At 32.9% G+C, this 72,089-nt stretch overlaps 2 protein-coding genes, 2 long non-coding RNA genes and 1 pseudogene across 7 annotated transcripts; 4 read left to right on the top strand and 1 right to left on the bottom strand.

The window, feature by feature from the left end:
* Positions 1-19,159: 19,159 nt before the first annotated feature.
* On the top strand, positions 19,160-23,707 carry LOC148623020 (uncharacterized). Its single transcript, XM_088573473.1, has 3 exons — positions 19,160-19,336; positions 22,782-22,914; positions 23,468-23,707. Exons 1-3 carry the CDS (start codon positions 19,188-19,190, stop codon positions 23,672-23,674), a joined length of 489 nt encoding a protein of 162 aa, XP_088429599.1. The 5' UTR covers positions 19,160-19,187; the 3' UTR covers positions 23,675-23,707.
* A 4,300-nt stretch (positions 23,708-28,007) lies between these two features.
* LOC148623017 (T-complex protein 1 subunit gamma-like) lies at positions 28,008-54,155 on the top strand. The gene is made up of 16 exons (XM_088573472.1): positions 28,008-28,098; positions 28,182-28,243; positions 40,596-40,646; positions 43,893-43,955; positions 44,446-44,542; positions 44,830-44,950; positions 45,461-45,541; positions 46,674-46,779; positions 47,109-47,191; positions 48,164-48,265; positions 48,805-48,984; positions 49,350-49,448; positions 49,739-49,925; positions 50,908-51,048; positions 52,633-52,764; positions 53,762-54,155. Exons 1-16 carry the CDS (start codon positions 28,077-28,079, stop codon positions 53,888-53,890), a joined length of 1,656 nt encoding a protein of 551 aa, XP_088429598.1. The 5' UTR covers positions 28,008-28,076; the 3' UTR covers positions 53,891-54,155.
* Positions 28,253-40,589, top strand: LOC148623018 (uncharacterized). 4 transcript variants are annotated; one of them, XR_015920750.1, is made up of 3 exons: positions 28,253-29,537; positions 32,470-32,508; positions 32,720-40,589. It is a non-coding gene; the product is annotated as an uncharacterized LOC148623018 (long non-coding RNA). The 4 variants fall into 4 exon arrangements; XR_015920747.1 differs by lacking the exon at positions 32,470-32,508; XR_015920748.1 differs by having other exon boundaries at positions 32,470-40,589.
* On the bottom strand, positions 29,879-32,147 carry LOC148623019 (uncharacterized). Its single transcript, XR_015920751.1, has 2 exons — positions 32,048-32,147; positions 29,879-30,236 (listed from the first exon to the last, which is right to left on the bottom strand). It is a non-coding gene; the product is annotated as an uncharacterized LOC148623019 (long non-coding RNA).
* A 10,190-nt stretch (positions 54,156-64,345) lies between the features above and the next one.
* Positions 64,346-70,547, top strand: LOC148623016 (uncharacterized; annotated as a pseudogene).
* The last annotated feature ends 1,542 nt before the right edge of the window (positions 70,548-72,089 follow it).

The raw sequence follows: 72,089 nt of genomic DNA, 5'->3' as shown, positions 1-72,089 counted from the left end.
GATGGTGTGCAAGGTCATATGATCTTGATTTTCATGAAATATTATGGAACTGGGTGATAGTTTGACTCTGAAATATTACGGAACTGGGCGATAGTTAGATTTAGTATTTTTGTCAGAAATATATCCCAAGCAACACAGTTAGGGATTTGTTATGGGGGGTATAAACATTTTTAATGCGACAGTCCATGCATCGGTCCTCTTTTTCTCATCGGAACTAGTCTGACATTACCAAACAGAATTTCATGACACTATGTGGCCAGGATACAATTAGTAGATATGCATATATTTAGGAATTTCTGATCCTCAAATTTTTCGAGTTATGGTACTGGAACAGTTTGTCATTGCAAGTCTTGGAAGGATTGAGCTGAACCAACATACCATGAGTATCCCAGGTCTTGGAAGGATTTCTGAATCTGCAAACCATGTCTTCATACAAAAATAATAGTGTCTTACCGACACATTTGATTTATTAAAAAAATCACTACTTACAAATGAGGCGGGGGCTCCAGTGATAAACAGGGCTTCTAATTTGTAATTTATATGTCTTAATAAACAACTTAATTGAATTATACAACGCAAAAGACTTTTTTTGCATGTCTGACCCCTTCAATATTTTTCCTTGAGTAAATATATATGGGTTAAGCGATTTAAAAACAAACAGAAAGTAGAATATACTAATTATATAAAATGTAAATTTCGATATGCTGTACATATAATTCAAACAGCAGCATAAGAATCAAACGTATAGGAAAATTTATTTGCAAAAAACTTACAGTACGCAAGAAGTACGCAAAACCAAAACTATCGAAATAATAGGACTTCATCCATGTGCAATACAGGGAATGAAACCTCAGTGTTTTAAGTATTTGGAAATTTTGTAATACTGCATTTTTTGATAAATAAAATAGCATATAATTGGGGCTACTGAGATGAACATTTTCAATAAAACATTACAAGGCACTAAAAATTTAAAAGAAATATTTACATTATAATGTGTAGCGAATATGTCCCAAGGTACTGGGTACTGTTTTGGATATCCTGTTGGGCAGAGGATTCTAGATCATTTGCCTCTAGACAAATTACTATGTAAAGGGAAGTGATACGTCCTAATGACAAGGTACACATTGGATAACCATTTATTTAAAAAAAAATAAATATTTAGAAGGAGATCGATTTTATAAATATTCACGAGGTGTGTTTGACCAGACAATAGAACGACAGAGCAGGTAATAGAAAGGACGTTTTATTGCATGCTAGACGCTTTAAATATGGCTAAAACCTTAAAAAACAAAAGAAAGTTATCAATCCTTTTAGGTAATAAAAGCATATAAGTACTTATAGTGTAAATACATTGGTAACATCGTATGTGGTAACCACGCCATTTGTTGCTTAATTTCGTGCACGATCCGCATATATGAATTCGATCCAGAATATAAAACACATACACATTTGAATTTGTAACCACCCAGTCGTTTGTATTAAGTGCAATTTACTCAAGAGGGACAAAATATAGAAATCTTCTATGCAAACTCAATTCATTAGCTTCCTCGACCTATTATTGAAAATTATTGTTTTGATATGATAAGCTCTTCACTTGTATCTTAGTTACCAGTCATAACCAGTTAGTTACAGAACCAGGATGCCCTTTCAGATACCCCCCCCCAAAAAACAAAAAAAATACCAATAATATATATTGCAAATTAAAAGTACATTTAAAACTAATTTAATTACACTTAATAAAAATGAAAGTGGACTATATAATGTGTTTGGTATTTGCGTAGAAATATCATATTATCATCCAATAGCCTGAGTAGACACTTGAACTCGTTGGGTTACTTAGGTTTACAAAGACGTTTGTAAATCACGATCTATCAAAAAGACAGACAAGAAGTCCTATCGAAATAGGAAACAGTTTGTACGACAAACGTTGGATTACATCGTGAAAGTGGTACTTTTTATTTCAATAAGCAGCAAAGCAAATATAAATAATATAAAATTTCCTTGTTGCAGATTGATTTAATGTCATTTTTCCCACTCCAAATTTTTAATGATTTAGGATTAATATTTTGTTACGGTGGCAGAATGCGGCCATGAAGAAAAAAAATATTATGTTGTTCCCTCAAGAAAGTATGTAGTTGAAACAAGATAAGTTTCTCGTTCCCTCAAGAAAATATGTTGTCCCCCTCAAGATACTATTTCGTTCCAACAAGATACATATATCGTTCTTACAAGATAATATGTCGTTCCCACAAGATAAATATCTCGTTCCCACAACATATTTATGATTCCGTATACACAACTCTCATTCTGCACAAGTGGACTAAGGAGTCAAGACGTGATGGTCACAGTGACTTAAAGAGATTGATCCCGAAAAGGTAAAGCGCCTCTTAACGCACACTAGCTCACTATTCCCTAACCCCAAAACATTAAAATCTATCGTTGGTTCAAATTTCAGACAAAAAATGTAACTCTTATTGGAGTTAGGGTCCTTGAAAGTGCCATTTTGTGTGTGTATTTTTCCAGCTTTTCCTTATTATTTAGAAAAACGGAAGCAGATTGATATTCAAATAACATTTGAAAATTGTTGAGCATTGTAAGATCTATTCCTGGTGCATTTTTCAGAAATATGTGTTGATCCTTCTTGGAGTTACGACAATTGAAAGAGTAATTCTTGGTGATTTTTTCCAGTTATAGCAGATTATTAAGAAAACAATGACAGACTGATAATTAATGTAATTGAGAAAAAATGGTTGGAATAATAAGGTGTGTCATTTGTTAAAATTTCAGAAAAATTTGTTGATCCTTTTTAGAGTAATAGCTCATAAAAGTGTCATTTTGCTGATTATTTCGGAATTAATAGCAGATTACTTGAATGTAAATAGGAAAAAATAATTAAAAGCTTAATCAAATAAGATCTATTCTTCATGCAAATTTGCATAAGTATTTGACCATCTGTAGTTTATACATTTGTTTAACCAGGTGAGCGATTCAGCTCTCTAGAACCTTTAGTATATGACGTTGCGCACGCTACTGCGGCAGTGTTGAAAAACACACCTATCTCTATAACTATAAATGACTATTGTAAACAATCAAAACTGTGATTATGTGAAAGCTGTATACTGTTGGAATATGGACTAATAATAAGTTCTGAATATTTGTCACAAATGGTACTTCAAATTCTTTATAATCAATTAAACTTTCCAAAAATCCGTAAAAAAAAGTCAAAATTCCTAATGTCAGGTGTAACACTGAGTAGGTTCAAAAAAGCTAAAATAGTGAATTGCGTATTGCAGAGGGTATCAAATTTGCCAAATTTTGCATGGAAGAATAATTTCATGTGTTCTTTTTGAGATAGTTATCAAAATTGCGTTAATTTTAGGCAAAAAAAATATTCAATGCAAAAATGAAAGTGTTGGTAAATGGTCAGATTTCTAAGAACGTTCAGTAATCATATTCTGTTATTAATGTAAGAACTTATTTACACAATATTCTTTTCCGATTAATTTTTCCAAAAATGTACATACTTTCAGCACTTCTACGTCGGCATTTGATGAAATTTCCAGTACAAACAAAAAAAGTTACATCTTTTTTGAAAACTTCTAGCGAAATGTTGGATGTCAATATTTTCCGGGTAATTCGTTGAGAAAATGTCATGCTCCAACGCAATTCTACAATCCATTGCCAATTTCTTCTATGAAATAATGATACTTTATAATTGTACATATACTTAGGAATACACATATTTCATTTTTTATGGTTTAAACCATTTAAAACGGATAAAATTCGACCAAAACAAATGTCTAGAGATTTGTCGAACTTTCACTTTTTGCACGTTTGGAATGTTTTCCGTCGATCGGGTAATGTAGAAATAAATCGAAATCATGAATTTTCGCTTAAGATAACAAGAACTAGACACTTATACGCATCTCTGCAATTTCAAGTATAGAACATGCGACTGAAAGAGACAAAAAATCGAAATCAAAGGGATATAGAAAGACTAAGAGTATCTGTATTTTGTGTTAATAACAAACGTAAGAATAAACCAAAAAAAAAATAAAACTAACTAAGGGGGTTTTTAACGTCCTTGACTACCCTGTCGGGTCTCGCATGGACGGCCCAATTTGGTGGGCTTTAAATAATTTTGCTATTTATTTAAATTGTATTTATAACCCAAAAAAGTTGTTTAAAAAAATAGGAAAAAGGTAATATAAATTATGAATAGCTGCAATGTTAGAAATTAAATAGTGAATAGTAAATATGAAATTTGAAAATGGACCATGTAAAGGGGGAAAATGCCAAGTTGGATGGAGAAGCGACAAGGACAACCAGTCGGATCCAGAAGGCGGAAGACCTGCGTGATTTAGTTTGCCAAAAAGTGTATGCGTTTTAGAGTCAAATGGGTGTGGTTTAGTGAATATCCAAAGGTGAAGTGCAAATTTAATAATTGATAATGTTGGAGTTTCAGTTACCAAAGGTGTATGCTTTTTTAGAATGCCGAAAAATTTATGCCGGGCCAAAAAGTGTATGTACATTTAGACTGCCTTGTCTAGCCGGGCGTTGTTCCCGGATTTTACCGTGCAAGCACACGCCATTAGTACGCAGTTTTACTAACGCCACACGAGACCGTTCCAGCTCATGCCTCTGGTGAATGGGTTGACCAATTTTTTGTTTAATATGTTTGAAAACTGGATTGATTATCATTGGTTAGATTGGTAAACTTTTAGAATTTAACAAGTGTAAATGTAAATCCAAAATTTACACTTAAGAACAGCCAGAAGTTTAGCCAAAGAAACAAATAAAAATGTATTTGTAAGCCAAAGTAGTAAAATAAGGAAAATAAAAAAAAATATTTTTTTATTATTTTGGAGTTTATTTTTTTTTTTTAAGAAGAACGCACGCGACATTATACTACACACGGCTGGAGCTATCGGAGCGGTAGATATGTTTCATAAGCATATGTGTACATGATTCACAAAAGTAAAAAATAAATAATTATAGTAAAAAATAAATAAATAAAATGAGAGATTATGTGTATATATATATTGATTTGTGGAACCCCCCTATCAGGTGATTAATTTTATTTTAATTCAATTATATATTAATTTGTTTTTTATATTGAAAAAGAATAGAATAAATTGTTATATAGTTTAATGGAATTCGATCGGAGTAGAATGACTGAAACACAAAATAGCGCTGACAGAACTTTAAAAATGTATAGAAAAGCAGAATGCTAATAGATCAAATGAATGCAGAAAAGGGAGTCATGAATATTTTTTATTTTGGAAAATGCAAATGAGCAAATGAAAAAATAAATCAATGAGCGGCTATCTGATGGGTGTTGATGAAAGCCCGATTTTCTGGTAGATAGAAAGCTCTTTCAATCGAAATATTTAGTTGTGAAAGGTCCAAATTCTGCTATTGGTACATGTAACATAAAATCCAGCATGTATATCAAAATGCACATTTTAACTTATCGCAGGAGAAAGTTGCTATGTTCCCTCTCTAGACAGACAGAGTGTGCATATGTATGGCGGTTGCATTCCATGCTGCGGTGCACATGCATGTGCAAATTTAATTTATCGGTAGTTCTGTTAATCAAATTAATTAATCTTTTCGATTTTTTAAGAAATGTTCAAGATGTTTTAATTGCTACCAATAAAAAATTATTGTATATTTTGCTTTACTGTACCCAAAAAGTCCAGCACCGATGTAAACATTTTAATATTTCTTTTTCAGATTTTTCTTAGAATATGGAAAAATGGTGGCTTCCATCTCTGTATTCCTATTTCCGACACGGATATTCTTACTCAGAAATGAAGCTTTTACTTCAGGATAAACATGATATCTGTATTAGTACACGGCATTTACGTCGAATTGCAAATTCTATTGGGCTTTATAAACGCAAACAATTAAGTATAGAAAGATGCTATGATTTTATTCAATCGTTTCTGACAAAGACAAATGGATCACATGGATATCACTTTGTTCATCAACAGTGTATAAAGAACAACTTGGTGATCAGCATGGAGAACGTTCGTGTTATTCTGAAAGCTTTGGATAGGCAAGGTGTTGAATTTCGGAAAAGACGCAAGTTAAAATGCAGAGAGTACATATCTTGTGGACCCAACAGCATTTGACATATAGACGGGTACGATAAACTCAAACCTTTCGGCATAACCATTCACGGATGTATAGATGGTTTTTCTAGAAAACTTATATGGTTGAAGGCTGGAATAACGAACAATGACCCAAAAGTTATAGCAGGATACTATATCGAAGCTGTCGTAGGACTGAAATGTCCGAAATCGGTCAGAAGTGACTTTGGAACAGAAAATAAGTTTGTTGAACATATGCAGCGATTCTTCCACCGAAATAGTATCCATTCGGTTAAGTGCTATATTTACGGCTCAAGTACACACAATCAAAGAATTGAATCACTGTGGGCAATGTTCCGCAAACAGTGTGCGGAGTTCTGGATAAATCTGTTCAAACTGCTGAAACATAATCTTTTCAACGGATCAATCTTGGACGTTTCGTCAATTTAATTCAATTTTGTTTTATGGAGCTTATTCAGGTATGTATAAATCTTAGTTTTTACAAGTTCTAAAAGTTTTCACGAGTGCAAGAGAAATCCCATTTCTAGATGATCCTAGGTTCATTTTCTATAATGTTTTATGGGGGTACATGCTGGTCATGATTGTAAATGATTTGTCTACCTCAAGTGCTCCTTCATAGTTTATTTAACACATAATAGACCATTTTGTGGTAAGTTGATGAGAATACTCAATATACACTTCCGCGAGGTAGGGCTTGGGTAGAACAATAGAATTTTCCTGGCGAAAATGTATATTGAGCATGCTCTACGCATGCTCATCGACTAACCCATTGTTAGCAAAAAGGGTCTATTCATGGAAGGGTAAATTTCTGGGGATTATACTATGGGTAGTCAATTTATGCCTAAAATTTTGCCATTAGCGTTAGCGATAAATTACACGAAACATGTTTCAACTCTTACGTGACAAAATAATGATTTTTTCTTCCCTTCGTTTCGCATTTTACAGTTTCGTTTCGCAATTTATAGATTTCGCTTCGATTCGTTTCGCATTTTATAGCTACCCCCAGCGGATTAGGAAATTAGTAACCTGATTATTGATAATATTTGCTTATTTTTTCTAGAAAGATATAAAAGCTTTTGTTTTGGACTGGAATCAGCACAAAATAAGGCACAACTCATCAACAGCCGCATCTTCAGGAAGGCCACACCTATTACACAGAGTGCCAGCGTTGCTTGATGCTGAAGATTATATCCATAAAGTAAATGAAGACGAAGTCGACGTTTGTTTGAATGAATGTTCTTTTAACAATGATCCTGTATGCGACGTTGACATATATGATTTTTGTAACAATTTATTAAAGGAGATAGGATGGATAAGAAACGATGATCCTTATTCCAATGTTGATTTATATATCGCCTTACGAAATTATATATCTCATGTATTACATTGATTATATAAAGGAGGCATTTTTTGAAGCGAGATAAATAAAATTGGTATGAATGCCCTTGTTAATAAGAATTATTTCAACCAAAGAATCATTTCTAATTGGCGTTATTGGTCTTATTTTATTTTATTTTATTGGTTGGTTCGTTTGTTTATTTATCTCCCCAAGCTTTGTTGTAGGATATATATATTTTTCGGTATGTTTGTTCGTTTGTCCGACCGTCACACCTATGTTAAGCTTTGCATTTAAGTTGATTTCCCTGGAGCTGTAAGTCTGATCTTGATGAAAATTTGTACACTTTTTCATCATGACAATAACAAATGAACTGTATAAAGGTTAGGGGGTTTCCACAAATAAGTGCCGAGCGGAACATCCGTGTCTTAGAGACTCATTTTCTTGTTTCCATATTCACTCCATGGGAATTTGAACAATGGAAAATGTGAGTATATGTTGTATCTATGATTAAACGTTAAGTAGATATTCAGGTAAAAAAAAAAACATTTACAGAATTTATGGAAAAATGCAAAATTTCCTTTCTGTAATATCCTCGACAATGTTAGAATGCAATTATAAATTATCAATTAAATATAAAAGTTTCAACCAAAAAAAAATTCAAAATAGCGCAATAAAATACAACAGTTATTTTGGACGCAAAAACGATGTAGATGTACAGGTAGTAGCGGTCAAAAAGAAGTCCTTGTCCATGAACGTGCGTAGCTAATATATTTTTACAAACATCTTCCCTGTGATAATTTCCCGTCGTAATATGATAGCTACACACACTTCTCATTGCTCAGGCTCCCATGATGTGGTATTGTTTTCTAAATATCAAAACAATAGAAAATGGAGGAATACCGATTGAAAAGTACGTGTGACCACTCATGAAATACATATTCCAAGTTCTGGAAAACATCAAGGTTACTCTCTTGCTCCCCACCCGTCACATATTCCATCTAGGTGTATGCTTAGAGATCTCTAGCTAAAAGCACAAAGGTAAAAGAAGTTCTTGGTCTTTCCTCAAAAAACAAAAAACAAAAAATATAAAAAGCCACACAAATGAGTTGTTTAAGTAACATGTTCAACTTGACTTGAAATATCTCAACAGCTATAAGTGATTGGATGGTATTTGATCAGTGGATCAGGGATGATGTTTTAAGGCTCGTTAACCAAGTGTTATGTGCAGAATGTTAAGCACCCGTCCAACATGAACTTAGATATAGCCATTAACAAAAACTTGATCAAATCAATTCTGCGGAAGATGTATTTCAAGATAACTTTTTTCTTGTAAGGTTACTACCTATATGTAAGATGTACCAACTGACTAATTGGAAATGTCAACCTGTCTGCAACTTGTTGCTGAGATGAGAATGACCAAAAACTTAAAATCAATCATGCAGAAAATACACGTCAAGGCGACTTTATCCTGGTGCGGATGTTAGTTATTATCCAGCAAGTTATATTCACTTTCTGACTGACCAAGCATACATGTACTTCCACCACTGTGGTTGTTAAGGTATGGAAAATCAATCATGCTATCATCAAAACATCAGGGTGACCTAATTCTCGTAATCATGATATACGTGTTGGTGACTATCCAAGATGTATCCAGTGACCAAATATCAATCCTTAACTACGGGTAGTTTCTGAGATATTGAACTTAACTGAAAACTTGTTCAAAGCCAATGAAATATGTAGATTAAGGGGATCTACTTATGGTAAGGACAGTTTAAGTGCCAAGATTTATTCCCAAAATAAATAGCATTCCTCTACAATTTTGATGAATTATGAAACAAACGTTATCGAAAACTTGATAATAAGAGTCAGTTATTTAAAACATAGATAATCTATCGATTACGAAGCTCACTTCGTTTTGCAATTTGTCTCTCAGCCTATTGATGACAGCAACCCACAAAACAAGCAGAAAGAAACTACTTGGATTGACAACAAACTCAGACTAAAAAATTAACAAATCAAAACTTCTTTATGGAAAAAAAAACAAGAGTGCAGAATATACAAAGGAGTATAAACATCATAAAATAATCATCACAAGATATAAGAAAAGCCTACTGGTGCTACATCCAAAACTTTATATTTGACTTGCTAGCATGCGAGCCCGATTAAAACAGGAAAAACATCCAAAAAATCTCTTTACTTACTTCAAAGGTATGAAAAACGACAACAACGGCATAGCAGCACTACGAAATAATGGCACACTCACTGAAAATTCATCTGAAAAAGCAAACATCTTCAACTGTCAATTCGAAAAAGCATTCCCAACTGAAACTACTGAAAAACCACTACCATATAAAGGCAAATCAACTCATCCACTAATGGAAAAATCAACATCACAAAATAAGGTGCAATTAAACTCTAAAACAAACAAATCCACACAAAGCCACTGGCCGGATCTGATATGTGGACAGGGACTAAAAGAACTAAGTACAGATGTGGCAACATGCATCATTACATGCAAAAAAAAAACCCCAAAAAACACTGACACCGGTAGAATACCAATAGATTGTGGTAACGTGCAAATGTTCGCCCAGTCTTCATAAGAGGAGAAAAACACAACGTAATAAACTATAGATCAATATCACTCAAATGCATTCTCTGCAAAATCAAGGAGCATATCATTGCAAGTAGCGTAATGAAACACATTGAGTGTAACAACATCTTACACGGCCTTTTGCATGAATTTCACCATTCAAGATCCTGCAAAACCCAGTTAGTTTCATTTATTCAAGTACTTGCTCAAAATAACAATAGCAACATTCAGACGGATATAATTGTGGTGGACTTTGCCAAAGCCTTTGACAAGGTCCCGCACAAAAGACTCCTTTATAACCTCAGTCACTATGGCATAGATTATTACAGCTTAAAGTGGATTGACGATTTCCTTTCACTAAGAACACAGACAGTCTTTGTTGATGATGAGAGTTCAGAAACAATTCATGCACATCCGGTGTATCACATGGAAAGTGCTGGTCCTATACTGTTCCTTGTATACATCAATGACTTTAATGACTACATCAAACATAGTATCTAACGGCTTTTTGCAGATGACAGTATCATATCTAAAACTATCAAAAAACAGCTCCAAGAAGATCTATCAGCTGCAGCTGAATGGGAGGAGGACTGGCTCATGTCCTTCCATCCTGACAAGTGATCAGTTCTCCATGCAACAACGAAGAAAAATCCAATACAGCATAACTACATGTATACACTCTTCAACATGTACTACAAGAAGAAATCGCTACACAATATCTTGGACAACATCAAATGGGACAAACACATAGGTAACATAACACCAACAGCCTCAAAACAACTAAACTTTATCAAACGTAACCTAAAAGTTGACTCATAGGCCAAAACTAGAATACGGCAGCTGCCCTCACAACAAATCACAAACACAACAGTTTGAAATATTACGGTAACAACGTAAAGCAGCATGCTATAGCTGCAACAAATACCACAACACTAGTTCCGTAACTGACATTCTGGAACAACTAAATTAGTTAACTTAACAAATACGACGAACAAGAATACGTCTCATCTTCTTTTACAAAGTAATTCATCACTTAGTAGATATTTATCCTACAAACCTGCTCACTCCATTAGACGTCCATATCAGACAACATACACACAATTTCTCCCTCAGACATATCCAAACACAGAAAGACACGTACAAATACTCCTTTTATCCAATAACAATAACACAGTGGAACATCTTACCGGCAACTATTGTACACTGCACAACCTCAGAGAGCTTCAAACAGCAGACCACAAGATCTGCTCTTGAAAGCCTCTTCCAAAAGTAAAATAAAACATTGTACATTGTTTAACCCTACTTGACTCTTTAGTCCCCAAATGCAGAATGAGAGTTTTCTGTACGGAATTATAATTATGCTGTGGGAACGAGATATTTATCTTGTGGGAACCACATATTATCTTGTGCGAACGAGATAGTTATCTTGTGGGAACGACATATTTTCTTGAGCGAACAATATATGTATCTTGAGGGAACGACATATTTCCTTCAGGGAACGAGAAACTTATCTTGTGGGAACTACATACTTTCTTGAGGGAACAACATAATATTGATTATGCTGTGGGAACGACATAATATTTTGTGGGAACGAGATATTTACCTTGTGGGTACGACATATATTATCTTGTGGGTACGATATAGTTATCTTGTGGGAACGACTTATTATCTTGTGGGAACCACATATTATCTTGAGGGAACGATATATGTATCTTGTGGGAACGAAGTAGTATCTTGAGGGGTCAACATATTTTCTTGAGGGAACGAGAAACTTATCTTGTTCGAACTACATACTTTCTTGAGGGAACAACATAATATTTTTTTTTCATGGCCGCATTCTGCCACCGTAGTATTTTGTACTTTGTGAGGCGAGAATGTATTAAAAATTCATACCCTTTACAGAATTTTGCTTTCCTCGTGTACCAAATTTTTCTGTATTTGAGATTGAATTCCACTCGAGTTTTACTGCATTATTTTCTACATATAGTCATATAGTCTCTTTAAAGTAATTGTTGAAAACACCATCAAACAAAATTATGCAGTCGTTACATCAAGCATGATATTATTAATTGTAACATGTCTATCAATATTTAAAGCTGCCAATAAGTTTCCCATCAATTCCATGTGAACTGTAGAAACGTCTTTACTATATATTTCCGGGTGATAATTTACTAACTTGGTCAATATTAATAAGTTACACAATTTTTTATGCTTAAAAGTTTTAGTAAAAACAGAAAGATTTTAAAACAAAACAAAACAAACGTTGCTAGTACATGTTATCAAAATTTAATATTACAAAGCAATTGACTTTCCATTGATCCGCTAATGAACGTTATTATTAATCTACATTTGAGGACTTCAAAAGCTCCATCAGCATTCGGTGTTGCATCGAAAAGTTAATAGAACAGAAGAACCAATTCTATCCTGACAAGACACAAAATCCTAAAATTTGGAAAATAGAAAACTTTGAGCGGAATGTGTAGAAATTCATTGATACCTTTCTTTTTTTTTGTCCTTTTGCATGTACTTACTCAAAATTATGAAACACAACGAAACAAAATCAGCCTATACATAGCCCAAGATAAATTGTGTATAGTCACACTCGAAAAAATTGTAAATTCTATATGCAAAAAAAATATAAATAAATAAAATAAAAAAATGACGAGAACAAAGGATCAATTCGTGTTTTCTCCTATCAATATTTTGTTCTGGAATTTCAATTTCAAAACCGAAGATATACCAGTTTGAGATATTTCTACCAAATCATGTTGATATATTCCACGAAAACTCACATGTCATGTTACTTAGACAACTGTCTCATAAATAACACGAATATTAAATGTTATAATTATTTTCCTAAAAAGTTGCAGTACTAGATAGTATCCATTATTGATTACACAGGACACGCGGAATACGTTTTTATTTGGATTGAAACAAAAAGTGCAATTGCTCCTATGCTTTAAATGTCTACGGGAAACTTAATACGTTGTGGAGGAAAGAAGAGATCATCTTGTATTATTTGTGGATGAAGAATTGGCTGGTTGTTTCATGGACATATTCAAAGATTCTTAGTATTACGTTAAATTGAAATAGTAACCGTAGTGTCTGATCTCCCTCTGTATATCTATTGTCTCGTTTTCATGGTGGATTGGTTCAATCGGGTTTTTGTGTGATGATAATTTCATTCTATTGTAAAAAAAAGTTCTCTGAAACGATACAATATAATAATCAGGTGTAATTATGTAGAAAATGATTTGCCAATAACTCCTGAAACGAATGTCATCTGAGTTTTTAATGCTTGCTCTAGTTTTATTTTATGGGATGAAAATTAATCAGCGGTGATAATTCATTAGGGTTAACTTTTTTCCCTCGAAGAACACTCAAAGCAAACAGTCAAATAAAATTCATTTTCTTTCTAACATTTGCTCGTGGTGAGAAATAACTAGATTAAGGAGATGAAAGAAAAAAATATAAATTGAAAATTAGCATGCGTTTCAAACACTGAGAATAGTACTATATGTACATTAACTGTCGTCTGTCAACGCATTTCAATTTTGTAATGGTTGTTTACATTAACACACGTGTTACATTGTAGAGAGCTTTAAAGTATTGTTTATGTGATATATGCTATTGAATTGAATCACTGACAGCTAGAATCAGAAATAAACTGATAACATATTGCACGGAGGTCAAACATTATTAAAGATCAGATGCATGTCATATCTGCTAAATTTGGAGGGAAGGCTTAATTGAAATTTTAAAAAAACTCTTCCGATATTGCCATATCTGAATTGACATCCCAGAAAAAATTGAAATGTCGGCTTACTGGTCCTATTTAATCACTTGAAGTTCCATTCAAATGTCCAGTTGTGGCATAGTGGCCGTACACAAGATTCACTGATTAAATGCCGGTTGATTCTTTCATAAACTATACGTTATTAGTTGCTGCCTCTCCAACAGCTCATATAGTCCATGGATTGGAAGGGTCCACCGTGCATCCCCACTCATCGACTTCATTGTGATTTTAAGGTACCTTCATACCCCACTTTGCCGAATCAATATGTCGGCAAAAAATATTCTCGATTTTTTTTTTCAGTATAAGCCTATATTTGTACCCCATTGGGTCAAAAAGCCGAGATTTTTATGACTCAATTGTTTGAGCGTCTAAGCCTCTTGGGATAGTGTGAACAAATTAAACACATATAGGTATCATTATGTAGCCCAATGTCTCAGCTTTACAATGGTACCAAGAAAGTTGCGGTAATACTTAGGGTTTGGCGGTAAAATAAAACAAAATGTACCCCTACCCCGCCGAAAAACCGCATAAATTGACGTATTTTTCTATGTCAAAACCCCTAGAGCATTAATGCTTCAGTAAAAAAAGGCTTACTTGGTATTTTCTGTTTATTTTTATCACAAATTATACTTCTGGTGTTCTTTTGATGAATTTTGGAGAATTTCGTAGTCAGAATTTATCAAAAAATGCAAAAAAAATGGGATTTTTGATTTTTCGGTCAAAAGTCACATAAAGTTATTAATCAACTAAAACGTCTAAAATTTGGTATCATTCGATAGATAATTTAATTTTCTACATAAATTTTCTACATAAATAAACCAGAAAATTAGTTTCAAAAAGAATTTCCCAAAAATGTTAAAAAATATTACCCCTACCCCTAGAAAACTGGTCTCATAGTCGAGCATAATTCTCATTCACAGCATACTGACATTGTAGAACTCATATTTTAGGTATTCATAATTAAGATAATGATGTACCTAACATATCTGATCAATTTAGGCGCTTAGATTTTCCTTTTGGGGTGATAGGTACTATAAAATCAGAAAAATGGGAATTTTCAGAATTTCAGAAGTTTCTTCAATATCACCCGATATTGTATTTTTTTTTTCAGAATACCGTAGTTTAAATAAGCTTTTGTGTGATACGGTACAATAAAAAAAGTGTCTTAGCCTCAGATTGAACCCAAGTAATAATTTTTTTTTAACTTTTCAAGTAAGTCAAGTCAAGTAAGGTGTAAAATTGCCCCCCCCCCCCACCCATGATAAAAATGCCTCAACATGAACTAAAATGTTAATTTTTGGCATTTAAACGGTGTACAATAGACATGTTGGGTATTATTGTTTTAGTTAACGATGTTTCAACATATCTTCTCATTTCAGGCGCGTTTTTTTTTTCAGTTTCAATGAGACAATATTGAGGTATTCATAAAAAGGAGAGTTTTCAGAATTTCATATTTTCATCAATTTCACCTATATATTGGCAATTTCTTTCAAATAACTTCTTCAGTTTTTACTGGAGTCTGCGTTGCTCATTTGCTTTTTTTTTACTTTGTATGTATGATTTTAGTTACTTCATGTCTTTATTGTGTATGTCTGTTTTCCATGTCTGGTCTTTGTCTCTGGATTACATTCTTTTGATTACCACTATAACCTTGATTTCCTTGATTACTCTTTCAAACAAGCTTTTGTACATTCAAATACAATTAAATATTGTCTTAGCTTTCTAACGAGCCCAAGTAATAAATATTTGAATTTTTCCAAATCCAAAAAGGTGAAAAATGGACTCACCTACCCATGAAAAAAATGCCTCAACATGAACCCAAATGTTAATTATTAGCATATAATTGATGTAAAAAAACAAGTTGTCTTCTAGTGTTTTAAATATCGATGTATTCAACATACCTGCTCATTTCAGGCGCGTATTCTTTAGTTTAAATGTGACAATAATGAGTTATTTTGAGAGTTTTCGGAATTTCATGTTTCCTTCCATTTCACCTATAATTTGTATTTCTTTTTCAAATACCGTACTTCAAATAAGCTTTTGCGTATTCAATTACATAGTGTCCTAGCTATGTAACGATTCCAAGTAATAAATATTTAAACTTTTCCAAGTCCAATTAGGTGAAAAATGGCCACACCCACTCATGAAACGAATACCTAAACACGAACCAAAATCGATGTAAAAAGACATGTTGGGTACTATTGTTTTATCCTTATATTCAACATATCTTCTCATTTCAGGCGAGTTATTTTCAGTTTCAATGTGGCAATGAAGCGATTTTCTTAAAATGGGAAATTTTCGGATTTTCATATTTTCTTCCATTTCACCTGTAATGGGCAATGTTTTTCAAAGTAGCCTACTTCAAACAGCTTTTGTATATTCAAACACATTTCCGTAGCATCTTACCTTTCCAATAAGCCAAGGCAATGCACCATTAAACGTATTTCAGGTCATTTGGGCGAAAGAATGATACCCCTACCCACTAAAATCTGCCCCTAAGGTGAAAGAAAATGATCGTTTTTTTAGCATACACGAACTGTGTGCTATGTCTGTTTGGCATTTATTATGGAGCACTTCTTGTATCAATCATATTGTCAAGCAAAATTATGCTTTTATTGTCCCGAAGACTACCAAATGCTTAAAAAATGGAAATTTAAGAATAAAACAGATTATCATGCATTTTAGCTCGTAAATTGTATACTTTTTATTTAAAATATCACAGTTTTTACACGATTGGATTTTGTTTGCTCTCATTATTTTTATACATTTAAGGTTTCAAAGAAGAAATTACGATAAATTGTTGGCATACATGTATCCAATCCCATTTAGAAAATGCAAATTTACCACATACGAATTCTGGGTTTTTCACGGAAATTTTAGTGGGTATAGAGTACTGTTCTTTCGCCTATATGGCTTGGAATACGTTAAAGTATGCGATGTTTGGCTTATTGGAATGAAAGAAAATATGAATATCCGAAAATTCCCTTTTTTTTAATGAAAAACTCATTAATGTCACATCGAAACTGACCGTAATTTGTTAAACTAACCTTGGCTACCTGGCATGGCATTTCCACCATGATCGAATCACCTATATCTACGAAACATGATGTGACACCATGACACGATTCTGTTGGTGTATTTATTTTTAAATGCGGTTCATTTTTCTTTTTCTAATCGTAAATATTACTTCTTATTATAATCATGTATATGTATTTAAAATATCATTGCTGAAACAATTGAAATAATTGTACCGTTATTGTAGCAATATTTTTGTCATGTTAGAAAAGAAATTATTCCTGGATGCCGGGCTTTATGTTTATTATAAAATGGGTAAGCACTCTATTTGTCGAGCGTTAGCAAGGTGTACAATCTTAACAAATATAGTGCCTGTATACCCATGTTAAAATAAACATAAACTCCGGCATCCAGGAATTATCTGCACTTAGGATCAGGGACCAAAATGCACACTCGTCAAAATTGCATTGATCGATATGAGGTTGAGTCAAGGTATCTTCAGTGAGATTACACGTCCTACCGAATGACAACCAACAAAATTTGATACTAACTAGCTACAGTAATGTAGCTCATTTGACAGTATGTGTCGGAGGAGCTACGGATGATCATGTAATGATAGCTACAAGAGCTAGGTCTTGTGACTCACAGCAGTATTTTCTTCATTGTATAGTTTTGATCACACTACCATTATGTGAATATGTTGAAATTAAACAGAGAAACATTTCATTACCTTGAAATCTTAAAGTAAATTCTTGACGCTAAGTCAGTGGATTTTGCATGATTTATTGCAATGTCATATCAAGTTCAAGATCAACTACGTTTATCGCTTTCTTGTCCGATCTGTTACAATATTTTCTTATCATCGACATTTGTCTATTTCGGATACTTTTCTACTATTTCAAATTATTTACTTTACTAACATCATGAAACTTTATTAAATAAAATGATATCGCCCAAACGTAAATCGCTCAGATTTTGTTTTTTTTTTATGTTTTTTGTTTTTGTTTTTGTTTTTTTTTTTATCGGAGCCCTTTGTGACTCTGCTTTGACAATGTGCCCGGGAGCTGCATTATTATTGCAAGACTCTTATCATGTTTTACTCACTTATAATGTGACGGTACGTGCTGCTGGCGGAGCAGGACATGCTGACAAAACTTTACGACAAACATGATGACTTTTCATTCAGAATTGTCAACTTTCCTTTCATCTGTGGCAACATCTCTTCAGCACCAGCGTATGGAGTTTTCATCTCACAACTAATACGTTATGCCAGAGCTTGTCGTAACTACACATGCTTTTTGTATTGCGCTAGACTTCTTACAAGTAGTCTTCTGGAACAGGGTTATATTGCTACAAGATTTAAAGTCATCACTACAGAAGTTTTATGATCGTCATCATGGGCTCGTGGATCGTTACGGTGTATCCATCTGCACCATAAAAACTGATTTGTTCAACGTGTCATAGTTTTCCTTTCCTCTTTTGTCTACCCCGGACTTGACTTTTTATGAGCAGCTCGACGGGTGTTCCTAGAAATGCAGAGGACGTTTACCCTACCGATACACCTGGTCCATGCTTCCAGTTTTTTGTTGAGTCCGAGTTGTTCATACTTTGGTTTCTTTGTATGTATTACTTTATTTAATTTATGCTCTTTGTTGTGTTTGTCTGTTTTCCATGCCTGGTCTTTGTCCCTGGATCACATTCATTTGATTTCCGCTATAATCTTGGTTCCCTTGATTACTCTTACTCTACCGCAGCACTTGATATCACTTCCGGTTTTTAATGGGCGATCGTGTTGTCTTGATTTTCTTATTTCTAGTTTTTATATGGAAATTATTATGTTTGCATTGTGTGTGTATATCATATGTGTGTGCTGTTTTCTCGTTCAGGTCACGTACTTGGGTTATGATATGTCTGAATTGTCCCATTATTGACGCTTCGGTATTTTTTGTCCATATTCCAATGTTTTAATATTAATTGTGTTCATGTTTTATGTTTAAAGTTGTGTCCATGCTTGTCCCAACTTCTCGGCGTGCGACATCTGCTGTTGTATCAAGTTGTGCCCTGCTTAGCATATATCAAAATATCAAAATGATCTTCTTATATCCATAAATGAATTTTTGATGTAAAAAAATATTAACTGATATAAAAAAAAATCGTATTACGGATATCAAAATATATCTACTGATGTAAACAAAAATCGAATTTAAGTTGTCAATTTTTTTTATATATATCAAACAAATTGAATATTGAATGAATAGTAAAATGGCGCCCCATACATAATACATTATATCTTATCTTTTTAAACAGGTCACACGAAATTCCAAGTTAAGTATGATTCCGAGCACATTGTATGTTTGTGTTTTTTTGTTTGTATTAGTAAATGGTTGTAATTCATTAATTCAAAATCAAGACGAGGGTGTAATGCAGACAGTGAAAACAGTCACATTCCTAATCACCGTAAATGATACTTGGGACGAGAAGTAAGTTTTATTTACGATTAAGTCAGAAAAGAAGTTCAGTACCTGCGAGAACGATCGTTAATTATCCAAATAGTTCGAAGATTTACACAAGTGAACGTGTACCATTACTAATGCAGAATCAAGGCATAAAATTGCTGACACGCAATTGGAGCTTTACGGCCACACTAGGGGAAAAATAATTTTTGTATGAAATCTTTGATTTTTTTTTACCAAATCCTAACCCCTATTTCTTCTCGCTTCGCTGTTCAGGATTCCCGATCAGATTCCAATATAATCTTACCAACGCAACTTAACTTGATATTAAGTTAGCATTAGTATTGATTATTTTATTGTGGTTTCATACAGATCTAACAACTTTAGTCATGCAAAAACTACTTTTCGCAAACACAATGCCAAAAGATTTTTACCAAGATAATACCCGTGATAATGTACACCCAACCAGTGCATATATAAACTGCATATATGTCATACAAATAGCATTCCTAATTGTAGTTATAGAAATTTTACTAATAATGTCTGGTATTGAAAAAAATCCTGGTCCATCAAATAATGATACCAGTTTGTTATCCGAAACTGACTCATATTCTGTATCCCCAAGTTTATATGAAACATTTTCTACATGTATATCATTTGTTCACTTGAATGTACAGTGTTTACTACCTAAACTTGATATGGTATATTCTGAATATAATGGGTTTGACATTTTATCATTTACTGAAACATGGTTAAAGTATAATAACTCAGACGACTCTATAGAACTTCTGAATTATCAACAACTTTTCAGAAATGATAGAGGTCCTGAAAAAAAATGGGGAGGGATTGTTGTTTATGTTAAGGATAATATGTATGCAAAGAGGAGTAGCCTTGAAGTATTATGGTTAGAGCTAAAGATTAATGGTAAAAAGGCGTTATATGGTACATTTTATATACCTCCCGGGAGTAACGCTAATACTTGGAACAAAGTTGATGGTTCTATAGAGTCGGCTGTGAACGAGTTAAACTGTGACGGTATTACTGTAACAGGTGACTTTAATGATAATCAATTTATGAACAACCCAAAAACGAAAAATATCTGTACGAAATTTAGTTTGCACCAATTGGTAGAAGAATCTACTAATATTACTGAGCATTCATCATCCCTGATTGATCTTATAATTACTGACAACCCCTCTTTCATTCCATATGTTAGTGTTGGTCCCCCTCTCCTCGACCAGTTACGCTACCATTATCCTATCATTGGTTTTATCAATGCCTCAAAACCTACCTAGAAAACAAACTTTCAAGCATAAAATTTGGCTACATGATCGAGGAGATTTATATTAGCAGGAACTACCTGGGACAATATTTTTTATTCAAATGATATTGACAACATTGTTAAAGGTATTTCTACCACTGTTCTGCACGCCGCAGAAATTACTATCCCAAACAGGATAGTTACCATTCGAAAGTCTGATCCACCGTGGTTGAGTAATGATATTAAAAAACTGACTAGAAAGGAAAAACGCCCTTACTCAAGAGCTAATCGCTCTGGTAACCCGACTGATTGGAATAAATTCAAACAAGTTAGAAATTTAGTGACATCAAGGGTTAGAGTAGCACGTGATAAGACATCACTACGATCTTATGAATAAATTGAGTAACACGAACGCAGTTCGTCTCGGTCTTGGTGGAAAATATGTAACCAGTTATCTGGAATTAAACCCTCACATTCTGGTATCCCACCATTACTGGTTGATAATGAATTGATTACAAATGACCTGGACAAGGTAAATCTCTATATCAACTTCATTGTCCTACAATCAGTTCTAGATACAATGGATGCTGAACCCCCCCCCCCTCGTATTGATTCGGAAGAACAACTCAGTGAAGTTGTTCTTAATGACAGTGAGGTAGATGTGCTAAAAATCTTGGATACAAGTAAAGCATTCAGTCCTGATCTGATAAACCCCCGCTTGTTAAAAGAAGCAGCTTCTGTGTTAAAAGTTTCCATTATGCAAACTTTTTAACTTGTCACTTTCAACTTCTGTCTCCCCAACTGAATGGAAGAAAGCAAATGTAACACCTATTTTTAAGAATAATAACCCCTGTGAAGTGAAAAATTAAGGTGGCGGTCGTCCTATAGCGATCACTCTGTCCATCCACTTTAGTTTTACAGGAAATGCCTATGAAATTGTTCGTCGGTAAATGAATGATCCGCGAGAAAAATTTAGACTTCACTACAAAACTTTATTGTTTTTTTATGTGGGCTATTGATATTTGGCAAGTTGGTAGATTACCTCTTAAGGATGTGTCGCGTACCATGGAACTTTGTACATCTGCCAAGAAATTCCGCGAAAACGAAAGTGCAAAGGACGAAATTAATTGCAAAAAAAACCTTGTCCAGTCGATAACGGGGAAACTCTAAATTGACCTGAACAAGAATTATACGACACCGCCAAGTTCCCACGAGTTTTTTCTCACAGACACACGCTGGCTAAAATAAAACATAAACAGTGAAAAATACGTAAAGCTGTCCTCGAGCGCCAACAAGACCAGGCAACTTTTAATCAGTATCCTCATATTGGAGAAAAAATGGTGTATACTGTATCATTTTCACCGTTACAATATATGCATAGCAGATGTATGAATGCAGTATTAATGTTATGAAAATTTAAAAAAAGGAATAGCAAACACTTTTTTCAAAAAAATCATTCAAAAACTTTCAAAACTATAGCCAGGTTTGTGTTATTATTTATGAGAGACTACAAGAAGCCTTGTAAATTTCCATTCTTATTGTTGTATGGAAGGGTTAAGTTTCTTAAAATTGCATAAAAATGAAAAAAAAATGAAATTTACCTGTCTACTCATGTAACATGTGCGGATCGTTAGGTTGGCGTAAAGAGAACTGAAGCCGAGTCGCGTTACTTGAAATAATGAATATTTGTGAGGTACACACTCAGTTGCTGAAAGCGTGTTCGGAGTGAATAATATTAAGTAGCACTCCAACTAAGAATCATGCAAAATGTGATACATGGTTGGAAAGCCTACATATTTTTATTTTTGATATTTTGTTTAAAATGCTTTAGTAAACAAAAATTAGCATTTGGTTTTTCACATAACCCGTGTTCATAGGAGATAAAAATTGTATAGAATGCAGTGTAGAATTCAAAATTAAGGGAGATAACTCTGTAAATGACACTCAAATACAATAGAATCTATTGGATTTTCAATGTTGATTATCTCCCAAGAGCAGGCAGATTTGAATGAATAATTGCACATTTCATAGTTTAGACCCATAAAACAACTTAATTACAATAATAAAAATATGTAGCCTTTTTTGGGATGTATCACATTTTTCAGATTTTGCATGATTCTTACAAAGACAGCTACTTAACTTTTTGAATGTGTATTTTAATTTGCATATTTTTAAATATATGATAGCTCAACTCTCCCCTCCATTTTACAGTGGATGCATAAAGACCGTCAAAACCCCTCCTTTGGTTCCCGGGAGAAGATCGTCTCCTATCACAGTGGGGAGCTGTGACCATGGTCCAATTGACTTTGACATTCTGTTATCTAATGACGGTAAAAGTAAAATGGTTTGTATCATTTTATCATATAGCATATATTCAACGATTTGAAAATAATATATTTTCTTTCGATTTATTGTTATGACTAAAGTGGTGTCATGAATATGATAAAAAAAAAATAACCACATTTTATAATCTGAACATAAACTAAATCCATTTGAAAATGAAAGTTTGCTTTCAGAAACAAATTTTCTTATACATGTATCTACAAATTATATCCGAAAATTTTAATTTGATATTTTTTAAGATCAGGTGGAGGATTAATCACATCAAAGAAATATTTTTCTCGGATTTTGAATATTTCGTTAAAGAGAAGAAAAAAAAAGAATTGTTTATTAAAGTGCAACCTGAATTGATTTAACATTATTACAGGTACATTTTTTTTAAATCTTCAGCCAGCAAAATAGGCTTATGATGCACTACTGGAATCATTATTTAAACAATAATTAAAGAGATTTTAACTTTGAAATAGCCATATTGCTATATATCACTGCAAGTTTTTATATCCTAAGACAAAGGTCGAGGTCTCTTTTGGTGTTACATCAATTTCTCTTTTTTTTAGATTGTTGATTTTACATTTCACTCCTCTGTCATAGTAGACGCTTCTCCTCCGGCATGTAAAATTCCTTGGAATGGAACTTATTTGGTTCCATCAAAGGTGACAAACGAGCTGCCCTCTTTGTTACCCGGATGTTTAACCATGGATTCTAGAGAGGGTTTCCACATGACATCTTATTGGTTCTATCTGATCGACTGGGTGTTCGAGTAGATTTTATCAGAAGCATTAAACCACTTTGTCTCATATCGTTGTTGTTATTGTATTGTCTGTCGGAATATTTGAATATGATTGATCTATATGTCCATCAATGGCATAATACCAAGAAGGACAAAAGTACAATACATATAGATGAATCACGGACATGTATTCTCTGGAGAAAAAAAAGCAACATTATCATTACACTTTTTTGAAAACGATATGACGATAGTATAATTTTAATTTGACACGCTCAAGTTTTTTTTTCTTTTTTCGAAAAAGAAAAAGGGATAATCAAATACACTTTTTATTGTCTTATTTTTTGAATTTTTCCCATGATTTTGAAAAGTCAACTATTTCTAAAGGGAGGTTGCACCGAAAGTAGATTGTTATTAAAATTCATTAGATTCATATACAGTTTATTTACAAATCCTGCAATACAGCAAACTTCCCTTTAAGCCCAGGGTAGCTATAACGGGGTTCCCTGACTTCGTACACCCTTCACAGTCAGGTATTGTGTGAAGACACACAAAACAAAAAAAACATTTTTGGAATTAAACACTTATAAAATAAAATTTTCTATATCTTGTATAATATCACAATTAATTTATTGCCAGTATCAGCCACATTTACCTCCACAGTTATTAAATCAATGAACTCCATAATCAATATTTGATACGATCATTTATCTGCACTTTTAAACTTCCCGACTTCTATGTCACACATCGTTGGTTTTGAATAAGATTAGACAAAAGATGTGGAAATTGTCGTACACGTGCTTTATACTGATAAAAAGAAGTACGCGCATATGTACATTATATGTATTTAAAAAAAACCCGTGGATTATACCAAACTGCTTAGCTGAATGTAAGTAAATTTTCCGAGTATTTGTAATTTCTTGCAAGAAAATTGCGGAACTATGTAACAAAATTGTATGCAGCTAATACTATACCAAGCGTAGAATGCATACGAATGTAATAGGACATACGTATTATATGAATCATATTATACAAGTAAAAATACATTAGAGGGAGTGTAAATGGCTAGCTACTATAATGCTATCTACACTATAGACTGCAATGCTACATAAAAAATTAATGAAAATCAATGAATACCGTTTTCATTTCGAGGTATAGGTTTTCACCTATTTTACCTCTGTACTTGTTATGAAGGCAACTTCGTTTATTATCATATTACAAATCATAAATCTAGATATAGTCTTCTTTTGATACTTGACAATATTCCTATATTTCTATATTGCCCACTTGATTGTCAACAAAATCGTTTCAATTAATAAATATTTTACATCCAAATTTTGGAAACCCAATTATGACTTTTCTGATTGTGGTATAATGTCAATATTCATATGTTTGCACAAAACGGCAATCATCTCAAAAATGTCTTTCCAAACTTAATCACCAATTTGCATGTTTTAAAAAAAAATTAAATGATTCAAATTTTCCCTTTCGTTGCAGAAATGACATGAACCATTTGAAAAAAATATTTTTTGTAACAATTCCTCGGTATAAATAATATTATGGAGCAGTTTCCACTGCAGTTGCTTAGTATTTCTATTCCCAAAATTGTCTTTTAATGAAACCCATATTTTATCCCATTGAATATTTTCGTTCATGAAGAAATTACCAATTTTTGCTCACAATCGGGAGTCATTGGGAATCGATAGAAACTCTATATTTGTTTCACTTTTATATTCTTTGTCGCCATAACCTTGCCCTCTCGTACAAAATGAGTGTTATTAAATTCGGATGGCACTTTCAATATTATTGAATTTTAGAATATTTATATATATTTTATTTTGCTGTATTGAGCTATCCAATTTCTATTATCGTTTAATTTATTGAAAAAAATTAGAGATGACTCAAAAGAATTAGTATGGGTGTTCCATACATTCTTTACCTTTTTATCCCACTTTTGGCAAAGTTATCAAAAAGTATAACTTTCCCGCCAAATTGAAAATTCGAGTTACCCATAATATTCTCCTCCAAAAGTTTTTCTTTAGATGAATTATTACATCTATGTATCTTATTAAACTCTATCCAGGAAGCCAAGAGATTTTGATAATATTTCGACATCTACATCCGACTTAAATCTCTAATGTCTGAACACGTTCATATTAAATATTCTGTGTCTAATTTTGAGTCTAGTACGGTGAGCCAAAATTTGCCCAAGGCATTCCAATTATCCAGTTCAGAATTTATAAGGTTATACAAACTCTTGACCTGTTTTGATTCAATAAAATTTCTAAGATTAACCATATTAATTCCACCCATCTCTTTTGTTAAGCAGCAAACCGCCCTAGATACTCGGTCTGGTTTACCATCCAAAACAAAAAACCACATAATAGTATTTATCTCCTTTTCATATTTTAAGGGTATGCCTCTCATCTCGATTTCATACCCAATCGTGGACAATATAAATGATTCAACAATAATAACTTTTCCCTCAAATGTCAAATCTCTTGATTTCCAAACCTCAATACAACTCTTAATTTTACTTATTTTGATATAACCATTTTCGATCTAAATTTACCCCGTACCCGTGTTGGACGCCAAGCGCTTTAAATGGCTGCTTTGTCCATTTAATTTTATTGAATTTATTTCTTATTCCTCCATCTATCTACGCACCGTTTTATTCATATTCATACACGCGCCGCTGGCTTTTTCGTATATCTCCAAGACTTAGAAAGTTTCTTCAATCGATTTGTTTGTTTTATTCAATATTTGCGTATCGTCTGCAAACATGTTTAGTTTGGCTTCTAAATTAACACCGGACCTTTGAGGGGAGCTTAATCCCTTTAATATCTGGATTACATCTGATAGTTGCAGAATATATTACATAGGCGCGATTGGACACCCTTGCCAAATTGAATGGGATATCTCCATGTATTTTGACGTAAATCTATTAGTTTGAATACATGTCTTAGCATTTTTAAAGAGTAAGAATACCCATCTCCTGAATTTTTCGCGAAATCCAAATTTCCGCATACTAAGATCTATCCATCCCCATTCTACTCGATCAAACGCCTTTTGTTGATCAAGAAATATAACAGCCCCTTCTTGGTCCTCCACATCTGCATAATCAATTATGTCTTGTAGCAATTTGTTACCCTGAAAAATATCTCGACCCTTAACGAATCCCTTTTGATCCGTGCTAATGATATTTGGTAGTACAAGTTTTAATCTTTCTACCAACAACTTAAACATTACCTTATAATCTGTGTTTAGCAATGTGATATGACGCCAGTTGTGAGTCACAATGAGATAGTGTATTTTTATTCGTGATCTCTTTTATAACAGAAGCAAGATCCTCTCCGTTCATTAGATCTTAGAGATTCAAACAAAAGGCGAACGACTAAGTACTTACGCAAATCGAAATCGTAAGTGACATAATCTAAAACAACGGATACAGTTGAACTGAAGTAAACATCAAGACAACCTTTCAAAGAACGGACACAAGCCCTTGACTAGATTGTTTACATGTGTATATACCCTGTTTTAGAGTACTAGTACACATAAAAACGCGTGTTCATTATCCCTGTGTTCCGGGCTGCACTAAAAAAAAATAGTACATAAAGGATTAAGCTATTTTTGCCAAAAAAAAAAAAAAACAAAACAAAACAAAACAAAACAAAACAAAAAAACAAAAAAAAAAAAAAAACAAAACTTTTTTAAATGTTCATAAAGTATGATTTGTCATTGAATGTTTGTGAAAAATATTGCATTTCTTATAATAAAATCAGTATCAAATGGAAGAGAAAAATCTGGTGAATGGCAATGACTATTTCTAATAAGTGTGCATCGAAAACAATAAAATGGCGACTAAATGAATGTACCTATGTCTTGCGAAAGAAATGTCAAAATTTCCTTTTTCCTAATACCGCACTAAGGTTTTAATCTTTGTGTCGTTCTGTTCGTTTAACCATATGAAGTTACTACCTATTAAAAGATTAAAGAAACTTCTTTAAAATGATATTTTTTATTACATAATGATGAGTTTAAAATATTTAATCCTTAATTATCAGTTAGAAGTTGACCAATGTCATCAATTTTCCCTGTCTCAAATGTACCGATAAATGATCAGTAAATATTGATTTTTACAGGTAAATTTTGACATTTTTATAACATTTTAGTGTTTTCCCCTGTACTTCATCATAACTTTGTCATTATCAATTTGTCAATTTCATAAAATATATAACTAAAATCCTGAATAATTCTCTTCCCAGTATAGAGTGTAGAGTGATACTATACCGAAAGCCGTGGTTTGAAATTTTAATGTCACCAATCAGAGGTCGGAGTCTATTCATGAATTTTACTAACTGAACTTTCCCGCAAAAAATACCTGCAGTTATGGTTCTTTTCCTCCAGGGAGCGCATTTGTATTTCCGATACTTGCAAGCATGACGGGGATAATAGTTTTGAGTAAGTATAACCCGATTTTCCCAACCAATTAATGCGCTGAGACAGACCAGAGCACGTATAACTTGTTTTTGTTTACTTTTCAGACCAGAATACCAAGAGAGAATCTGGAAGATCTGTCCAGACAGGGAACATAGCAGCAGGCAAGGTACGAACATGTCTTCACATGGCCGTCGCCATAACACAACAATCCAACCGAATATTCCAGAATTTTTTTAGTACCACTGTATCCATTTTTAATATTGTTCTCCCAGTTCTTTATTGATATCATACTACATTGTTTTGGCCCGTAAAGTATACCTAATAATATGATAAGGAGTTGTTGCCATTAAAATGTTCCTGAACATGTCTTGCACTGTATACTGACCAATTATATTACTGTCATTTGTTTTAGTGTCAAGGAGTAGTTCTAACCAGCAAGCAATTCTCACCAACTGAATTTTTGTCATCTCTAGTAAAAACAAGTTCCTGCCCAACATTTGAGACAAAACATGTAGCAGTAGCATATTGCTGATATTTTGTTTTCAAAAATAAGCTATGGTACAAGGATATTCTCTGATGAATAAAATAATGGAGATGACATTGTTGAGAATTGCTTCTGTCTTGATAAAAAGCAAGATCTTCTCTTCGCCCAGTATATGCAATATTAGCAGTTATGCTATATGATTATAGGCTTTGCCTATAAATAGGGAGGTCGGTAGTGCGTTTATCGATATTCTTGCGAGAGCAAAATTCTCAATTTTGAGTCAACTTTAACACGTTAGAAAATGGTTAAAAATCCATTGCATGACAATAAAAAATATATGTAATTGAAGATGAGACATTTCTCTATCTAAATATACAACTTTCATTGTTATTGGAGTTGATGGTCCTTTGGTACAAACGTTTGAAGTGACGATACTTTGAGAAAAATGGCCGCCTGAAAAACTATGTGTCAAAGATCATACCTATTTCAAAATTCATTCCGCAAGCTATTACTGGACCGATTTTCTTCATTTATGGCTTAAATTTTTGGAAATATCTTCAATTTTGATAATCCGGTTGTCAGGCTAATTTTTTGGTTACAAAACATACTTTTTACGCAATTTTAAGGAAAAACATGTTGAAAAAAAAAAGTTTTTGCGTACCCGGAATGCACTGACAGTCGGATTCCGAAAATTTAATCCTTTCTGCGTCCATCCGTAACCCTGGTTTCAGAAGAAAAACAATAATAGCTTGCGGAATCGATTGGATATTAGGGTGGTCAGGGCGTGGTTTTCACAAAAATTAAAGCGGGAGCGGTTATCGTTCTTGCTAACCGGATGTTACTGATCCGCCATAGCTTCTGTTAAGATTTTCGAACACTCGCGGATAAATGCCTTTTACCGACTGTTTTCTGGACGGATTTTTGACTGGCGGTGCAGACAACGATGGACCTAGGCCATGGAGGCCAATCACTTACGGTAAGTACCTAAATTATGTCTAATATAAGCCTAATCGCCCTGTTTCCGTAAGGTCAAATTCTAGAATGACCTTTTATCATCTGCAAGCTTAAAAACTATATTCACCTTCTTGGAAGGTCTGATTTTCGTTTGATTCTGCATGAGCTGATTTAAAAAAGATTACTCTCATTTAGCATTAGTTGGAATATGTTTCCATAACATTTTTATTAAACGATGAATATGTAATGAGGTAAATTCTCCCAACGTTTGATTGCAATCCATTCAAAATCTTTCGGACTTTATCGACTTTCCTATATTATCGGAAGTCTCTGTATTTTACCTTGCTTTTTTTCTATTGGTTGGGAGAATTTGCACATATTGCATTTAATTTCCTTGATAATTCAATTTTAATTTATATGTAGTGCCCAATTTATATGAAACTCACATGTTTAAGCATAAACCTTCTTTATATTTATTTTAACTGTTTTATTTATTCAAAATTATCATATGTAGAAAAAAAATTCAACCTTAAATTGCTTCTTCAAATGATACACAACTTTTTTTTTCTGGTTTTCATTTTATCAGTTAATATATATTAATTATGACTTTTATTAGAACAATTATCATGTAGCCCTGCTTGTACTTTACTTGATAAATAGAACTTATTTGATGAGATTTATATATGTGGCAATTGCATATTTTACATATGACCTGCATCTTCTTAAGGCTAAAAACCACTAATTCCACTTTCCATAGGCTTCTATGCTAATTTCACAATATTCAATGGCTTCTCTGGACTTTACCTTAACTTTAACCTGCAGAGGACTATATATCAGCATGATTCTACATATGTCAGCTCACAATCCTCATAATGGCATGTGGGGTTAGCAGACTTGCAGTGCAGTACTGGTCACCGGAAGTGAAGGGTCTATAAATAGCATGGGAAATCCCAGTGTTTTCACAAGATAGGGGTATATTTAAAAATCATTATGGAGATTAGGCTTCACATCACAAGAAGCAAAATGCACCTATAAAATGTACAGAAATGTTTTTCCTTTCAGAAACTGTTTAAATTTTTTAAATAAGATGAGAACTTTTTTCACAGCACTATGAGGAACAGGGGTAATTTTTGCGTAGGACTATTTTTGCGTACGTTCCGAATGCTCATTGGTTGAATTGGTGGTCTGTAACCTAAAGAGTCACTTTTTGTCTTAGAAAAAATATATAACTATACAGGTATCTTCCTACACACATACTGAATGCATTTGCAAAGTTTCAGTGAAATGTGACAAGCACTTTTTTAAATATTTGATTTTTAAATATAGGGTAACCAAGTTGTGCGAGCAAAAAAGTGACAATATTCTACCATACTTAAATGCATTAAATATTTGCAAAGAACTTTTTCTGACTTTTCAAATAAAAAATATCAATCACAACTTGTTTTTTAACAATATTAATGAAGAAATAGTTTTAAAAGTAATCATTTTCTGAGAAATTGGTCTATTTTTAAAAATTTATTTCTGACATGCCTCCCCCTTTTTCTTGATCACATGTCAAAAATCCTAAATCTTTAAATTTTCACAAAAGGTGATATATTTGGCTTTAAATTTGTAAATACAGTGTTTTCACATTAAAACATGACCAGTAAAGGGCACCTAAAGCAAAAAAAGTACTCAATAATGGATTTTCCATGTTGCCATAGGGGAATGCTGATATGGCCTTAACCGCAGTAATGAAAGTGAGTTTTTCCTCATTTCTAACCTAATTTTTGCTCAAATCTACACAAAACTTGATTTCAAGTGCTTATTACCACCATATTTAGGTAAATATAGCCCTCAAAGTTTAATATTTGATATTTTTACTAAATTTTCTACACTTTTTACAAGATAGGACATACAAATCAGCCAAAAAGACCAATTTTCCATAATTTGGACCTATAACTTAAAAAAATGCATATTTTGAAGGATTTTTGTAGTGTATTCCTCTCATGGCAAAGTTAACAAGATCTTCAAGTAGTTTAAAGCTATTTCAAGAAACTTTTCATTTTGCCATGGCTTCAGCTTAAGGCTAAAAACCACTAATTCCACTTTCCATAGGCTTCTATGCTAATTTCACAATATTCAATGGCTTCTCTGGACTTTACCTTAACTTTAACCTGCAGAGGACTATATATCAGCATGATTCTACATATGTCAGCTCACAATCCTCAGAATGGCATGTGGGGTTAGCAGACTTGCAGTGCAGTACTGGTCACCGGAAGTGAAGGGTCTATAAATAGCATGGGAAATCCCAGTGTTTTCACAAGATAGGGGTATATTTAAAAATCATTATGGAGATTAGGCTTCACATCACAAGAAGCAAAATGCACCTATAAAATGTACAGAAATGTTTTTCCTTTCAGAAACTGTTTAAATTTTTTAAATAAGATGAGAACTTTTTTCACAGCACTATGAGGAACAGGGGTAATTTTTGCGTAGGACTATTTTTGCGTACGTTCCGAATGCTCATTGGTTGAATTGGTGGTCTGTAACCTTAAGTTTACTTTATATATTCATATTGTACAATTTTTAACAGCTAACTTACATATTCATTTTTAGAGGATTGTAGATGCTCTACTTATTTAATATTCATATACATGTACAATTGCTTGGAAAAGGTTTAAAATCCTAGTAATATACATTATTTATCATTAAATTTTAATTAATTATGGTTTAATATTTTTTTTGCCTTTTTAGGATCACATTGATTGACTCATAATACCAATCTTTTGTTGTATGTATATGAAACATACTTGTACTGTGTTTTTTCTTCTAATTATTGATTTATTTCATAAGAAAGTATTAGTAAACAGGCTGCCTAAATATTTATTTTATTTTGTCATATAAAAAGTAAACACTGATGTAAATTTTATTATGATTTAGTTTTATTTTCTGTTTGTTTTTCATCATTTTAGTTTCATTTTGTTGAGTTCTGGAGATGTTTCGAATTCATGGTAAGTTAGTTTTTATACTTTGATTTAGTTTAGTAGCTTTATTTATTTTAATAGTAAAACTTTTGAGTCTTTTAATTATGGTAACAAATAAGCATTTACATTTGAATCATATATTACTTACAAGAACTGTCGATTAGTTTTGTGTTTAGACTCTGCTTTAAAACTGCTTCACAGTACATATTCATTGAATTCCACTACTTGTTTATTTCAGATGGCCTGAGCAGCATAGTGGGCTATGCTATGAGACGAATATGGGCTGAGTCTGAGGTAGGACCATGTGGGGTACAGTAAGTAGGGTAGTTCCAGACACACCTGAACCCGATAACCTGATTGGTAAGAGAGTTCAACACTTGATAGAAGAACCAGACGGATCACGCAGCGAAATTATTCATATTAAGTTATTTAACATAACATTAATATAACCTTATAAAACAATCTTCTTGTTTTGAAATGAAGATAATTATTCTGGAAAAGGAAGTTCGGTGTTTTTAACTCCTCGCCACATCTTTTGTCAACCGCTTTGTGAGCAACCAACATCAAATAAAGTTTTACATTTTTTCAGATTGTTAGCAAACCAGATTATGATTTAATAGAAAGTAAACTAACTGTAAGTAAATTGATAAGGTAAATGATGTTAATAGGTGTAATGTCCTTATGTACATAATTTCTTTTGTAGATTTGGCAGACATAGTAGATCCTGGTGAAGAAACCCTTCTGGCCTGAAATGGAAACTTCGAAGAGTTCATTAAACTTAATCAAATGATGATATTTTGTTTATTATCATTGAATGTACATAATAGTACACATGAGGAAACAGCTAGGGCTTCAAAGTTCCATAGTGAAAGGATGCGCATTGGTTCAAGTCAATGTATTCATAAAAATTTTCTCAATTTCTTGGGAAAACAGCATTTGTTTTTGAAATTTTATTCAATTTCAACATAATAATGAGATTATTATGTTAAAAGACCCTATTTAAACAAGAAAACATTACAAGACTACATTAGGAATCTTAGAATTGACCAGACCTTGATATAATATTATTTTGCCACTTTTTGCGGCAAAAATGTATGTTTATTTTGATTATCGTCTGGCTTCATTTAAGGTATAGGCCTAACAAATTTTCATCCACATTAAACATTTTATAGCAAAATAAGATGAAAGTATCTTCATGTGATAGCTTAGATTCTAAGCTTTAAAATGGTACCACATAAGTATATGGTAGGTTGATATTTTGATCAATATAAGCATAAATATGCGTTTTTTTTGTAAATCTGAAATTTTCAAAAATGTTCGATTTACCCCCATTTTTCAACATTTGCTTGTTGGTTTTTAAATATAATTCAATTATTTCTTGATAAAAATGTGTTTTTACATATTTAATCACAATAACAATAACTGTCATGTGCTAAAAACTGCTTTTAAATTCAAAATGTCTTTTTTTGTCTGACCTTTCGCCATTTTTTCCACTGAAAATAGCTCTAAAATTTACCCTAAAATGTAAATTTTCAACCTCAAAAAATTTTTTTGAGCTGAAAAACATGATTTTTCAAGTCAAGCAACTTTATTGCCACACAAAACAAGTGACAGAAAAAATTAAATATTTTTTTTTGAATTCTTAGTAAGCAAAAATGTATTTTTTTGTTGAAAAAACGCATTTAAAAAAAAGGGGGTCTGCCGCAGTGTTTCTGATTCCAATGAAAAACAAATCCGAGGTTTTGACATAATATTTGTTTATTTATTTCTGTTTAATGGATTACTCTTGAAAGAACAGCAAAGTATCAGATTTCTACTACCTTCCAATTTCCAAATATGAATATCCAAAAATGGCACTTTAATTCACGATGCTGTTGACACATAACAAAAAAAAACTAAGTCCAAAGTGTTTTTTTGCCAATTTTAAAAAAGTGTAATTTTCTTTGTATCTAAGATACAAGTTTCCTGAATGGCTTAAATCAAAGTATGAAATGGCTTTATTTAAATGATTAAGACACAATGTATGAATTTATTTACCTGTTTGACTTATGTGGGCCACAAAAGTGCCCAAAATGTGACATTTTTGCCTTCGCAAGAAAAATGACCAAAATTTTGAACTTTAAATTGTAATAACTTTTGAACCCCTTGACCGATTTTAAAAATTTTTGCACCAGTAAGTTACATTTCTTGGGCTCTTTCAAACTAATATAAACTTGTACATTTTCTATATACTTCATATTTTGACTGACCTCCCTACTATAAAGGACAGCATTATTTGTAGTCAGTGAACATCAATGTACCACTATGTTATATCACTGATGTCTCAACCAACAAGAACATGCAAAACTTCCTATTAGTGAAACACACACTGCATCAGCATTAGAAGTTCAAACAATTATTCCTAACTACATACATCATTGCAGATAAATATCACTTCAGACAGAACAATTTTGAATTACACATGTTTCAGAGTATCTACATACAAAATGTATTTAGGACTTGGTAGTTGCCTATTCCTATTATTTTATATATTTAATGTTAAAAGATTCTTTCCTGTTCTCTGAAGTTTCTCTTCAATGTATAGATCTGTCACCATTACTGTAAACTTTAAGATAACTAAGATTTTATTTTCATTATTTTGTCTGAATTTACTGTACATCAGCCAAACAGCAAAGTACCTCCGTGACCCCAAATTCCTGTGATCCAGTCTGCACTGAACTACGGGAAGATGACTCCAATTTGGGGGGGGGGGGGGGCTTTAAATATTGAGCCATATATATATTCAGTCTCTTATGCCTCAGAAAATCATTCAAAATATAAATAATTTATTAATTTAATGAGTTATTTTAAGTAATATTTATGAAAACAATGGTTGATGTTTGTTTACATCAATTTTTGGAGTGAATTCTTTTGACAGATGAGTGATGAAATCAAAATAAAATCACCCTCTCGGAAAACAAGATTTCCGTTGTTTACTTTATTACCCAATGAAAAAGCTGACAGAATCGCATTTAATACATTATAATTAAAGATAGAGGGTTTTCTCTGTAGAATGTCCAATGATCTTTGACTATCTAAGGGGATTAACTGTTTCAAAGTTGGGATCACCGTTAGTTTGCCAACTTTTGAGACCACCGAAATGACATGCACGTCTGTCAGTGACCCAATCAAGCGCTATCTCGCTGAAATTCTTGTCGATACGTACACTAATGGGAAAACAAGGACAAAAGTATGTTCATTCAGGTTAGTTATGCTACCCTAACATATCTTGTGCATTATTTTTGATGGGATTAGTTATGAAATGGTTCAAGCCCTCCCTCTTTTCCATGCGTATGAAAGAAACTTATCACGGATTTTAAAACACAATCAACGTTGAAACAGTGAACATTGTGTTCAGCAAGGTTTAAACATTCATTCTTATCATCAGTATACACCACGTGTACACATATATATATCCCTAAAATGCAAACTGGGGTGCCACATCCAAGTCAGAATGGTCCATAATTTTAGTGTTTTTATTCTTTCTGTGTACATGCATCAAGGAGTTTGAAATATACTATAAAAATCCTTACATATACATTATTTTTAATGAACAAATAATGAATTATTAAAAATGTAAGAGTAGATATCTATAAAAAAAAATATAACCATTATACAGTATTTAATTCTCTGTCACCAGTGATCTATAAAAATAATACAACCATTCTAATCTTCTTTTACCATTGATTTTTTTAATATAGAGATGAAATTCTATGAAATTACCGATTTCACTCATTAGAGCTTTGGAAAACAGTTTTATGCATAATCTTCATTCATATTATGGAAAACATTATTAAAGCTGCATTAGCTGTCATTTTTGTAAATTTTTGTTTCTATTGAAATATACCTTAACTTTGAATTATTTTTACTAAATTGTACTTTTCCTGTGTAACTTCATTTAATATCCACAAATAAAATGCATTAAATACATGAAATTGGGGTCTATACATTTATTGTCTTGCAAGACAAAAAATTGACCTAGATAAATTTGTATGCATGTGACTTCTTGTGATCTTAATCTGTGCATGTGCTGCAAGGGTCGCCCCTTAAATAACAAATCAGATTGCAAAGCGAAAGTGGTTATTCAACGATAAGGAAGACCGATGGACTCGAGCAGGAAAAGAAAAAAGTTCAAATATAACGCAAGGATCCTTTTGAAATTTACCTATTGTAACATAATGTGGCTCAAATATATTATTTATTTGAAAACTAATCAAGAAGAAGATGAAATGAAATGAAAACAAGACATGTGCTTACCAGTGTATCCCTTATTGTTATTTTTTTAGAAATGTTAAAGTATTTTTAACCCAGGTGAATGTCCTGTCGGCAGTCTTCGGAAGTGAAGGGGAAAAATTATTAGATTGGAGCTATCGATCTTCTCTGATTTAAAAAAACGTTGTTTTCACAAAATTCTGCAGTAATTATCAACATTTATTGCTTCAATTGCATTACTACTAACTTATTTTATTGAATCAGCAAAATTCAGTAGAACGAAAACTGGACAAATTGCTTTTATAATGTTTCATTAATTAATGATTGATTTCTGCATCATCTGAAGTGGTACATGTGTTGACATGTAGTGAGCAATTAATATTTCACTTGATTTTGTATTGAATGCATCTTAATTTCAAAAGATTTTGGAATAAAAATATGAATATTTGGTAGTGCAGAATCACAGGTATAGTCAAATATTTTTTCACCCATATACCTGTATTTTGTTCTTGTGTGTACATTTATTTAATTCTGGTATCAGTTTAAAAATGTTAATGATGCATTATAAAAATCCTCCATTTTTCAACAAATATAATATATAGTCAAATATATGGGTGAGTTGGTATTAAATTGATTATTAATTTTCAAAGGTAAAGTAGAAGTGAAATTTATTTTCTAAACATCAAAATTAAGTCATATTCAAATGATAACTTCTTATAATGAAATTAGGTGTACAAGAGAAAATACAGTGTGTTATACCTTCTGGTTATGTAAATTATAATTTCTGTTCTAAAAAGTAAGCTGATATGCTGGTACATTTTTTTGGCTTTAAAATCTTTAAATTATGACAAAAACAATTTTATTTTGAATAGGATAGATCTTACTGTTTTAATAAAGAAATACATGTTGTATAATATTTTACATTTTAAAGTAAAATTTATGAAAAGAACAAAGATACTTTCATTCAAGTTTTGAAGCTACCATGAAAGTAGCAACAATTTTGTTTTATTATAGTTTGCATGAGTTCTTTGCATTGGTTTAATTAGTAAGTAGAACTCATTACAGTCCAATATGTACCAAATTGATTTAATGGCAGTAAATTTCCAAATAAAAAAACATATACTTACATGTTTCTGTTTAGAAATGTATTTAAAATTATATTAGTATTTATTATTTTTTGTTTGTGTGTGTAATATAAAGAGGTTATGCGTCAGAATGCAATAAAGACTTATTATTTCCAAATTGTACTGACACTTCTGAACACTATTGTCTTCCCTGTCAAAATCGAAATTTTAAATAAGCTGACAGAATTGCATTTAACACCACTTCGCAAGTCAAAACATTCACTGCAGCTCAGAAATATAGCGGTTCTTCATTGTATGAAATATCTAAGTTTTTCAAAATGTAGAAATTGAGATATCATTATTTTTATTTCGCTAGGCGGCGAATTTTTTACAAGAGGTTGGTCCGGAAAAAGCTGACAGAATCACTTCTGTGAGATATTTTGGCTTATTTATTGCTATATTTTAATGATAAAATGAACAAATATTTGCAGCATATCAGTCTATTTTACCAATGTAATCGATTAAGCTGTAAAGAGTTGATTTTTAAGTGCATGTTTTGGCAGTGAAAAATATCGCCATTCTAGGGTCATTTGTCATGTGACTTTTGCAGATTGGCGTCGACATTTTATTGACTTTGTGTTTCGGCTGCATTAGCTTGTTTCATTGTTTGCTCTGGCTTCCAAAATTCTGTCGCCAGAAAAATTGCCAGCTGCCAAGTTTTTTTTCACTGTTTTCAGAAATTAGAGCCAAAATGAATGCCAAAAAAATATTATTCTAATTTTTTTTATAAATTTGATAGTATTAATTCCACTGATGAGTTATCTTTGTCAAATCATCAAAATACCCCCTTCATTTGTGGCATACATGTACTCAAGGTTCACTCTTGATGCACGTATAAAGCAGGTTTTTAGCTCTTGTCTTAGGATCTAAAACCATTGGTCACTTTCATATACATGTATGCAAAATAATGAATTACTATCCCAGAAACAGGTGTTTTATTTCTATCAAGGACTTTATTATACAATACTCAATTTTAAAAGATGATGAGCCCGTGCAGGTCCGGGTGTTTAAAGGATAGGCCTGCAGCAGCGCTAAGCTTGTCGTAAAAGGCGACTAAATAGTGCTCAGAACCTTAACTGGGGGCTAGAGTGCTCTGCCCACAGAGCAACTGGGATGTGTGCCCCAGGTGGTGGAATGGGGTACCCCTGGCGTGTTAAATGCTGGGGTTGTCAGGCTATAATACGGAAAACCTGACCGCAAACCATAGTGGTGCACTGTGTTGGGAACCTACCCACCTCTCCCTATTTCCAGTGGCAATCAAAATTTGTCGACCCTATTGTCCTTGTGTCCCAGCCCTTTTTCATTTCATCATCATTTCATGTTCATTTTATCATCAATTTCATGTTCATCGTCTGAATATAGTTGAAATATTGCTGCTCGGACGTTAAACCCCAACAAACAAACAAAACAATAAAAGATGTTGACCTTTGTGGTTTAATTAAATTCATGGTAAAATATTTTTTATTTATAAATTTTCAACAAATTTGATTCTTTTTCTTTTCAAGTATTTCTAGCAAACTACCATGGACCAGTAATTGTGTCCCTTTTTAATTATCTCTTGTTCTCTTGGTACCAGTATTGCATTGCATATTCCTGAGCGGATGTGCGTCAAAACACGGAGGGTATAAAAATACAGTGTGTTTTCTTTTTGGCCTTTCTACAAACTAAAGTTTTGTCAAAAGATATGAACAATAACTTATGAAATAGAGCAAACATAACACTGTCAGATGACAAACTTTGTTTAGAAAATTTAACATTTAGACTTCAAAATGTTCACTGAAAAGGTTGGTTTGATGAGTGCAAAACGAAAGTGAAAGTAAAGAAATGTTTATTTATAGTTCAAGACTACTTTTCTGTCAGATCTTCGTGGACTCGCCCTGCTTTTTTTTGCGGGAAATTAATTTTTCACATGTTCCTAGAAATGCTACATCAGTGAAAGTTTAATGGAATCAATTTACACTTTTTTAAAAATCTTTTAAAAATATGCACTTCACCATAGAAGTCTATGGGAATATTAATGCAATACTGAGACCTCTTGTACTCCTGCTTGATATCTGAATATTTCCTTAATTAGATTTGGGAATCCAATTCTATTTGTTTACCGATTTTCCTGCCACAAGAGCCACATGGCAAAAGTGTAAACAAATGTCATCCATTTTCTTTGATAAGTTTTTGCATTTCGAGGCATTTTAGACATTTCCTGATGGAATAATCATTGTTAATTGGATTTAATTTATTCTGTTATAAGGTAAATCTGTTTCTGAATGTATCATATGATTTAACACGGCTGTGAAGCTTGCATGTAGCTACATGCTCGTGGCCATTATTGTGTTTACCTTTGACCAGGTGATGAGAGTTTTGATTGGCTCATCAATATATTTACATCTGATTGACACCTCTGATGAGGATATTGTATCTCATGGTCACCTGGTCTAATTATCTTTGATTGGCTTCAGTCATAAATTGGTTATGGTCAATTTACTGGAAACCAGGTGTCAACACAATAAAATTGGAGAGAATATCTGTTACTGACAAACGTCTGGTCAACTTAAATAAACAATACCTTGGTGCCAAGAAAATCACCAACTGGTTATCTTTGTAGCCAGATTGCAAATTGTGACGCTGACGAAGCCGAGCATGATTCTTGTTATATATTTGATAGGTACTCAGAGTAAATGTGTAGATGTATTTTGCATCTTTTACTAAATCAATGAAGGATAGATGATTTTTTACTTTCAGGCCATAGCAGACATTATAAGGACATGTCTCGGACCAAGGTCTATGTTGAAGGTAAAACAAATTCCCTTTACAAGTTTTTCAATTACCATGTTATGGGAAAATTACAACCAGTAAAAATTATGAGTGACCGTTGCATTGTTGCGTGAAGTGAGCTGGGCAGACGTGGCATCTGACATCATTCCTCTCAATGAATGTAACCATATGAATGATTAGATATATGTAACAACAATGCACTATGAAGGTCAGTCAAAAAACCCAATTGAATGTCAGGAATGTATAACATCCATCCGGTCATCATCTGATATTCAGTGAGATTACTCACTTTAAACAATGAGCTAATTATAATCTGCAAATGTACACAATGACAAAATGTATTAAGGGTAGGGAAGTTGGCTGTTTTTACATAGTTGCTGACCATGTGCATCCCTTTTAAAAAATCTGAACAACCAGCAGATTGTTTAAATACACAATCGTCTGGAAAAATTTTTTAATAAAAAGTCGTCAACAAAAAAAATTTTTTATGAAAAAATTAATGATAAACGTGAAAAAAGGGAGTGACCAAAAAGACCAACAACTAAATGAAATTAATAAAACTGATCAGACCTAGAAAGAAAGAAACGATCTGCAATGGACAGGAAACATATGTCGCCCCTTGGCTGAAGTAGAATAAGTCAAAATAAGTCACAAATGTGATCCGTAAAATATCCAAATATAAAACAAGTACTATCTTTGAATTGAAAGATAGCCGATGCATTTTCTCGCTTTGTCAGTGTACATCTAGATCTGCTTAATTTTGTTGGTGAATTGTGTGCTATGTTTCGTATTTTAAAAAATAATTTAACTGATTGCACAAGTAAACTATTTCATTTCATACAATATATGAAAGTGATTGAAAATATTCTGGACACAAGAGGCCCCATTGAAGCCTTGAATCTTATGGTTACATCACTTTCGAGGTTGTGAGAGAAAATAAAGCTCTGAATCCATTACATGTATTTTACACCAGTTTAAGGTGGAATTATTTCTCATGTACAAATAAAACAAAATTGAAAAAAGAAAAACAGAAACCATTGACGGGTGTATATTGACTGTTATTTACATTCTTGAAAAAATGAACAATATATGTACATGCAGAAGATGATTTGCAACATTAGTTTTCCTATTAAGACTGCTTGCAGTCCCATACATGTAAAAGAAATTTTAAAAAAGCAAACGTGTCCTTGTCTGATGCACCATCTACAAAGTTGAAGTAATTAATTCCATTTATTGGTACCATTAAATTTATAGTTGTGTTTAGGTTTTCAATCAGTTTTTGAACTTTTACGAGCATCTTACTCAAGGCTGATGGTGTCTGTAGTTTTTGTGTGCACACACTTGTAAGTTTGAAGTCCCTTTCACTCTGGAACTCCCTTTCAAAATCTATGGATCTGCCACATTATTTAGTTATGTGCAGTGATTTATGAAATTTACCTGCTTCTTACAGAGGCATTTTAAAATTGATTTATCAACAAATAAATGAATTTTCAATTTATATTATTCAATAATTTTTTTTTCTGAAGCCTAACAAAAAATATTTGAGTTGACTGTCACCAAACCATCCCAATTTTAGACCATACCCTAACATTTTTTTTATCAAAGTGAAATGTTTTATCTTTAGGATCAATATACAAATAGAAATGCATGTTTAAGCTGATGTTACAAACATGTATTGGTTCAGAGTTTTTTTGTTTGTTATTTTTTCTTGTCTGAAAATTTATGTGTCACGTTTATAATTACTTAATATGATTGACTTTTTATTCAATAAAGTATTATTTGTTGATGAATAAATTCATTCAAAAAATCCATTCAAAAACTATTGTGCATTACACTAAACATTAGAAATATACATGGCATACATGTTTTGATTGCTGCCTTGAAATAGATTTTTTTATATTGTTTCTCAAGTATGGTAAACTGTTTTGGAATTTATTTCCCATTTATTGATATTAATAAATATTTATGAACATGTGCATACATGATTTTTTTTATATCAATAAATAGATGAATTAGTTACATGTTTTATTTACGTGTTGATAAATCATTTATTGATATCAATAAATTGAACAAATTATTAACATATTAAGAAATATTAAATATGTTATTAAATCTTTTTCCGGATTATGCATCCTGGGTAATATCCAATAAAATAAGCAATTACAAACACTTTTCTGACCATGATTAAACCACCTATAGTGGCACCCTCTTTATAAACATGTTAATAATTCCTCTTTATTGATATCGATAAATGAATAAATAACATGTAATAAATATTATGTTGATGAATAATGGCAAGCCTTTGTGGAATTTATTACCTATTTTTTGATATCAATAAATGAATTATTGATATTAAGGATTAATTATTGAAATCAATATTTATTTATTAATATGTGAATAAATATGTTACAAACATATATTTATTGATATTAATAAATAGGTAATATATTCCACAACGGCTTGCCTTACTCAAGATAAATTATAATTAGCTCATTAATTCATTGAACTGATAATGTGTTTAAACTGAGTAATCTGATTGGATGTTAGCCGATGACCAGACTGACATAGGACTTACCTTCACTTTAATTGTATGCATCATGTTTGAGACGTGTAACTAATCATCTTTGGATGGTTCCATTCATTGTGAGGTATGATTAAGTAGACAGCTGTGATCTGTGAACTGACATAGTACTTTTCAAAAGTTCTGATGGAAAAAAAGTAATTTTTTTTTAATGTCTCTTATACATTGAATCTTGAAGGACTACATTGCCTGTCAGCAGGCAGTTATTTATAAAGTGTTCTACCTAAGATTTACAGATAGCATTCTAATAACCCCTGAATTTCAACATAGCATTTTGCATCTAAAAGTTATAGAATCACATTTGTATTGGACTCTATGGGAGTTCTTTTCAGATAGCATCCTGGTAAAAAATTGTAGCATGTAAGGCAATATGTGGGCCTCAGAAGAGCACTGAAAAAAATTAATAAATTCTATGAAAAAAAAACATAGGTATGACCAGTAACTGTAGATTTACCACATCTCTAATGGTTGGTGTGATTGCCTAGAAAGGGTGAAGATGATTCAAACCTGAGTTGATATTCACACGAACAATTTTAATCTGTGATTATCATTTTAGAAGTGAATTTAAATAGACACTTACCACAATCACTTTAGACATTATCCTTTTACTATCACTACTTTTGTTATAAATACAATAATGACTTAATGAGTACATTGAATAAGTTTATTTTATATTTGAACAGATGTTGATGGATCCAATGGGTGGTATTGTTATGACAAATGATGGAAATGCAATCCTTAGAGAGGTATTAAATAATAATTATGATGTGTATACTCCAGTAATATTTTAAAACCACAAGAAAATTAATGGTTTAACAGCCTGGTATAATTACATTACTTTTTCTCAAATCTACTTTTTGAGGGATGACTGTTTTATGAAGAGGAGGGCTTTCGATTTTTTTGGAAAGAAAGTTTGTTTCTGGAAAATGCTGAAGAAAATGATTTGAAGAAAGAGAACGGCAGATTAGGTTTTGGATATTTTAAATAATACATGCTGAGAGAACCTAATAATACATGCATGCTGAGAGAACCTAATAAATAATACATGCATGCTGAGAGAACCTAATGAATAAATGATAAAGACATAATTTAAAATTACCGTAGGTAACATTTAGAATCTAATTGAAAGAATTTTTTTCTTTATTCATTACAAGATGGTATATTTCAGGGTTATTTTTCTTGTTAAGTAAGAAACATATTTGATGTGTGTGTTGAGACAATTTTTTCCTCCTTCAGATCAATGTACAGCATCCAGCTGCTAAGTCAATGATTGAGGTTGCCAGAACACAAGATGAAGAGGTTGGAGATGGTACCACATCTGTTATAATTTTAGGTAATAATTAAATAGCTTAGAACCAACAACCATCAACCATCTATTTAACCATTTATGCTTAGATTTTCTAGATAGTTCAATGTGTTTTGTTATATAGACCCAATTAATACTTAATAATTATCATGGAAACAGTAAATATTTGAAGCAAATAATTTCAAAGCTTGCTACAGAAAAAAAGTAGGAATTTTAATAATATCTATAATGTTTACTTCAGAAAAGATTATCATGATGATATGTTGAGACAGTAAACAGTGTCTACAAAAACTCATAGATGGGCTTTTTTTCAGCTGGTGAAATGTTATCAGTGGCAGAACAATTTCTCACTCAACAGATGCACCCCACTGTTATTATCAGTGCCTATCGTCAAGCTTTAGAAGATATGGTAGAAATACTTAGGGAAAAAGTCAGGTATTCTCATTTGATTGTAACCTCTCTGTAATCTAGATAGTAAAAAAAAATTAAAAAGGAATACATCAAATATATACCGTTAAATTACTGTTGTTTGCAGGGTACCAATTTTCGTCGGAAGGCAAAACCACGAAATTTGGTTTCCAGTGAATACGAGATTTAATTAAAATGTGTATACTTAAAACTTCAACACCATGAATTCAAGAATCCACAAACTTGTTTTCCTTCCCTGATCTACAAAAATTGGTATTCACATTTTAAAGTACTTTCACAGTAGTAAATGTAGTTTCTAAAATGTTTCTGCTTAGTCTATCTTGGTTTAAAGCAATTTTGTTTATTCCTTCTGTCAATCTAAATGTCTGAAAAGCAAACTGGTAATCAAATCCTAAAAAGGATTGTTTATTTTTTTTTTTAAGAGTGGAGTGTTTTTTCAGTATTACTATTTAACTCTGACAATTTAAATCCACCATTTTAATTGCAGTTGTCCATGATATGTCTTTTTCTTTTTAGTGTACCGGTGGATACAAATAACAGAGCTGAAATGTTAAAGATTATACAAAGCTGTGTAGGAACTAAATTTATAAGTAAATGGTAAGTTTTATATTTTCGTTTAAGTCCTAGTACAATAACATTTTTGTACAGAACCATCTAAGACGGGACGTATTATGATATACCGTTGTCCACACTTTGGACAATAAATCAAAAACTCTTTCACCAACTTTCATGAGACTTTGATGAATTGTTCATATCTATTGACGTAAGCTCCCTTTCAATTTTTATAAATTTCAGATTTATCGTTTCTGTGTTATGAATTTTTATACTTAAAAAAAAAATGGGGATTTTCAAGTTTTCGCACAATTTCTCAAAAACACTTTCACTAACTTTGATGAAACTTTCTTGAATTGTTCATATCTATTGAAGTAAGCTCCCTTCCGATTTGTATAAATGTGAAATTTTACGTTTTTGTGTTATGAAGTTCTACTCTTGGAAATGGCCAAGGAAATTTTATTCATTGAAAAATCGTTGTAAATGGACCATTTGTTATGATGATCGACTAATAAATACAAAAGTTATTTGGTAACCTTGTCAGAAAAGTGTTTTGAACAAGATAGAAATTTATAGATGAAAAATCGAACTTAGTTAAATTTGAGGTAGCCTTAATAGTGCCAAATTTTTTGTGCATTTTTTATATACTTTTTTAGGGGGAGGATGTTTGACTGGGCTCACAGTATTTCTAGTTGATCATATAAATTCATTAAAGGATAAGGACAAGTTGAAAGGGTAACGGGCATATCATGCGCTTTAAGCACAGCTCTTTATTCACACATAAATTCCTGTTGTTTCAATCAATCATTCATGTTTAAACAAAATATTTTAATTTTTACAATGAAATATCCTTTCAAAGTTTTGTTAAACCTTTTGATCAAATGTTTTTGACTTGACTTTTGAAATCATATCAATGATTATTTTGGGTATTTATGTTTTTCAGGGCTGATTTAGCCTGTAATATGGAATTTTTGTTTTTCAGGGCTGATTTAGCCTGTAATATGGTATTTTTGTTTTTCAGGGCTGATTTAGCCTGTAATATGGAATTTATGTTTTTCAGGGCTGATTTAGCCTGTAATATGGAATTTTTGTTTTTCAGGGCTGATTTAGCCTGTAATATGGTATTTTTGTTTTTCAGGGCTGATTTAGCCTGTAATATGGTATTTTTGTTTTTCAGGGCTGATTTAGCCTGTAATATTGCTATAGATGCTACATCAACAGTTGCATTAGAAGAAAATGGGAGAAGAGAAATTGATATTAAAAGATATGCCAAGGTTGAGAAGGTAATATTAAAATATATGCTTAAGTTAAGGAGGTAATGTTCAAAAATATGCTAATGTGGAGGTTGAGGTAACAAGAGTATGCTTTGTCTGGCATTTCATTACGTCCTTAGCATTATACAGTGATAATAACAGGATATAATTTTTAGTTGATACATTGTACTGAGATTTCTAACATTATGGCAAGATTAAAACAACTTTGTTTATGTTTGAATGGATCAAGAACTCAGTTACACTAGTGCACGAAAGAACTAGTTTGCAATTAAATACTGGATGTTCCTAATATGCTACCTTGTATAGCTGCTTTTTTAACCTGTTTTTGATTTGTGTAGATACCCGGAGATACCATTGAAGATTCAAGAGTACTTAAAGGTGTCATGTTGAATAAAGATGTTGTACATCCAAAAATGAAAAGGTTAGTTAATAATCATGGCTTAGTTGTATGACTAATGTTTCATTATATTGTGGTTAAGAGACTGTCCATTTAGAAACCAGACAGTTTGTATGATATGGATGCACATGGTAAATTTTATTTCACAGAATTTTTTGTTCCAATGTAATATTTATATCATAAATATATCCAAAACTACAAAGATTTTTTTAAATAGGCAATGGATGGACGGTTGAGAAAATGATTTTACAGTTCCCTTAGAAAGCAACCAAATTTTGCACAAAATGAAAAAGTTATCGCCCTTTATTAATGAATTTCAATGCTTTCTATGTAATTTATTTCTTTTTTTACCGTTGTAGTTAACAGACCAACATTCAACTTTAAAAAAGGATGCATTTGCGATATGAAATAGATGAAAATTTTTTTAAAACAAAATTTGTTGTGTGCCTTTGTTTTTTTGTGGACGCCTTTTTAAATGTTAACAAATTAAATATTTTTAATTTAGCCCCTTTTTTTCTTGTCAACTACAGCTTATACTTTACTTTAAAGTACAGAGATATCTTATAAATGTTCATCAAATTATCATGAAATGTAAAACTTGTGCATTCGTGTTTATGCCGTAAAGGCACACGTGTTGTGTAGTTAATAATTTCATGTTTTATTGCATTTTTAATCAATTGATATTAACCATGGTGGTTTTGAGATGCAGGATGTCAATGGTTTGATCCCTGGCTAAGTCACATCAAAGACTTCAAAATTTGGAGTCACTGAACATGCAATATTTTGGTGATAGAGTGACAAGTAGTTGGCCTGAACTCCAAATAATGTGTCAAGAGTTGGTTTGCTTGCTATCCTGCAGGTTGTTGCTTCTGTGAGCTAGCAAAATAAATAAAGATCCAGCTTAGTGTGTTGAATTAGTACAAGGCTGGGTGTTTTGTCCTAAAATGCAAAAAATGTATCTGTCAAACCATAATCACTGTGCCTTATTTGTTGCAGGAGAATTGAGAAACCAAGAATATTATTACTAGACTGTAATTTAGAATATAAAAAGGGAGAAAGTCAGACAAATATAGAAATAATGAAGGAAGAAGATTTTACGTAAGTAGTTTCAGAGAATATTATATGGATATATATATATATATATGCATTTTCCTGTGATTTGAATTATGAAAAATGAAAGTTGTCTATATATGGTCTTTGTCAAACATTCTAAAGCAATTGGAATTGTCAAATGATTTATGTCAGTAAGTACAAGAGGTTCATTTTTCAAGCTCAACCAATCTAGAAATTATGAATAGATTGAAAGTTAATTAAATGTGTTAGATGAGTTGAAAATACTTGATATCTTACAATGTACTCATTCATGTGAGAGTTGTGCTTCCTGCACTGGAGGAACAGCACTTATGTTACTGTCACTCTTAACAAAGATGTCGAGTTCGGTTAGATATGAGCATTTTTTCCTATTAATATGTATGAAATGAGTTAAAATATACTGTCGTTAACAACAATAATTAGAGCTAAGGAATATACCAGATAGACAGCAACATAAGCTATGTTGTGATTTAAACCCTTATAAAATGTTTATAGAATAAATGTTTAAATAAGGGATGGTTTAGACTGTAAACATTTATTAACAGGAAAATTCTAAAAATGGAAGAGGACTATATTGAAAAGATCTGTGCAGAGGTTATACAATTTAAACCAGATTTAGTCATAACAGAGAAAGGTGTATCTGATTTAGCACAACATTTTCTTGTAAAGGCTGGCATTAGTGTGATACGAAGAGTTCGAAAATCAGATAACAATAGAATAGCCAGGTAAGTGTATTATACAGGCAGGATTTTCATTTCTGGATTTAATCATTGAAATTCTTCTTAGTGCATATTTACTTGCAGTTTTTATCATTTCCATGCTACTACTGTTCCTTGTGATGTCTAAATGTATTTTGCTTTACTAGATGATAAAAATAACACATTTAAGTAATTTATAATTTCACAAATATTTGGTTCTCAGAATATTTTTCATTATTTTATTATACTTGCAGAAAAGTTAATAAAATTTAGATTTAGTTACTTTTAGCATGATGGGTATTATATTTGCACAATTTGATAATTTATTTATCTTGTGAATTATTTGATTGATAGTTTTAGTTATAAAGTTATATAAACTGTTTCTTTTACAGGGCGTGTGGAGCTACCATTGTCAACAGAACAGATGAAATCAAGGAAGAAGATCTTGGAACAGAATGTGGTCTTTTCTACATAGAGAAATTTGGTGATGAGTATGTATTCAGTTCTGACATTTGATAGATTATAATTAACATAGATGATTTATCCCAAGATATCCATCAAAGCTCTGCTGTACTGAATCATCTATAAACTTAAAACATCTTTTAGCAACAGAAGTCACTAGACAAACATTAATAGATATTTTCCACTTAATTGAACTAAATGGCTGCCTGAGGCAATGTAAGCTTCTGAGATTTAAGTTCAATTCATCAGAAATGACAAATGCAATAACACATATACATTTAAAACTTCCAATGAACTGTGTGACTACTATTCATTTTAGATACTTCACATTCTTAGTTGAGTGTGAAAATCCGAAAGCTTGTACCATTTTACTACGAGGAGCAAGTAAAGATGTTTTAAATGAAGTGGAAAGGAATTTACAAGATGCTATGAATGTAGCAAGGAATGTCATGGTAGAACCTAAGCTAGTGGCTGGTGGAGGAGCTGCAGAAATGGCATTAGCTCAGGTAAGGTCAAGCCTGTTGCAAGAAGTCAACTAATTAAGTCACAGGTGTTAATTTTACTATTATTCTAGTTATAAATGGAATTAAATATTTGAAGGAGTCGGTGGATGTGAAAGATAGATAGAAAAACTGACAAGTTTCTTTTTAAAGTAATTAAAATAATGTTGAAAAAAACATTCAAGAGATATTTTAGTGAAATCAATCAGTAGATGAATTTATATTTGTGTTATGTTTAATGTTTTTTTTTCATTTGATTTGTGAAATGTTGTAGTGTTAAAAATGTGCAGTATATTTAATACATCTGTGATAGTCATTAGAGTGATAGTACAATGTGTACCTAGCACATGGCTTGACAGATACATCAAACTACATGCTTCCTCTTAGGAACATGTTATAGCTACTCCTGGTGGTGGAAGAGCTATTCTACAGAACAGCTGATTCATGGGAGCTGGTTTAAGTGATAACTATCTCTTGTATACAGCTGATACAATAACATCATAGAGTAAAAAATCCTTCATGTTGAAATGCTGATGTAGTATGATTTGTTGCTAACCAGAAACTGCTCTTGTGTATTGTTAAAACAATTGCTATATTATTCAACTATCTAAACTTAGGTATATTGGTTTCTGTCTGTTTGAATTACCAATATATTACGTTGTCCTATATTACTTACTGGATTATCATTAAACTTAGTGTGGTGTAAGATAATTTTTTGGCTTCCTACATATTGTCAGAAATTTGGTCACTACAATATTTGTAAAAGGTAGGGATTTGGGCTATGACATGCCTTGCACTATGATATTATGTTAACTGGAACTCTGTCCCTGTATTTTCATGAAACTTTTTGTACTGTTTGAGGTAAGTTGGAGTATGAGCAACCATAATATGTCAAATGAAGGAGAATATTATTGTATTATTATTGGTAAATGGTTTATAATGATATTCTATCAAACAGTTTCCACATGATAATCTTTGGTGATTTCAGGCAATGAATGAGAAAGCCAAGGGTATAACAGGTGTACATCAGTGGCCATACAGAGCTGTAGCTAGGGCATTAGAGGTTATTCCAAGAATACTTATCCAGAATTGTGGAGCCAACACAATCAGAACTCTTACTGCACTCAGGGTAAGCACAATATATTGAATAAAAAAGGAATAAGGAGCATTCTGTAAAATTTATTTATATGTTTTTATACCCCATGCAAATAATGTTTTTGACCCATCCGTCAGTCCGTTTTCAGTTTACTGGACTTTTTTTTAAATGCTTGCAGATATTGACATGATTTTTTATGTATAAGTTCACCATGATAAGTTACTGGTCAAGTTTAATTTACGTTCCTCTCTGATAATTTTTACTGTAATTACGGGCCTTGAACTTAGCAAAATTAACAGAAATAACAGTTTTCTGGACTTTTTTTTCTAAACGCTTGCAGATATTGACACTACACAAAAAATAGTCCAAATGTAATTCCTTTTATATCATTCAATACCTTTTTTATGATCAGTAAATGTGTTTCTTGCAATTATTTAGCAAATAGAATTGAGATCTAGTCTTATATCAACTAAAGATTTGAGCGACACCTTTTTGGCCTTGAAAGATCATATTTAGTGATAAATTTGTATTTAGGAAATTTAGTTCTTGCAGTAATGTGTCAAGAACCATAAAATGTTCCATTTAACATGCTTATCTGTCAAATTCTCCAGCCTTTAATTAATAGTTTATCATTAATATACAGGAAGTGAAGAGAAGTGATTTTAACCAAGTAATATTGGCAGGAAAATTAAAATTGAAAAAAGTGTCAAGTTTTTGGAAATCTTATGTTATAATAAGTAATCTGTTACTTTAGATTTTTAATGTTAATGCAAAAAAACTTTTGGACAGTTTTGAAAATTTAGGAAAATGGTGAAATGAAACAAAATTTGTAATTGTGTGTGAACTTGTATCAGAAGTATGGATTGACATACGGTTTATATATATTAGGGAAAAAAAACTTCTTGATATTAGATATGAAAAATGCAAATGTATGATCACAATTTTTTTATACACCATGTAATTTTCGAAATTTTGTTCATCCTACAATTTTCACAGAAATTAAAAACCTCCAGTGCTGACAGCTTTTTGATTACCAAAATTACTGGCCTTGAACTTAGCTAATTTCACAGAAATAACCATTTTTTTCGGACTTTTTTTCTAAACGCTTGCAGATTTTGACATGGTGATTGGTATTTAAGTTCACCATGATAAGTTACAGGTCAAGTGTATATTTTGTTCTGCTACGATGATATTTTCTTTGGATTAATTAAAACTAAAAGAAATCACAGTCTGGAGTTTGAAACTACCATTCCAAATAACAGAATTTAGTTAGAAGGTAAAGGTGTAAAGCCTGAAAAAAACACTCTAATTCTTTTTGTATCAGTGTCCTTCTACATGTATTTCTCTTACAACTTGAGTATCCATCATAGGGACGCATTGGGTATGTGAGTGTTCTTTAATTTGATAAAAACTAAATCTGCTCCTTACTAGTTTTCTCTAGTATTTCGTTGGTTTTACATAAAAACAGTTTTATTTCTTTTAGTTCATCTAAATCTTTTATTCAGAAATTGAATAAAAGGGTAGAAGATATTTATTTTATTCCAAGAGCTAGCATAGTTTATTAGAAAGTGTAAATGGTATGGAATCCTTGTTGTCATGTCCCATATTTTTATACAGGCAAAACATGCATCACCAGACTGTACATCATGGGGCATTGATGGTGTGAATGGTAAAATTGTAGATATGAAGGAATATGGAATCTGGGAACCATTTTCTGTCAAAGTGCAAACTCTTAAAACAGCTTTGGAGGTGAGATTGTCTACGAGTTTACATTACTGTTCATTGAAATAAAATAAATAGTGTGTAGCTAAAATTGAAAAAAATGTCAGTAAGTTCATTTTTGCCTTTGTAGTTCAATACTTACAATTACTTGAAACAGAGAATTGCTTAATTAAACATATAATTTAGTTACTTTAACAATTAAAGTTAATTAAAGAGTCAAACACAACCAGACATTGTCCCTAACAGGACTAACACCCCCCTCAGTCTGTTAAAACCCTGTACATTTTGGGACCAATGTGGACATACAGTTGATATTAGACATAACTTTCATGGTGGATAGACTAAGCACTTTTGACACACAGTTTGCTCCCAAGTCTAAAAATACCCAACTTAAAACAGCAATCAGTATATTTTGTTGACAATACAATAACAGAATATGACTAATTCCTGACAATATGCACATCTTGATAGGGTAATCTAACACTCCATTGTGTTTCATAACAATCCTGCTTGTTAAGAAGGAATTCTGGACAACACATCTTACCAGGTTTTGCTTAAAAAATCTCTTATCAACAACAGCCATCATTTTTTGTTGAAAAATTAATTCTTGACAAAATGCACACATTGATACAGTGTTTTCACATCCTATTAAGTTTCATAACAATCCTGATAGTCTTTGAGGTGAAGTTGCTGACAATGCATGAGACCAAGATTTAAAAATAATGCTGTCATTTCTACAATTTTTGTCCTAACAAAAACTTCTGACAGTATGCACATATCCATGTGGTTATATTATGTCCCACAAATTTTCATAACTGTAATAGAGTATTAGGTACATGTGTATCTTTTTTATGATTTTATTTCAGTCATTGTTAACAGTTTAAATGGATAACATATTTCAGGAAATGCATTATTTTTTAAGGTGGGAAATTTATTGGATTCTTTCTATCATGGTATTGCTTGTAACCTCAGAAAATTATTTACTCTTCATACAGCTCACTTAATTAATGAACATTTGTTTCAGACTGCCATGTTATTATTGAGAATAGATGATATTGTATCAGGGACAAAGAAACAAGCAGATGTCAATGCTCCCCCTAAAGCAGCACCAGGAGGCCAGGAAGCACAGGCACCCGAAGGACCAGAAGCTTAATTATACTTGTCTCTAGGTCATTCAGCTGGAAGTGTTCATGTCATGCAAACCTTAGTGAAATAAATCCCCTGTCATGCTCATGCATTTAGAACATTCTACTACACATCATACTATGGACAGTATTCTGTACAAATAATTTATTAACTTTATGGAACAAAACAACAGTGCTTCATTTGTTTGTGATAAATGACATTTTATTTGTCTTTTGATTTCCACATTTTATATAAAAATGCCTGAAATAAAAAAAATCAAATGCTAAAAATAATCTTTTTTTGTATCTTATTTTTAAATGATGTTACATTAAAAGATCAATACACTTATAAAGGATTGCAGTATGTTTTCATGCAAAAAATAAAAATTGGTACACCTAATATTCTCATCCATAAGAGTGTGTATAATAAAAAAAAAACAACATGCTTTTGGTCAGTAAATGCTATTACTTTTTGTATGCTCTCATCAGATCTTGGCCATTATGATATTCAGTAATGATTCCTTTGTGTCATGATGAACTCTTGATTGTAAGTGATTTTGTGAGTAATTTTTTATACCCCCAGCAAACAAGGTATTTTAAAGCATTTTTTGGCATGACATGGGTTGTGTTCTTATGGTATGACTTGTGATGTACCATGATTCTCAACCCCACATGGGAAGAATTGGGATTGTTTTTACATACGATGGGTGCATAACCTTTTGTAGGTTTAAAATGGTCTGGAGCTGGCATGTCAGTTAACTGCACATATATGTAATTTATATTCAGTTTCTTTATTCTGTAATAACAAGGGACTCTGACCTTTTTTAACTGATTTTTAGGTGTGTTTAATTGTGTAACATTTTTTCCTTTGTAGCCAGATTTTAAAGGGGGAGGGTTGTAATAATTCAAAAGTACTTTTAATGCAGTCACATTTTCTGTGCCTGTCCCAAGTCAGAAATTTCTGACGTTTGTGTCGTTTTTACCTTTATTTTATTTTTTATGTTACTTGAGTATATAGGGGAGGCTCTTTCGCAGTACCTGTGTATAATGATGTTTTGGGTCCAGCTGCAGCCTGCCCTGTGGTATGAGATTTCCTGATCATTCAAGACCGATTGGTGGGCTTGGGCTGACATTTTCATCCTGGTGGGGTTTTTGTCTCTGACATACACACCATACATATTCGTGTTATATTCACCTTTTCCGTCTGTCCAAACTATTTTCTATGCAGCTTGCAGCATTGTTATGAAATTTTGTGGTATGTAATAACCATGTGGAGATGTGCATACTGTCAGCATTTTTTATTTGAACAAAAATTGGAGAAATGATGGCTGTTGGACTGAGGCGTTTTTCAGCCAAAAAAATTGTCTGATGCGTCTAGCATGATTTTTATGAAACTTATTGAGATGTGCATATTGTCAGAAATTATATTTGGAGAAAAATTGTAGAAATGACGGTCATTGGTCTGATGCATTCTTCATTACCACAAAATATAGTACTGATAGCTAAATGTTATTGTAATGGCACCAAATTGTGTATTAAAGTGCTAAGTCTATCCATCATACATATTGTGTTCAGTATGTATCTTGTTTATGTGCTTCCTACTTCAGACGAGGACTGTGTTAGAATTTGTTGCTAGTTGTTTTTCCTTTGGCAATTTAGTTCTTGTCTGATCCCCTAAAATAAGTCGTCATTAAGTGGTTCCATTTTCACTGCCAGTCATCGGTGATCAGATAATTTTTTTTCATTCCCTGAAACCATTTCTTATATAATCGCTTTAGTATGCGTCATATCGCAAGGTTATCATTTCCTAATGGAACTTATTGTGCCCCTCTCATAGCCGATTTGTTTATCTACTGTTATGAATCACACTTCAAAGCTAAATCCTTTAAAGATCCTTTCAAACATGATTTGCTGCATGAATCCAAGTAGTGTAAAAAGGGGGTTTCTACACCACTTCAATTTTGAAGGGCAAATCCAGCATAGGTCTCCCCAACTCCAATGCAGGGTGTTCCAATTACTAGTAGCCTAAGGGTAGAAACAAATCATGGCTTCCGTATCCAATGATAAGAGATACCGTAAACACTATATAAGGACGCGTCTCCCAAATAGATATAAAAGTAATAATGGAACCAAGATTCTAGCGGAAATCAAAAGAATGTAATCCGGGGACAAAGAACACATATAGATAACGGGATGGCATCCAGTATTGTTGATATGGATAAGTTTGAAGAATTATTCTGGAAAATCAACGCGATCTGGATATGGAGTTCGACCATGAACACAACACCCTAGCCCCAATTCCCCAAAAGCAGCAGTGTTGCAGCAACCCCAAAAAATGGAAGATATGGACGGAAGAACCAGAATATGTCAGCAATGTGTTACGGAGGTGTTCCAAAATATTGAGAATATCTCCATCCCAGGACCTGCAACCTCAGACGCCCTACCAAAGAGGAAGAAGGGACAGTTTTACAATAGTGAACAAGGAAAAAAGGGCTCTGCTGGAGACACAGCAAAGAACCACAACAGCGGGAAGACCAGTAGGACATCCGAATTGGAGGGAAGATCGTGGTGAAAGCCACCATGAAAGAACTCCGAGTAATCACGAAGAAGGAAGGTCTGAAAGGATACAGCAGGATTCCAAAGGAGAAATTGATTAAGTTAATTGAGGCTAAAACCGCCCACAAATTTACCCGCGGAGAGGTCTTCACCAAGAAGGAGCTGAAGACTATTGCCAAAAGTCACCAACTGTTTCCGACTAGAAAGAGCCACCCTTACCTAGCTGGTGAAGAAAGATATTGAAAATGCTCCCGTAGAAGACGAAATTAAAGTAGTCGACCGGTGCGATGCATTGGGAGGTGTATTTGGTACAGTTCACTCCAGCAGCACGATTTGGAAACGTTTTTTTAGGTAAGTCGCAGCGCCATTTCCAATATATAATCGAATGTTCCCTCATTAAAAAGAATGGTCTGAAGGTAGAGCTTGTGAGGTTGGTCAAAACTAACCCTATGACCGGAAAGAACACTTACGTATATCCCATCTTCAGATCAGCTGTGGTAACAATCACGCAATCATCAGACCTGAATTTTGAAATTTAGGTCATGACAAGGAAGGCTAACGACAATATGGACAAATACATGCGTGATGACAGTGGATGGACATTTGGAAGTATCGAACAACTAGAAATCCATTTGAACCAATTCCAACCACTCGCCGGCAGCTCCTACATACCAAACCCAGCGGCACTCACCAAGAAGAAAGCGATTGTGAATGTGCGAAACGAGGATGATCGATGATTGTAGAGGTGCATAAACTAATATGGATTTCTTTCGAAGAAACGTTACTGTTACCAGTGAGTCCCAATGCATTTTTGCTTTTACTGGACATTTGACCAGTTACCATGATATATGCCATATAAAATCTGCCTTTTTCAGAATAATCTCTAAATTGCATTCCCTGAGCTGTTTAATATCAACTACTAAGTTATATGTATTATGGAATGTTGCGTGTAAACTAAACAATTTGGTTCTGAGGGGATGCCTAGCTGATTTTTTTGGGTCAGAAAATTTATTGATTAAAAGATTATCCATTTCTATTCAACCATATGAAGTTTCTGAGCTGAAGTCAGAAAATTTATTTACTTTATAGGAAGTGTAGGCCAGAATATTTTTTTTCAACTTGTTCAGGTCCAGAATATTTATTTCTAAAACTACCAGCCCTCTTTCATGATGGAGAGGCGTATCTCAGGCTTTTCAAGGCCTTTCAAGTCCTTTCATTATCAAACCTTTAAGTCAAGCAACCATTTGATTTCTTTGAGAGGGAAGGGTGCTATGTAGTGTTATTTACCCATTCAATCAGTGAACAATCAGTGGACTTTTAATTGAAACGAAAGGAATGGTTTGTTACCAGCATAATCCAACAAACAGAGACGGGTGGCCATAATTGACCACGCAGAAAAATGGGAATTGTACATATGAATTTCGAAAACAAATTCAAGTTAGAATTGCAAGGAAACAACTAAGAGAAAAATACGTTTTTTATCCACTCTAGTCTATTTTATATCAATTTACGACCGGAGTTCAACCTTCTATTGTCCTAGCAGAAACCGAACACGTAAAAAGTATTTATCAAGATGTTTGATATTGTATTTTTGATTATGTGGATATTACTGGGTATGAAAATTCAAGCTAAATCGCATATAGGCAGTGGTCACTACTGATAAACCACCTTGAGTCAGTTTTATTAAAATTATTAAAAGGGCGTACAACGGATGGACCTTGCTGCTGATGCGTTTACTGGCTCAACAATCAACAGTCAGTAATTAAAGTTTTATAATAGATGATTCCAATTTAAACGTAATATTTCAAAATATAAAAAAACCCACATTTTTAATGAGATCCTCGGAAGCGAAGGTATAATGTTGTGAGTTAAATCAAGCCTCTCCCCCGTTACATAGCATAACCAATAGAAATGCTAATGAGAAATTACCACTAGAATAAAGATTTTGAAAATACATAGGGGCACTATCTAACTGTTGAATTTATAGAACTTGAAAATATATAACATTTATAAATAAAAAGAATAATTTTATGACAAAATCGCAATCATACTCAGTTGTCCGGAATTTATTGGTACTACTAAACAACCATATATTCTTGAATTCTAAACGAAGAATCAACTACTACTGGAGTCTTTAGTACACCACATCGCTTTCCCTAATATGTACATCTTGTAAGTGGTGCCTTTATAACATAAAGTCTGCACGATGCGCATTGGTACAAACAATTTAATAATAAACTATTTGATATGCGCGTTTCTTAACTTCATACATTTGAAGTCATCATATTTTGCGCAACTGATGTTTGGGTATAATTGTGATTCTTTTGATTTGAGCAAATCAACCAACGAAAACAAACTACCATTGAAATAAATAATTGTATTTGATTAAAGGGCAATAATCACAAGTTATGCATATAACGTCTTGTATTTAAAGACATATTCGTGAATATTTTAAATATCTACCTCGAGTCTTTGTTACAAAGCAAATAGAGAGACATTTAAACTGAATTTTATACAGTGAAGACCCAAATTATTGTGTAAACTAACGTAAGACATGTTATGATAAGAATTAGAATAGAAAGAATTTTTTATTAATATGCTACTCGACAATAAAAGGTTAAAGGTTCATCTAAAAAATGGATTTGTGCTTGCCGTATTCAAGAGAAATTTGACATATACCTATAGAACAATGGAAAAATACCTTTTTGCTCCTGATGATGTTAAATGACATGGTTTACAAATGCCTTTAGATCCAAAAATGTTCCGATCTTAATCATTGACGGCCACTGCATCAATACGTTGACCCCATTACAAACCTAGAGTATCTTCTGCTCCTGTTACTGTCTAGATTGCTGACCCTTTCCTATAAGTTCCGCTACCACGTCAGGTTCCATAATCTCTTAATCTGAAAGAGTAATCAAAGGAACCAAGGTTATAGCGGTAATCAAAAGAATGTAATCCAGGAACAAAGACCAGACATGGGAAACAGATATATGCAACAAAGAACATTAAGTAACTAAAATCATACACACAAAGTAATAAAAGCAAGTAAGCAACTCGGACTCCACTAAAAACTGGGAGCATGGACCAGGTGCACCGGTAGGGTAAGCGTCTTCTGCTTTTCTAGAAACACCCGCCGAGTTGCTCATAAAAAGGCAAGTCCGGGGTAGACGAACGAGGAAGAGAAGACTATGACATGTTGAATAAATCCGTTTTCATGGTGCATATGGATACACCATAACGATCCACGAGTTCATGATGACGACCATAAAACTTCTGTAGTGATGACTTCTATCTTGTAGCAACATAACCCTGTTTCAGAAGCCTATTTGTTAGAGTTCTAGCGCGATACAAAAAGTCTGCGTAGTTTCGGCAAGCTCTGGCATAACGTATGAGTTGTGATATGAAAACTCGATACGCAGGTGCTGAATGGATGTTGCCAAAGATGAAAAGAAAGTTGACAATTCTGAATGAAAAGTCATCACGTTTGTCGTAAAGTTTGGTCAATAGTTTTCCTTTCCCATCGATTTCTAATTGTAGGTCAAGATATAAGGCTTACTTCACAGTGTCTGTTGTATCCTTTATCACAAGTTCTTTGGGGTAGATGCGATGTATCAAATCCCCGAAATTAGGATTGTCTAAAGATAATACGTCATCTATATAGCGGAAACAAAGATTAAAGGATCTAGCTAGACGATATTCTTTCTTTTTGGATCAGATCAGCTATAAAGTCAGCCTCATAAGAATGAAGGAATAGGACAGCAAGTAAAGGAGCACAATTTGCATTGGAATGCCGACCGTTTGTTGAAAAACACGTCCACCACACTGGACAAATATGTTGTCGATTAAAAATTCCAGCATTCTGTAAACATCTTCTTCTGTATATTTGCTATGTGTAAATATTTTCTTCGCCAGATGTAACTAGCTAAATAAATCTCATAGTAATACTTCAAAATACAGCCTGTATTTTTCTGATTTCTCGATATGCCCTTTTTTTATACCCTTATGCATGTTCAGTTGGGCCATATAAGAAAATTCTTAATGCCAAGGGAATTTGAAATTACCTGTTTTAAAATGTAAAAAAAAGAATTTAGATTTGTATATATATCTCTTTAATGAACGATGTAAACCAAAGAGTCTTGAATGTAATGAATATTTCTGCATCCACACTCACACTCACTAACATCAATGAATAATAGTTTTATTTTCCTTTCAGAGTAAAGTGGCGCTTTGATGTCTTCGGTATATATTGGTAGGTTCTTTCACATTCTTTTATTTCTTCTATAAGCAACCTTGCCTTCATCGGATTTTATTCCCATATTTGTTCCTTTATATCTGTTGCTCACTATTTATCACCAAATGATTCTTTGTCTTTTTTTAATGGGTGTTTCTAATTTTTTATTTCTTATGAGAAACTTTTTTGGTATTTTGGACTTTCTTTTATCCTTAACATTTATTCCATTGTCGAATTCTTACACATGATCTCCATCTTGGTTTTTCCCCACTAGTATCACCTTGCAACTCTTGTTGAATTCTTAACCCCAGTTCCCTAATTCAGTTTTCATTGATAAATCTACTATTTATATGTCCTTTCTTTTAAACTGTCTAAACTGTCATATTAGTCTTCGAGCTTATTATACTTCTGTTGGTGTTTACAACAGCAAAGACTATTACAGTGGATTAATTCCTGCATACATTTCGTAGCTTGGTATATTTTCTTTCGTTTTGTTATTTAAGATAAAAGCGGAACGTGGCTGCAGCTTAGAACGATGTTCTTTCCGTCCTTTCCACACCTAGAAATCCCTTGATAAAAAAGGTATTGGTCTTTTCCTAAATCTGACTTGATTGCTTTCGTGTTCCGCCCTATAGACATGTTTTTATCCTCTCCAATCTAAAGTTACAAAATATGTACAGTTCATACCAAGAAAACAACCTTCAGAATACCTACAGGTCATTATATTTTTATTGAAAAATCCACATGCGTAATGTAAATCTCACGTCTTGTCAAAAGGTTTTGAATATCTGAAAGTACATTCTGAAGTTAATGACAAAAAGGGCTTCACATTTGATAGATTTGATAGATACAGGTGTTCTGTACTATAATCATCAATAACTTTAGGGCCATTTCAGTCTTTCAGTTACTAAATTTATTTAAAATTTGGAGTTACTCTATTTCCCTTACCTTGGAGTAAAAACGAAGACATCATTTGTCACTGGAGACTTCGGCTCGTGTGGAACCAATGTCCCGATCATGCCTATAAGTGAGCCAGGATCACAGAGAAACTCCATGCTCCTGGTTTGGATTCACATTTTGTTTTTCTGGCACGTCACTTCATTTTATTGGCTAGCATATGGTATCAACATCATGTCATTGGATTCAACGCAATATAAAGTCTTCATATTTTCAACTAGTTTATAATAGCACAGTTAAGTAGTAAATTTATAGTAATATAGGTAATGTATATATAAGATCATTGATAACATTGCAACTAAACATTTCATTGGTCCGGTGATATCTGATAATACACATATACAATTTTTTTTTTATATTTCAAACATTTTTATACAAATTGCACTTACCGGCACCAGTGACATTGAATCTCCGATTGAAAAATAGAGTCACGCTATTTTTATAATCACGTTTTGTTTATTTATGTGACATAACGGTGTATAAAATTTGCATACTCAATAGTATCCCTGCAAAATAATCGATCCTAGATCGTTTTTTAATCATTTAAGCAGTCCATTGCAAAGATATGGTTATTGTTTACTTCACTTCTTTGTTCTTTTTTTCATACAACTGTTTTGGTGGTAAAATTCACAAGTTTCAATAAAGGGAGACAAATAGTTTCATAATTTTAAAACAATTATAAATTTGGTAATGGAGTTAAGATGAGCAAAATATTAGCATTTCGGTTACTGCAAAACTTGAGAGCATTGATACAATTATCTAAAATACATTGAGAAGATTGGAACCTATTTTAAAATAAGAAATTGTCAATTTGAAATGCCAAGGGGCTGAGTTAACACGAAAGGGAATCATTAGAACCATGATTCGAACGGCAATCACGAAAAACATAATCCAAGGAAAGAACACGAGCAAATGGGTAACCCGGACTCCACTAAAAACTGGGAGAATGAACCGGGTACTCCCGTAGAGAGTTTGTTTTAATTGTGAGACGCCAAGTGCGGTTCAAGAAGTCCATGTAATTTCGGCGAGTTCTGACATAATGTTGTGACATCTCAAGTTTTTGACATTTTTCACCCCATTATTATTTTTTTAATATTTGTTTCTGTACATTGTAGTTCGGAATACTTGTTTCCATCGCCACTATACACCACCTAAGATGCATGATGTCTCCATAGATGGTCTTCATACAAAATTCTCTTAGACTCCATCACATCGAACTTAACTCTAATTCTATATCTATCACTTCACTACACTGTCTTTACAAAACAAGTCTAGACACTCCTGTTTCTGAACCCACCTCATCATTATACAGACTTCTTGGCCATCATTTTGGATGTTGGTTTCCAATGACTCTTTAAACCAGTTTGTGTAAAAGGTCAAGATGACTGAAAACGATCATTTATTCCACTACCGTTTGTCAACAAAGGTATAAATGCAATTAATTTGGCTAGCATCTCGTTTGAAAGGACTTATTCATAAATCATTTGCGGTTTCAAAAATATGTTGTTCTTCGTTACAAATCAACATCTTTTTCTAAAACATCGCAGAAGGGCAAAGATTGCTACACAAAAAAGCAGGTTAACGATATACTTGATTTCCTCATTGATAACATATTGTCACATTTGGAGGAGCTATTTTTCAACAAGTTGGCATTCGAATGGACACTAACTGTGCTCCTTTCCTAACCGATTTGTTTTTATATTCATCCGAGACTGAATTTCTTCAGAATGTTGTAAAGAATAAAAATATAGAAGATGCTAAACCCTTTAAATTTACATACAGATATATTGATGATATATCAACAACCCTTCTTTTCTTTTGGTAAATGGTTTCTTTCCATTTAACCACCAAAGCTTGAGGTAAAGGAGATTACAGAAACAGCTTGTTCTGCGTATTTTTTAGACCTTCATCTCGAATTTGATAACAAAGGTCGTCTCAGTACTAAGATTTATTATAAAAGAGATTTTAATTTTAATGTCAGAAATTTTCCTTACCTGTATAGCAATATACCTTCATCTCCTGAATATTGTGTTTACATTTGACATAATTCTTTTTAGATATCAGTCTTGGTTGAAAAATGCTCCTAAAAATACTTCTAAAATAATGAGCAATCATTGTTTTTTTTGTTTTTTTGTTTTGTTTTTTTTGGTTGTAAATTGTACTCTGTGCTGATGTGACCGCTGATTAACCGACTGTAACACAATAGCATGCAAATGCTAATTAATCATCACCGGTATATTTACGTGCAATGATAGAGGGGGTTTAAAGCGCTGAAAAACCTAGATTTAACCCATCATGTCGTTTGAAGTGCCTGTAGCAAGTCAGGGCCATTGCGGTTCCAGCTGCTCCGGCGGTGTAACATCTATTTTGGCAGATTTATTTTGAACTTGACTTGATTGTGTATTGGACTAGTGTTCGGTAGGAAAACGTCACGAACAAAATTACCCCGCATTTCAAAGACAAATCAATACCGATTATTTCATATTCCTATACTTCGCCTATTACATCCAACTTTTTTCATTTCTTAAAGGCTATTGCTGGACATGAAGATTGAGGGCTTCAAGGCTAAACCACCTTACTGTTCTTGCAAAATTTTCCATTCAAATGTGGATCTTCCGGTCACGTCATTACGGGAGATCTAAACATAATAGATTACTAATCTCTCCGTAAGGTCCTTTCTAAAGGTACCGTGACCCACGCTCAATAAATTAGAATTATAACCTTAAAATTCTTAAGGATGACTTTGAAGACTATGCAAGAAAATGGAGAGAACGAGAACAAGAAGACATTGATACACTGTCAGAGTTGGTGAAGGCTGTGAGGTCTTTAATTTTGAACGTATTAAAGATTTAAGTAGGTCAATGATTGTTAATGCTACATCAGTTTACAAAGACCCTGATGTAGCAAAAACATTGTCTAGTATACATGAAAAGTATGTTGTCGAACCAGCAGACGAAGCCCAAAACAACATTGTTTTTGTCTGCAAAACACATTAACCCAATGTTTATTATAAGAGGTAGACGAAGAAAATAATAGCAGTAATAAGACTTCTACTGCTACCACACTCTCCGAAGATGAGATAGTGGGAAACCATAAATCGGTTCTATCCAATATCTAAGACGATGATTGCGATCTATCGTATATGTACTGGATTCCTAAACTCCACAAGAATCCATACAAACAATGCTACATAGCAGGATCTGTAAAATGTACCACCAAATCGCTTTTAAAAGTTTTAACTTCTATACTCACAGCTGTCAAAGTTGTTACTCTAGTAGTGGTATTATTTCAATGTGAATCTTGAAAAAAATGAACAATTTTCAGAAAACCCTCATTTCAAGATTATTATCAGAATAAAATAACATTAAAACCTATGGTTTTCAACTCTTTATACTTCTATTCCTCATACTCAGTTAAAATTCCGACTCATAAACAGTATACATCGTTGTTACTAAGAAAAAAATAAGATAGTAAATCAAGATACAGGTATGTAGTAATTGTTAGACTCTTCATACTTTGTAAACATCTTCCAAATGTACCGAAGAAGATTTCAAAATGCTGGATTTTTTTTATATCAAAAACAGATTTGTCCAAAGTGGTGGACGCGTTTTCGATGCGATAGTGAAAAACCATAAATCTGTGCTGTCCTCTTTTGGTCTCTCTTCCTAAGACGATGATTGTGATTTACCGTCTATGTACTAGATTCTTAAACTCTGATTATACGATACACGAATATTCATTAAAGAATAATCTTTGATTTTGCACAAAATACTACCCACATTAAATTAAACTTCGTTTGGTCTCAACACAAAAAGTATTGGAGTTTTTTTAAGCTGAACTTAACTCTGTATTCTGACAAAAGTTCAAATCTATAGCAATATAATGGGTTTATTTCGTATTACGAGCGAAAGAAAGGGTGTGGAATTTAAATAATAAATGAATTTCGTGGAAGACAGTGTGTTATTTGTAACTCAAAAAGCCTTTAACCTTGCAACGTGTTTATATAAACATTGAAATGTGCACCTCCTTATATGGAGGAATTTGATTAATTTCCTTCATCTTGGAAATGTTAATTATAGTAATTTTTAGTTTAAACATATTTATTCAGAAGAGAAAAAAACAAGTACAAAGTACTTCAGAACATAACAACAAAACATAACTGAAAAGATCTGAAAACATAACAAAACATAACTAAAAAGATTTGGAAACATAACAACAAAACATAACTGAAAAGATCTGGAAACATAACAACAAAACAATTGAAAAGATCTGGAAACATAACAACAAAACAACTGAAAAGATTTGAAAACATAACAACAAAACATAACTGAAAAGATCTGGAAACATAACAACAAAACATACCTGAAAAGATCTGGAAACATAACAACAAAACAACTGAAAAGATCTGAAAACAAACGTCTACACTTTCACAAGTCCATCTCCTGTAGTATACTCACAATCAATGTATTCATCAAATACATTCTCTTATTAGCACGGTGCTTATTGGTCTAGAGCGCTATGTGCAGGCGGTGTTGCCATATGTGTCACAGCAATACCAGTTCGAGTCCCGCGGAGGGAACGACCAAAAATTTGCTTCACAAATGTGACAGTTTTAACATCGTTGGGAATTTTTCAGACCTGCTATATATATGTGTGTGCAATTTCTTATATACTTGATATAAGAAAAATTGAAGAGTTGAATTGTAAAATGAATATGAAGATAGTAAAATATAAAAAAGTGGGTTGAAAGTCAGTTGTTGTTCAATCGTATGCTCTTTAGAATAGTTTCTGTACCGTCATAAAAATGTGAATGTTTTGCTCATCATTCAGCTGATCTGAATCAAACAGATGTAGATCAATGTCTAAACAGTGCCGATTTATAGCCCTAATGTTCAGTCAACAATGCCAGGAAAGTTTGGATTCGCTGCAGCATCATTTTCAATCGTGGGCATGATTTCGCCTGACATTAAGAATTACATTGTTGCAGGTAAAGATGTTAATTTGGAAATTTTATTAATTCCCAACTACGAAAATCCTTCAAAGAAGAAAATTAAAGAAAATGATGAAAGACTCACAAGAAATATTTCCTTAGATGAATTTGTGATTGCTTTTGGCCGATACAAACGTGTTATGTGCTCCGCATTTCCTGCCCGCTCAGAACAGCTAGATTTGCACCTAGCCCACATAGAAACTGCTAATGTCTGGCCCGATTGTTTCTATGAATATCACAAGCTTTTCTCAGCTAAGTGTGCTATTATATTATTACAACATAACATAAAAATTGATTGATCGAAGGGCGATGTAGATTTGCAACAGATGATTTGTGCCGGTTCTAAAATTAACACATGCAAAAATGCCATTCAACTACACATTCATCAGCCATGTGCAACCAGGAGATTTCAACTCCTCACTTACACACCGATGAAACACTATGCGGATTCGATAGGCAGATAGGTGGTCTATTTTGAAGGAAATGCTATTTGTAACAATTTCAATTGGGTTAAAGTTGTTCTGAACCATATTGTAGATATGTACATGTGTGTAAGACTTGTACAAGCCAAAATCATGGTAAAGCAACTTGTAAATTAAGCAAAAATGTTGAACCTAGTACTTCCATGTCTCAAATCAATCCAAAGTTTCCCCAAAACCTATAGCTAAAAATGTCTAGATGATTTAATATGAAGGCCTCTTCACCTATCAATGGTAATCTGTTAAGAGTATGAATTGTATAATCACCCAGATAGGGATTTTGTCACATTACTTTGTAACAGTGTGAGCAGGGTTTTGATATGTTAATTTCAGAGAACAATTGTTCACTTATAAATGCAAAAATGCATTGTCGACCAGGAGAGATCCAGTGGCTGCAGCTGCTCTCATTAGAGGAATTCGATAAGGGCTTCATTCAGGGTCCTTTTGAGAAACTCTCTTTCCCTTATTATAGAATAAGTCCCATTGGTATTGCTGTTCATAAATATTCCTTGAAGAAAAGGATCTTTCTTCGCCGCACAATACTAGTGATCATGAGAGTGTTAATGACATGATTGACAAAGAGCAATGCTCTTTATCTTATATCAAGCTTGACGATGCCATTCAGGTAATCCAAGAATTTGATAGAAGTAGTATATTTTGTATGCATTCAAACAGTTACCTATATCTCCTAGTCAGTGGCATGTTTTTTTCTTCAAATGGGACAATTATTATTTTGTTCTACTTCCTTTTGGTTGTCGTTCCAGTCCCAAATTGTTTGATAGAGTAATCAAGGAAACCAAGGTTATATCGGTAATCAAAAGAATGTAATCCAGGGACAAAGACTAGACATGGAAAACAGACATACACAACAAAGAACATATAGTAACTAAAATCATACATACAGGTTACAGACCACCAATTCAACCAATGAGCATTTGGAACGTACGCAAAAATAGTCCTACGCAGAAATTACCCATGTTCCTCACAGTGCTGTGAAAAAAGTTCTCATCTCATTTAAAAACTTTAAACAGTTTCTGAAAGGAAAAACATTTCTGTACATTTTGTAGGTGCATTTTGCTTCTTGTGATGTGAAGCCTAATCTCCATAATGATTTCTAAATATACCCCTATCTTGTGAAAACACTTGGATTTCCCATGCTATTTATAGACACTTCACTTCCGGTGACCAGTACTGCACTGCAAGTCTGCTAACCCAACATGCCATTCTGAGGATTGTGAGCTGACATATGTAGAATCATGCTGATATATAGTCCTCTGCAGGTTAAAGTTAAGGTAAAGTCCAGAGAAGCCATTGAATATTGTGAAATTAGCATAGAAGCCTATGGGAAGTGGACTTAGTGGTTTTTAGCCTAAATACGTAAGGTTTAGTCCCTTCGAAAATAATGGCACTCCTTTATTATGTTTAAAGACAATTTTAAATGATTTGAAGACAAAGCAAAAGTCCTGTTGTAAAAGAACAAAACTTCCTATTACTATGAATATTCTGTATAAATTTGTAATGTCTTTAAGATGACAATTTTTAGCCAATTTAACAATTTTATGTAAGAAGCAGCATGTGCGATTGCTTTTTTCGCCTTTTTGCCTTGCGGTGAATTTACTGTTTTAATTCAGTTTGATGTTGAATCTTACCTTTGTGTTTCAGATGTAGAATTTTTCACCAGTGATCACCTCTTACTTTCTCTAAAGAAGTCAAAAACAGACCCTTTTAGACAAGGAATTACAAAACTGATTAAGTTATATGTCCTGTAACAGCCTTAACAACTTACCTTTCTTTTGTTACTTTGTATGTATGATTTTAGTTACTTTATGTTTTTGTTGTGTATGTCAGTTTCCATGTTTGGTCTTTGTCCCTGGATTACATTATTTTGATTACCGCTATAACCTTGTTTTTCCCTGGATTACTCTTTCAGAAAATCTAGGCCCCTTAATGTGCCATGGCGACCGAGTACGCCCAAAGCTCTTGGCTGGTATATTTTACCCACAGAAGACAAATTGCTCACAATTCCAGGCGGGTCACAAAATAAAGAGAATAGTCAGTAGTCTACAGTTTCTTACGATTATACATAAAATACATGTCACAGGATGAAAAGTTATTTTGACATCATAAAACTACGAAAACTCACATATACGGTGCGCTCAATTAATGTATTATCTAAAAGTTCTCAAATTCCTTAATACGGATGGGATCCATATGGCACAGGGGAACAACACAACATACATCACGAGGAATTCTCCATATAGCGATAACTTCCTGTTAAGGCAAGTTACACTATCGTCAACAATATAAAATCTACGACCTCGGACCACTGTCCAGAACCTTGGTCCATTGTCCGGAACACGATAACTTCCTGTTAAGGCAAGTTATACTAACGTCAACAATTCACAATAACCTCGGACCATTGTCCGTAACCTCGGAAGATATTGTCCGGAATACAAATACTTCCTGTTAAGGCAAATATACGTCAAAACGTCAAAGAAACATCATCAACAATAACAAGTTAACTTCCAGTTACGGAAAGTTGCAACTCTCAAAAACAATATTCCTCTTGCATCACTTGTCTCCAAAAACACATCCCTGTACTACATAAAATAAATCCGATCTTACATTCAGTCTGCAACCGTATATTCCTAAACATTAAATCTCCTATCGCACATCGCGCCTTCGTTCCTTTTATTATTTCCTCTTTATCCTTTTTTTGGCCAACTATCCCATTTTATCCACTACTTAATTTCAATCTCCATTTTTTTTAAACTGAAAATCAAAGCTCATATATACTGTTAAACTCCAATTTTACACCAACTATGCACCAACTATTTTAATTATCATATCTTACATAACTGACCTAAATTAAGCACCAATTCAACACCAACGTAGCACCAATTTCCAATAAATCAAACCCTTTGACAACTACTTAAAACAACATCCTACATGGGTAACATGATACTGTACTTCATCACCTTTCCTATAGCAAACCACTTATAATCATAATAAAGATAAACGTGTGGATGAAAGACTGACCATACAGTGACTAAATCAAAATATACTTATCTAGACATCCAACTAATTATCATGAAAATATACACCTCTACAATTGTGAGGTTTTGTTTGTATCAGATGATGGTCATCCTTTGACTAGACAATTTTTTATTTCACATATCAAGACCATTTTAGACAGTCTAGGATTTTGCTGTAATAACTACAATGATCATTCTTTCTGAATTGGAGCAGCTACGACTGCTCATCTTATGAGGTTAGATTAGAGAATCATTTAATTAAAACCTTCTGACTGTTATACAAGGTATATACATACTAGTCAAAAAGTTATTAAGCAAGCTTTGAATCAGCTTGCTGCAAAATGTCAAACCCTCAAGTGTTGTACTAGCAACAAGGGATTTAATTTAACTTGGGGCTACAGCTGCTTCGCATCTGTATTTGGACTTTCTCTATAAAAAGTGTATATTTTCATACTCATTTTTATCTCATCCCCCAAGTTTTGATCTTTGTTTAGTTCGTGGGAAAAGGGGGATAACTCGTGTTTGTTTTTACTTTGTTATGCAGCTTCTAGTCTCCAGTTATTCCAATGTACATAAATGTTTTGATAGTTTTTAGTAAATAGGTATCATAGCACTTCTGTTTCATTTTATATATCTGATGAGAAAGAGGTATGGGGGAAATTTGGATGATTCTTAATTCATACAGAAGTATATTTACCAAGAACAAGGACCCTGACTTTGACACCACAGAGCAATAAACTACAAAGGTATATTGAGCTGTCGTGAAGATATATACATGTATATATTAGACACCTTGACTACTCCCGTCTTTCGTTCTTTATGAGGTATCGATTTATGCCTATGGTTTCTTCAGAATGGAAAGGAAAATAAACAATACTCTAGCGTCCTTATAACCTATTACTAGTATTTTCATGCGGTTAGGAACATAACCTAAAACATCAATCCCAGACTAACTTCTATGGTATTGTACCTTGTGGTACAAATTTCAAAGAAATCCACATATATTTACTTTTAGTCAGAAAATGTTTCTTTTATTACCCCTTTGTCTCCTCCAAAATTAATCCCAGTCAGATTTCATTTTTGAATTGATTTTTAAGTGTGTTTAATTTTGTAATATTTTTTCCAGTGTCCAGATTTGAAAAGGGAAGGGTTTTGATCACGCCAAAGTTTATTGTTTCATTTTCACTTTCAGTTTACTTTTATGTTGCTAGAGTATATTGGGGCAACCATTTTGCTGTGCCTGTGTATAATGTTGTTTGGGATCAGCTGCAGCCTGCCCTGTGGTGTGAGGGTTTCCTCGTCATTTATTGAAGACCCATGGGTGGGCTTGGGCTGACGTTTTTCTTCCGCCGTTCGAATCTAACAGAATATTTCAAAATTCCGCTGAAAAATTACGTGCCTGCTGCCCTTCCGTTCCGCCTACTCTCTATTAGGTGTGACATGCACAATTTCAACTTGAAATTCGTTACAAGCGGTTGAAGGGCGATACTCCGCGGTACCGCTAAATCTCCAACTTTTTGTATGGCACATCGTTCTGACCCCAACCCGACATATCAATATCCAAATAAAAAAGAGGAGGGTTGCACGGTCAGAGGAAATTCGGACTACTTTTCAGCTCACTTGTTATAAAAAGGCCATGTGAGCTTTTGTCGTCACTTTGCGTCCGCCGTCGTCGTTCGTCGTTAACTTTTCTTTAAAAATCTTCTCCTCAGAAACCACTGAACAGAATTTGATCAAACTTAATGACAATCATCCTTGGCATGTCTACTCCCACAATGGCATTCCTAATGGTCCCTCGTCAAAACAACATGGCCGCTGTTACTAAAAATGAAACACATGGGCATCACAATATATTTTTGTTTATATCTCAAAAGCTATAAGAGAAAGAAGAAATCTGAGGCGTCTAAGGCTCTGTGGCTCGAAGAGGTGTATCTACCATGAATATTTCAAAATGATAATAAGTTTGCTAGTTTTGAA

This window comes from Perna viridis, chromosome 3, assembly GCF_037379345.1.
Source record: "Perna viridis isolate PV_CMFRI_1.1 ecotype Kerala chromosome 3, ASM3737934v1, whole genome shotgun sequence".
NCBI lineage: Eukaryota > Metazoa > Mollusca > Bivalvia > Mytilida > Mytilidae > Perna > Perna viridis.
Note: the sequence above shows the minus strand (reverse complement) of the source record. Positions and strands in the feature narration are given on the sequence as shown.

Coding starts and splice junctions, on each gene's coding strand:
- LOC148623020 (XM_088573473.1), top strand. CDS start 19,188: ATGATTCCGAGCACATTGTATGTTTGTGTTTTTTTGTTTGTATTAGTA. Junction 19,337..22,781: donor AATGATACTTGGGACGAGAA/GTAAGTTTTATT, acceptor TCCATTTTACAG/TGGATGCATAAAGACCGTCA. Junction 22,915..23,467: donor ATGACGGTAAAAGTAAAATG/GTTTGTATCATT, acceptor TCTTTTTTTTAG/ATTGTTGATTTTACATTTCA.
- LOC148623017 (XM_088573472.1), top strand. CDS start 28,077: ATGACGGGGATAATAGTTTTGA. Junction 40,647..43,892: donor GACCAAGGTCTATGTTGAAG/GTAAAACAAATT, acceptor ATATTTGAACAG/ATGTTGATGGATCCAATGGG. Junction 49,926..50,907: donor CAGAAATGGCATTAGCTCAG/GTAAGGTCAAGC, acceptor TGGTGATTTCAG/GCAATGAATGAGAAAGCCAA.